At 39.1% G+C, this 72,089-nt stretch overlaps 2 protein-coding genes and 1 long non-coding RNA gene across 3 annotated transcripts in view; 1 reads left to right on the top strand and 2 right to left on the bottom strand.

Annotated features, from left to right (window-relative positions):
- Window positions 1–17,551, bottom strand: part of LOC134608932 (uncharacterized) — a 25,455-nt gene extending 7,904 nt beyond the window's left edge. Inside the window, exon 1 of the long non-coding RNA XR_010090774.1 lies at window positions 17,466–17,551. This is a non-coding gene — a long non-coding RNA (uncharacterized LOC134608932). The remainder of the gene's footprint in view (window positions 1–17,465) is intronic.
- A 25,399-nt stretch (window positions 17,552–42,950) lies between these two features.
- OXSM (3-oxoacyl-ACP synthase, mitochondrial) lies at window positions 42,951–47,459 on the bottom strand. The gene is made up of 3 exons (XM_063452184.1): window positions 47,294–47,459; window positions 45,654–46,660; window positions 42,951–43,427 (listed from the first exon to the last, which is right to left on the bottom strand). The coding sequence occupies exons 2-3, from the start codon at window positions 46,631–46,633 to the stop codon at window positions 43,025–43,027; spliced, it is 1,383 nt and encodes a 460-aa protein (XP_063308254.1). The 5' UTR covers window positions 46,634–46,660; window positions 47,294–47,459; the 3' UTR covers window positions 42,951–43,024.
- NGLY1 (N-glycanase 1) lies at window positions 47,376–66,639 on the top strand. The gene is made up of 12 exons (XM_063452183.1): window positions 47,376–47,558; window positions 50,632–50,746; window positions 51,180–51,380; window positions 52,567–52,729; window positions 53,946–54,165; window positions 54,765–54,886; window positions 56,486–56,631; window positions 57,912–58,022; window positions 59,293–59,457; window positions 61,764–61,952; window positions 63,217–63,394; window positions 65,681–66,639. Exons 1-12 carry the CDS (start codon window positions 47,452–47,454, stop codon window positions 65,854–65,856), a joined length of 1,893 nt encoding a protein of 630 aa, XP_063308253.1. The 5' UTR covers window positions 47,376–47,451; the 3' UTR covers window positions 65,857–66,639.
- The last annotated feature ends 5,450 nt before the right edge of the window (window positions 66,640–72,089 follow it).

Raw genomic sequence — 72,089 nt, 5'->3', positions numbered from 1 at the left:
ACAATTCTTGTTTAGTTGTTTTTGGTTTTTATGGTTTTCTAGTCTATGTCTGGTTTTCTTTATGCTGGGTGTTCTGGGTTCATTCCTTTTTTCCGTTCCTGGAATTCCCAGTCTCCTTGATTCATTTAAATGTTAGTTTTTTGTTTCCACACCCATTCCTTTGCCATTTATCCTTTTTGTTTCAGTGTGTTCCTGCTAGCAGTGGTTTCATTCCTCTGCTCCTTTCCTTGCAGATAAGTACTGTGGGTGTTTTATTGTTGTACTTTTAGTCATGCATAACTAGGCAGTTAGGACCCACCATAATTGGAGTACTTTGGTGCAGTGGTGGGCTGCATACATCTAGGCCATTTATGTATGTCTAAATCTCCAATGTTTATTACATATATATAGTACTCGGGTATTTCTCCTCTTGTTTTGCCTTGTATCTCTTGTCTTGTTTAATTTTGTCTTGTATTCCCAATTCATGTACAATCCTGTCCTGCCCTGTCCTTGTCCTGTTCTTGTTTCCTGCATGTCTTGTGTACATGTTCTGGGTTCTGCTTTCTGTCCTGCTCTGGTTCTGGGTTCTTCTAGTCTTGTCTTGTTATCTTGTTTGATGCCTTTTCTAGTCTTACCTTGTTTCTAGTACTGGATACATATCTGCATAATATTAAGCTTGTGGGATCCGCAGAAGCTGCATCAAGGCCCTGGTATGTGGCCGCACAAACCCTGGTGCTCAACACCAGGAGGTGCATGGTTACCCTGCACCAGACCCTGATAGTTCATTTCCATGTTGTGACTCCTACCATCATCAGGCATACAGGGGTCCCAGTCTTTGGACCGCCACCTGTGACAGTATGGCCGTAGGCTCACTTGAAGTTTGAGGGGTAGACTTTGCAGCTTTCCTGACCTGTTAGGTCTGTATCCTGTATCCTGTTTCTTGTTGCTTAAGACTGACTTGGCTTGTGACCCCTGCTTCTGGATCTTCGTTATTGCCTGTTTGCTGTCTGCCTGAGCTTTGGAACCTTGCCCTACTACGCTCCTGGATTTGCCCTTGTCTGTTTCCTCATACCCGGTTATTGTTCCTGCTTAGCCCCCGTGCACAAATTCACAGCCCACGTAGCTTCTTACCTTGTTACCTGGTTACTGCAAGGGTGAGCAAACATCTCTGCACTTCAGACTCCAGCCAAAGTAAGAATGTGACAGCCGTGCATTTTATGGTGTGCCTGGGCACAACAAGTATCTTACTTGTGCACTCCTATGGACTAGTGGTAAATGTATTTTGGTAAACTTGTCATCTTCGCAATGTCTGGATGGCAGGTTCATTTTTATGCATTGCCACGCTTTTGTAACTAGTTACGTCATCTTATAAAAAGTAAAAAGGAGTTTTTGTTTCTATATCCAAACCTGTTGGACCAGAGACAAAAAAACAACTGAGGGCTTGGACCCTAGAAATACAATTTTATAAGCAGAGAGGGAGTGACCCTAACAAGGGGGGGACTCAGTACTGGTATATGTACATGAAAAAAAAACAGAAAAATAACTTTCTTAGAGACAATTCATATGTATAGGAGGATTAATGTCCCATGTATACAAAAATAGTAACTTTATTACACCCATATACAAAAAAGATACAATGTGGACTGCGGCTGGGTAACAGAAATAAATATATAAGACAGCCACTCCACACTCGATCCTTGTGTTTGGTCAAAACATTTTGGGTTACCAACATATCTAGAGAGCACTCAGTAAAAACCCAACATCATATATACTCCCCTTTAACAAACTAGGACCAATAACATGCTATCCTGAACGCTGAAATATAGTTTTAGACTTCCACAAAGACAGTTGTACACCAGATGGCTAAAACAACACTCCAGACTCGGGATAATCCCTCTAAGGGCCACACATCTAAGGATTTTTAGGAGCTTTACAGAAATGTTATTAGGTAATGCATACTTAAAATCCTAGTTATAAAGAAACCTGTTGACTCCACATGTGTAACGTACCGTATTTATGATGTACCCTAAACTGTCTAGTATACCATGTACTAACTGCGCAGACCAGAAGTTACTGTTAAACCACAGACGTTCGTTATATTATTGTATCACCACCAAATGATGTAATATTCTTACCATATTCATGTTCAATGTTTCATGCAAATCTTTCAATAAAAGAAAAAAAAATTGGGCTACTGACTTGATTTTAACTTCACTTTTGGAGCACTTTATATCACTATGCACATTTTGGGTATTCAGTATCCCTTATTAATATTATAATTGCCTTTGCCTTCAAATAATTCGATCAAATAAAAACAAATACCCTTTACAAGCTTAATCCAAAACATAATTTACCAAGCCCATCAACCAAAAAACTCATCGCCTCAAACCCAGCAAAAAAAAACAAAAAAACATATCTGTCCACCATTGAAAGAGAATAACCTCACCCCACAGCCGAAATAAAGGACTAAACCTTTTTTTCAGCCGTCCACACAATGTCCTTTTTCAGTTGTTTTCAATCTACTTTTAAATATGTTGTTACCAATAGCAGATAAATAAATCAAGTTTTTACTAAAAAGACCGTCATTACCTCTTTCTAGTTCAGCATGCCTGTAACTAAATCCATAAAAACAAGAACATCAATCTGGACATAGCCAGGTTAATCTTGTTCCTAGTTCGCTCTAGCGCCCATAATTCCCATCTACACACCCATGCCAAGCACAGCACGATTTCCAACCATACGAGACAGGCATTAGGAAACATCTACTGTATGAAAAAAATGTTTTTTAAACAATCCACAATTAATAAGGATTTTCTGCATCCAAGACCCGACATGCAAAACAATAACATTAGGGAATGTCTATTTAACTGAACATCACTGTTGGTCACGTGATCGGAATGACACAATGACGTTGCCATGCATGTTCCATCTCTCTGCCCACTCTGATGTCACACATTTTCTCACGCTGCCGGAGTGGCTGTAAGGCATGTCCTAAGCCAGTTCTCTCCTCCAATAGCCGCCGCTCTCCACACTACTTCTTGCAGGAGTTTCTCCATTCAGCCAGAGGATCAAGAAGGGGCTAGTTGCATGTGATTACAGCTATGATAAAGCCCATGCATGCTAACTCCTCTTCATAGTCCATCCAGCACAAGCAAGGTATAAGCTCTGCGCAGCCCTATATATTAATTCAGAATTTGCACGCTTTTTGTGTCTCGCACTGTGCCCACCAATCAGCACATGCAAAACTAACATTTTACAGCACAAGCTCTTTACCTGCAATTTTTTTTAAAAAAAGTTAAAAATTAAAATAGCTCTGTTTAGGCTTGCTAGTTTAACTTCTTTGTTAACTTCATCCAGCAGTGCTGTATATGATGCTTCTGGGTCTTAAACCCATAGCCCGATATTCTGTCTATCCGCACCTTTGTTATTAGATTTAAACTGCCAGCGCTTACCTTTCTCCTACATTAAATTTATAGGTCAAACATAATGGCTTATCCTAGTAGATAGAGAGTCGGAAGGAAAAGAAAGGACTTTGAGTACACTAGAAATATGTAGTACAGGTGATAGGTGTAACAGTACTTACTGTTTGTGGGCTTATTCCCACATACAAAAAAACATTCTGGTGTAATTTTTTTGAAATATCTATGGTTTTACTATTTTTTTAAATTCTTTCTTTTCATTCAACAGATAATATGACATAGAATCCAAGTATTCATTGGACAATCTAGTACTTTAAAAATGTCCTCTTTGCAGAATGAATAAACCCATCTTCCGCCAAGATTGTGCAATGCAAACTGTGAAATCCTTTTTAAGTTTAACAATATAAAACAGGTCAAGATCAATAGAAACTCATTTTTTATTTTGGGCCAATGTTGACAAGACTGTTGCAACTTTTAACGCCCTTCTTGGAGAGTCATGCCCTATGTCTCTCAGGCGGACTTCTCATCTGTACATTCTTGGGAAATAAGAACTTAAGGGAGAAGAAGAGAAGAGTAAGAGAGACAAATTAGTAGGTTATTTTTGTGAGGAGGGTTATTAACCTGTTAAGGACTGAGCCAAATGTACACGTTGTGAACAAAACAAAACGTAAACAAAACCTGGCATTTGCGCTATATGTCTGTCCAACCGTAATTCACCTCTTTCATATTAAATGCACCCCCCCCCCCCTTATTATATATCATTTTATTCAGGGAAAACAGGGCTTTCATTTAATATCAAATATTTAGCCATGAAACACAATTTATTTTGAAAAAAATGGGAGAAAATAAGAAATTGTGTTATTTTTTTAGTTCTACATGACAATTTAACTGTCAATGTCATAATACTGTTTGCTTTTACTGCAATAAAATACACATATTTGTATTCAGCAAAGTCTCACGTGTAAAACAGTACCCCCTATGTACAGGTTTTATGGTGTTTTGGGAAGTTACAGGGTCAAATATAGCATGTTACATTTGAAATTGAAATTCGCCAGATTGGTTACGTTGCCTTTGAGACTGTATAGTAGCCCAGGAATTAAATTTACACCCATAATGGCATACCATTTGCAATAGTAGACAACCCAATGTATTGCAAATGGGGTATGTCCAGTCTTTTTTAGTAGCCATTTGGTCACAAACACTGGCCAAAGTTAGTATTAGTATTTGTTTGTGTGTGAAAAATGCAAAAAATGCCAATTTTGGCCAGTGTTTGTGACTAAGTGGCTACTAAAAAAGGCTGGACATACCCCATTTGCAATACCTTGGGTTGTCTACTATTGCAAATGGTATGCAATCATAGGGGTAATTTTCATTCTTGGGCTACCATAGGGTCTCAAAGGCAACGGAACCAATCTGGCAAATTTTAATGTGAAAAAAATGAAACATAAGCCTTATATTTGACGCTGTAACTTTTGAAAACACCATAAAACCTGTACATGAGGGGTACTGTTGTACTCGGGAGACTTTGCTGAACACAAATATTTGTGTTTCAAAACAGTAAAAAGTATCACAGCAATAATATCGTCCGTGTAAGTGCTGTTTGTGTGTGAAAAATGTAAAAAACTTCACCTTTACTGGCAATATCATCGTTGTAATACATTTTACTGTTTTTAAACACTAATATTTGTGTTCAGCGAAGTCTCCCGAGTAAAACAGTACCCCCCATGTACAGGTTTTATGGTGTCTTGGAAAGTTATAGGGTTAAATATAGTGCTAGCAAATTAAATTCCCTATACTTTCAGCATGGGTTGTCAGCCAGGTCCCGCTAATTGTAATTAATTAAGATACCTAATTATGTAAAAATATTACATAAATATATATGTAGAATTAATATATGTATATATATACGTATGTGTATATATATGTATATATACATATAATTTTTTTTAAATATTTTTATTTATATATAGGTATATATATATATATATATAGTGATATATACGTATATATTTATGTATATAGATATATATATTATTTCGTTCTACGTGTATTTTGATATAAATATATATATATATATATATATTAATATCACAATACAGTTAGAACAAAATAACACACATCCATATATTTTGTAATTATAATTTTTTTATTATTTTTTTTATTTTATTTTTTAATGTATTTACATTTTTCTATATTATATGTAAATATATATAACAATAATTATATATTTAATCAGTATCAGTCTACGTGTAATTTGATATTAATATATATATATAATTATATATATTAATAGTAAAATACACCTAGACAGTGTATGTGTGTGTATGTATATGTGTATATATATATATATATATATATATATATATTATCTAAATATTTTTTTATTTATTTTTTACACTTATTAAATTAATTTTATTTTATTTCCAGCCAGCAGGGGGACTACCAGACATTACAGGCAGTCCCTCTGCTGGCAATGCACCAGGCAGCTAACCCGGCCATGTGATTGTGAGGTCCTTGCAAGGACCTCATTCTCACATGGCCTGGGGGGGCTGCAGGACGTGGGATGTGCCGCGGGGGGCTTCCCAGCGACCAGGTAAGTAAAAAAAAAAAAAGGAGGGCGTACTATTACGCCCTGCGGCGTTTAGAGCCGCTTAGAATAGGTCGTAATAGTACGCCCTCCGGTTTTAAGGGGTTAAGTGTGCTGCGGGTCGTGATGTTACCATATTGATAGACACTTGTATTACACAGCTGAGGTGAGTGATCAGTGTAGAAACAAGCATAAAGAGGCCTTCAGAGTAGGGATAATCAGACAGCTGTCCAAGCAGGATGGGACTAATAACCATATTTTTGAATGTGTTTTTGACTGTTTATCTACTTTTGCTAAGTGTTCGTTTTTTTTCTATAATCGAATACTTTTTTTTTTTTAAATTCATTTTTATGTTACATTTTGGGAATTACATGTGTGCTGTGGCGGTCTCGCACAAATAAATATTATAGATTCAACCCTTGAATTGCCTCTTTTATTCTCTTTTTTTAGCAGCACGTTACAAGACACATTGGGCAGGATCACAATAGAATACTGCTGTTTTTCTCACAAGTGAATGATTGAAGGGCGTTTTAATGTTGTTTTTTTATATTTCATATAGACATGTAACAAATGTAAAAAGCAGTCATTAGGGAACATGTAGACAGCAAATGCCTTGTGTAAAGGCAGCGAGATCTGTAAGCATGTCAGAACCACAGACAGAATATTAATACTGTTTATGATGTAAAAGGAGAATATATATATATGTAACACAAAAGGCTTGGTTTAATATCATATTATATGTTTCCAACCTGCATTTCGTTCATCAGTATTTTTACACTCATATGATTTCCTTAAAATAGATTTATTTTATTTTTTTAATTTTCATTGGGTATTTTATTTTATTCAGATTTTTGTTGCAATTTTAGAAAAAAATATGCATTTGTCCACCGTGAGCACATCCCTCGCTTCCATTTCCCAGTTCATTCTCCACTTCCAGTCTTCAGTTCTTCTATACAGATTACGTTTTATTTGACAGATTACTCTATACATATACTAAGTTACGTTTAGGGTGGTCATAAGATAGACTACTCCAGTTATTATAGGACTATAACTTCTATGACAAAAATGTAATGTTATTATGAGGTAGTTTAAATAAAGTTGTAATTTTTGGAGAGGAACCCACTAATTGTAAACCCTGATTTAAGTGAATAGATGCCATGGCATCTCTGCCCTCAATTTTCCTTTAGTAAAACTCATGTTATTTCCTTTCATCAATTCACACAGTCTACTATGTTCCACTGATCTATGCCTTGAATGATTTTTTTTTTTTTTCTAGTTACTTTTGGTATTTTCATTCTTTACCATGATCAGCCTTACTAATGGGATTTTCCTTACTTTTTCTCTTACACCTCCCTTGTTCCACCTGTTCCCCTCCATTTCTCTACGACAGCCCACCCCCTGCCCCCCCCCCCCCCCCCCTCCACCTCCCTCATTTTCCTTTATCTTGACGGTTACTTCTTTTTCACTCTTATACATTATATAATTGTATACATTACATACTTTGAACTCATTCTATTTTGTCATTTATATTTTAATATTTGCTGTCATCACTATTGAAGGTATTATTATTGCATGGTCTACTAATGTGTTTAATCATATAGATCCACAGTAATTAGCTACTAGACGTTCATGTGTTGGTTAAGCAGTCTTTACAGTTTTCTGAATACATCTTTTATCAATCAAAGTACAACTATAGATTTTGTTAATGTAGACTTGTACTTCATAGGTCCCCTGTTATGTGTCTAATTGCATGTGTATGTGCTCTCCAAGTTAAAATTATTAAATTATTAAAAGGGTTATTACAGTACCAGCAGCATTAGACAGCACTGCACCTTCGGGACTTTCCAGATTCTTGCATACAAAGTTTTTTTGGTTTTTTTTATTTTTAAAATGTGAAATTATTGTATTATTTATCCTCTTCTGGGTCATTTTGCTGAAATATCTTCTAATAAGGGTTTCTGGCAAAATACTTTCACTTTACCAATGCAAATATAATACAGTATTTTAGTAGATTAGAATTGCCTCGCTTATAAACGTCAGAAATTGTCTGAAATACCATTTTATCATTACCCTATGATCAATGAGGTATACTAGATGAATCTTACTTTGGAAAAAAAATATTATACATCTTTACTATTCATCCATAATTTTTTTCAATGCACTTTAAAAGTAGAGTTAGCTCTAGGCTGGACAATACTCCCCTAATAGTACCCCTTTATAAGGGAGAGCCATCTTCTTGTCCATTTAATCTTTTTTCAGTGCAAGAATCACTCCTCAGTGCACGCCGAGGACCGGGACCCATGAGTGCCTGATGAGAATTTGGGAGTCTTCAGCGTGGAAATGAATTTATCAGGGCCTGGTGCAGAGTAACCACACACACCCTGGTGTTGAGCGCCAACGTTTGTGCGGCCACATACCAGGTCCCTGATACAGCTACTGCGGATCCCAAGAGCTAGGAGTTAGATGATATGCATGAACTGGATAGGGAGCCTCTGCAGCAAGTATGTATCCAGTACAGAAACAAGGCTAGACTAGAACAGGCACCAAACAAGAAAACAAGACAAAACTAGTAGAACCCAGAACCAGAGAAGGATAGAGAGCTAAACCCAGAACAAGTACACAATACATAAGGGAAACTAAGACATAACATGGGCAGGACAGGACAGGACTGTACATGGTCTGGGAATACAAAATAAAACAAGACAAGATATAATAGGCAAAACAAGAGGAGAAATAACTAAGCACTATATGTGAAAACTATGGGGATTTAGATACATTATATGATCATACATTGCATAAGCCTGCCACAACGCCAATGTACCCCATATTCGGCAGGTTCCACACTGCCTAATGTTCGCTAAAAGAACCATGCTAAACCACAATAGCACTTACCTGCAAGAAAGGGTAGAGACTTGAAACACTGCTGCAGGTCCAGACTGAAACAAAAGGAAAATGGAAAACAAACAGTTAAATGAATCCTGGAGACTGGGAATTCCCGGGATGAATACAGGAATGAACCCAGAAAACGCAGCATAAAGAAAACCAGACATGGAATAGAAAACCAGAAATCCCCAAGAAAAACTAAACAAGAATTGTAAAAAGAGTACTGGATACCAGAAGCCAAGGCCAGACATCTCAGCAGAACAGGCCAGGATGTGACACATAGCTCTCCAGCAGGAATCCCCAGCCAAAATCACGTGTGATTTCACTTTCACTAGGCATGCGCGCGCCTGAACGCCAGCCTCTTAAAGGTACAGTACACGTGAACTTGTTTAAAGGACTAATCACCTTTTAATCAATAGAATGTGAAAGGTGGATACCCCTCCCCTATATAATCTCAGTATACCTCTACCTCATTGCTTAGTTCTACTTTGCTAACTATGGTGTTAACTTTAGTGTGCCTATCCTGCCTTGTTTGATTTATCTGGTATCTGACCCTCTGCCTGTTCCATGGTCTTTGAAACCGTGCTGCCTGACCTGACCCCTGGCTTTCCTCAACTACGGATTTGTTTTTTTCTTTTGGCTCTTGGACTGCTCCCGTCAAATGCATAACAGACATAACACTTACACACGAGTCTATGACCCTTTGCTATGATGTGGATCCATAGGAAGATAGGCTATAAAGTGTGTCTTTATCCTGTACAGCAGAGGAGCTACTAGTATGAAGAAAGAGAGAAAAGGGATGTATGTTTATAATTTTGCAATCATATTTAAAGTAGTAATACAACCAGATAAAGATCCAGAGATATTAGCAAATTACCGGCCCATATTTCTTCTAAATTCAGATGTTAAGATTTATGCTATGATTATAGCGGATCGCCTGTATTTCAGACTTGATACAACAGGATCAGGTTGGATTTAATCCAGGAGTAGCAGCAGGTGGCCTTAGACAGGTTTTGGATGCCCATGATGCAGCACAAAGGATGAATGTCCCTCTTCTGACCCTGTCGTTGGATGCGGAGAAAGCCTTCGACAGGGTCAGATGGGATTTTCTGAGCGATACTCTGACGGCGTATGGCCTAGTAACGCCGGTCCATGATGCGATTATGGCATTGTACACAGTGCCCTCAGCTAGGATGGTAGGACCAGGTATAGTTGCAGAATGGTTTAATATTACGAATGGCACCAGACAGGGATGCCCTTATTATATGTTTTAACCATTGAACCTTTGGCAGAAGAAATAAGGGAAAATAGAAAGATCGAGGGTTTCAAGATAAAAAAGGCAGAGCATAAAGTTAACTTATACGCTGATGATGTCTTGCTTACTTTACAATATCCAAGGTCAGCTCTGCCGGAATTGATTAAGGTATTGGGTCACTATAGTGAATATTCAAATTATAAATTAAATATAAATAAAACTACAATAATGGCAAGTAAGATGGATAGCGAAGATTTTATCAAAACAACATATAGATTTGCTTGGGCAAAAGACAATATTAAGTTTCTGGGTATTACAATTCCAAGAAACATAAATAAAATAATTGAGGTAAATTTTCTTCCACTCATAAAATATACAAACAAAACTTTGAAAGAATTTCTTGGATAGGACGTATAAATACGATTCGATCATATATTCTGCTCAAGTGGAATTATATTTTTAGAATGTTACCGGTACAAATTCCTATACCCTGGCTAAAAATGATAGTCAGCTTTTTCTAAATTTATTTGGAAGGGGAAAAACCCCAGAATAAATTTAAATTTGATATCAAAAAAGAAAAAAGACGGGGGACTAGCAGCTTCAAATATAACAGAATATCATAATGCTTGTATGCTAGCACATGCTATCGCCACCCAAAGTAGAGATCAAAAAGACTAAGCCTGGTACCAAATAGAATTAGAAATGGTAGGAGTAGAAAGTTTTTCCGAATTATTATGGACAACAAAAAAAATATAAAAATAAAAATAGAATAGTGGCTCCAGAAAATTCATTGATCATTAATAGTATTTTGAAAGTTTGGAATAAATTTAAAAAAGATTATAAAATAGAATATAGATTGTTTCCTTTTTTTTATCCATGGAGGTGATTCCGGGGAATATTGAAGACATTAATATTAGTAAATGGCTACAGGTGGGAATTCAGACTATCAAAGAATGTATAGATACAAGAGAAATTAAGTCATTTAATCAGTTACAAATAGAATTTGGACTCAATAGTAAAGAGATCTTCACATATCTGAGAATCAAATTCTTTTTGGGGAAATATCTGGAATTTAAAGAAGATGAAAATGTTAACAATTTAAGAAATATTCTTAATAATCACAGACAGAAAGGAAACATAATGCTATGAATTTCTAAAAGAGCTACAGAAGAACTACGAGTGGAAATCTAAGAGCAAGTGGGAAAAAGATCTTGATACAGAAATCACAGATGCAGATCTGACTAGGGCTATAGTAAATGTGAATAAAACTGTACATTGCTTGATTATTGTTGAGAATTTCTATAAGTTAGTAAACAGATGATATATGGTCCCATAAAAACAGTCTAAAATATATAAAGATAAGCAAAATAAATGCTTGCGATGGGAAACAGGAAAAGGAGACTATCTCCATATATGGTGGCACTGCAAACAGCTAAAAAATGTATGGAAGGATATTAATGATCAAATATACGCAATCTGCCAGGCAAATATACCTTTCATACCACAGAGCTTTCTATTGCATCAGGGCTGGCCATGAATGGGGCCCAAAGGAAAATAAGATATAATGTGTTTAGTATAAATATCAGATATAAGGAATGTAGATATATAACTGGACAATAAGTAACAAAGTAAAAATTATTCCTCGGGGCGAGCGAATGTGTTTGATTGATTTTTTTTTTGTATGTATTTTTACTCTGCAATCCATGTAAATTCATATGTATTTCTATGTATGGAAATAAGTAAAAAGTTTTGAAATAGTGAATACATGTATTGTAATTTAAAAGCTATTGTATGTGAAGATTTAAGAAAATACTTGAAAAAAATAAAATATATTTAAAAAAAAAATAAAGTAGTGATACAAAAGTAATACGTGCACAGAAAATAATAATGGGTTCAGGTCTAGACATAGAGTCCCATTAAATTTTTTGGGAACAGTGCTTTTAATAGAAGAATTTCTGATAATCCGGCATTTTTTTTATTTTCTATTACAATACATTAAATACATTGATTAAAACATAGAAAATCACCTATAACTGGTGCTATCTTTTTCACGTCATTTGTATTTTACTTTTAAAGTTATATTAGCAAATTACAACACAATCTAGTTCAGTCTAGGCACAGCCAACATTGTTTAATTTCACAGAAACTATGTATGCTTTATTCATACTGACTGCCAGACTCAAAGTGCGTACTTTGTGCAGGTTTCCTTAATCCGCTGAAGAGAAGTAGTTTCATTTTCATATTTTTCTATAAGCTTGAACTTCTCTTAATGGTATCATGTAAAGGGACACTGTAATGCCCTAATACAAAATAAATAAAAATCAACGTTTAGTAGATATGCCCCAAAAAAAAAAACACACAATGACGAGATGGTAGTGTTAAGAGAAGACTTAAAGGTCAAACAAGAACATCTAACAGAGTAGTTACACAGTTACAAAGAATGAAAAAAGATTTGTGTTTATTTAGTTCAACCTTTCTCACCTTTCTCACCTCTGTTTTTGCTGTTATTCCAAGAGAAGGAAAAAACCCAGGTTGAAGAGTTTTGCAACAAACTAGGAAGAAAATCCTTCTCCACCCCTTAATGGCAGAAAGATATCTCCTGAATCAGGGGTAGGCAACCTTCGGCTCTACAGATGTTTTGGACTACATCTCCCATAATGCTTTTACAGCCATATTGCTGGCAAAGCATCAAGGGAGATGTAGTCCACAACATCTGTAGAGCCGAAGGTTGCCTACCCCTGTCCTGAATCAAGAAGCTGTTAGCTCACACATTAAAAATGATATCCGTGAATATTATGTTTTTGCAAGAATTCAACCAGTTGCTGTTTAAACATATGTGCATACTCTGATAAAACCACATATTTAGGCAGAAAACATCCTTATTGTTCTTACTCTAAAGAACCCTTTCCTTTGCCTTAGACTAAATCTCGTTTCTTCCAGTCTAAATGTGTCAACTCATGTCTTTTGAATAGATCTCTGGAGTTATCCTGTTCGTCTCTATATGCTGTTCGTCTCTATATGCAAATTGGATGTGGAGGAGACCAGAAGGAGACCAAAAGAGAGCAGTGGATCTCCCTTAAAAGATCCCAAGGCGGTTTTCACTAGAGCCAGGTGGTCTTTTGGCTCTATATTTGTGAGTTGCCAATTTAGATTACTTCATTTACCTTTGGTTGTAATAACTATCTACACTATGATTTGATTGTTTATTATTTGCAGATTATTGTAATAGCACTTTAATCAACAATACTCATCTGTTCAGGTATTTCAGAGCTCCACTTATATTCTGTTCTTATCACGTATTGTACTGTGAAGATTAAGGGAATCCTTCACTTAAGTGTAGAGCCTGCTTTCACCTTATTGCATTTGTGTGCACTTGTTTGTACACACTGAATAGTAATAGTAACTCCATTATTTATTTGTTGCATTCATATAATATAATTCTATCACATCTAGAATTTTTATAATAATGGTTTAATGTTTTGTTAAAAAGGGCATATGTTATGATGTGATATTTATGCAGTGGTGTACATAGGTTACATGCCACCTGGAGAGGAAATGCATTTCATTAGGCATGTTTGTGTGTGTTTATGCATAATACATACATAATCACGTGTGTTCATGCACACACACCTACATAATAGTCACAAAAATCCCAGATATTGATTTAAACCTTTTAATTAAACCTATGAAAGAAAAAAAAATGTATAGCACATCTGCAGAATAAACACACACTGATTATTAACACATGTTTATATTCATTGAACACACAAAGTGGCATACACACTAGGCATTACTTGCACAAACATATGTTTTGGGGGGTTGCTTATTGTTTCTTGACGCCATTGCACAGATGTTATATCACCCACATCTCCCCAAATGTTAATGGGTTTATGACATAAGAGCCCCACTTGTATCCATCAAATGTTCTAATGAAGGTTGGCAATTTGGTTTTACAACAACCTTCTTTCTTCTACAACAACCTACTCATTTTTTTATATCTAACTTTTCAGGGAGGTAAAAAGAGCAGAATTTTACTACACTTTCTTTTTATACCTTAGTACCTGTTATGTGCTTTTCTATACTCTGTCTCATACATTTTGTACCTAAATGGTCATTTTGCTACTGTAACAAAAGGGACATTTACATTTTTAATTGGGAAATGAATATTAATTTGTAATCAAAATGTAATGCTGAGTAATAGATTAGGAGCCATCATAACGGAAAAAAGAGCCATTTGTTTTCCATGGTGATTGGCCCACTTTTAGAGTTTCACACCACTTTTCTGATCAGTTGGAACCTCTTACTAAAAGACATTTTGGTTCTAGACTGCCCTTATGGGTGAGATCAGTCTGATATGTAAATGGTATAGGTTCTATCTGTAATGGCACAATTGAGCACAAACATATTTGAGAGCTGAGCGGGGACTAACAGAAGGACAAGCTACTGAGTTTCATTAAGCTTTTGCCCGTTGTCAGAGTTATCATACTCTCTTTTTTTTGCAATGCATTTGCTTGGACTTTTCCAATGATAAATGGGTAATCCAAATGTGAACCCTGTGCTTAGAGGATTGTCAGTTACACCTCACTGACGAGGCCCAAAGAAGGCTAAAATGATTGTCCTAGATGCTGCATCTCTTGTGCAGAGAGACCTTTCAGCATTTCCATTCTGGACTTCCCTTAAAGGACCACTCTAGTGCCAGGAAAGCATACTCGTTTTCCTGGCACTAGAGTGCCCTGAGGGTGCCCCCACCCTCAGGGACCCCCTCCCGCCCGGCTCTGGAAAGGGGAAAAGGGGTAAAACTAATCTTTTTCCAGCGCTGGGCGGGGAGCTCTCCTCCTCCTCTCCACCTCCGTTCCTCCCCGTCGGCTGAATGCGCACGCGCGGCAAGAGCTGCGCGCGCATTCAGCCGGTCACATAGGAAAGCATTCATAATGCTTTCCTATGGACGCTTGCATGCTCTCACTGTGATTTTCACAGTGAGAATCACGCAAGCGCCTCTAGCGGCTGTCAGTGAGACAGCCACTAGAGGAAATAGGGGAAGGCTTAACTAATTGATAAACATAGCAGTTTCTCTGAAACTGCTATGTTTATAAAACAATTAGTTAACCCTAGCTGGACCTGGCACCCAGACCACTTCATTAAGCTGAAGTGGTCTGGGTGCCTAGAGTGGTCCTTTAAGGGTTGCATTAGACTGATATGCAAATGGTAAAGGTTCTCTTTACAACAGCAAAAAATATTTTTCTGATCTGAGGGGGTACTAACTGAAAGGGAAACCTACTGAGTTTTTCTAAGCTTTTGTCTGTTTTCAACGTTCTCATAGTCTCTGTTTTTATAATTAAACAGCCAACTGGAGGATTAAAGGGGATTCAATGTCTGAAGATGATATTTCGTATAGTAGCACCCATCAAATATAGCAGCTGTAAATTAAATTGAACAGAAGTAAAACACAGAATAAATCTAAGCATGCTGGAATCCAAAATACGTAGCATATCATTATTTAAAAAAATATTCTTCAAAAAAAGAAGAAAAAAAATATCTTCTTCTGATGCTTTTTGGATCACCAACCATTGTATTCTAGGAATGCGGAGTAAACCAGACAATTTCTTTTGCTAAGCAATATATTATTACCTTTACCTTTTTGTTGCTGTAGCGGTACTTACCCTTTCCAGGGGCCAGCCGGGGTCCTCTGTTCAAGCCGCGCGCGGTCCTGCTGCTGCTCATCTGCCGTCTGTGACAGTAAGGCGAGCAGTGACCGCGAGAAGCGGTCACGTGTCCCGCCTGACTCTAAGAGCGCGCGCTTAAAGGGACAGTGGGAGCCTAAATTGGCAAAGACCTGACAGGGGCCAATCAAAATAGATGTTTAGGTATATATACTCACCTTTTTCCCTTAGTTCCTTGCCCTATCGTGGTTTCTGTTTCAGTTCCCTTTAGCGCTTGTTGTGTTCAGTTGTGTTCCTTCATACTTGACCTTGGCTTTGTTTCTGACTACGTTATCTCTTTATCCTTATCTGTTCTGTTTGACGGCTTGCTGTTTACTGTGTACCAGACCCCGGCTAGTCTTAGTTTACACTGTCTCTTTGTGCCCTTGACCTCGGATCGCTCCTGACTCTGTACTCCTCTCATATACGTCGAGTCCGGACATTCTAAGGTCCGATAGACGTATCTCCCCTCTGTGTTGTCTTCTATTGAGTTGAATCCTGAGTGTTGGGGTATATTTTCGTTACAGTTGCTGAATACTTTAAATATTTCAAACTAAGCCCTTTTTGATGTTCTTTTTACTTATTATGATTTTAAATTATGTGGTGAACAATTATTATGTGCTGCTGAAATATTTTATTAAGTACAATGGAATTAAGAAGTCACAAACAAGACAAATGTATCTTTGTGATGCAAATGTTTAAGTTAATCAAGCAAAATGAGAACAATACAGTCTGCTAATTGCAGAGATTCATTAACAAAAAATATGACATATTTTGATACATTGGTTAATTTCTAATATGTTTAAGCCATCAAGCATATTTATTTTGACCAACATGTATATATATTCTGTTTCATATTATGCATGCTAAATTGCTCCAAAAAATTACACACATTTATGATAGGAAGAACACAGAATGGGTACTTCATTCAAATAATGACTGTTGTCTAAACATTATTAAGCCTCTACTGCCACCTACTGGTTAATGTTGCTGTCTGTGAGATGTAGATTTAAATATAACAAAAATATAAACAATGCCTGTGTACTATCCCAAATCCCTATACACATTTCTAAACCAGGTTTAGGTAACACTGCAATGGCCATTAAAGGTCACCTACCAGCATCAAATACAATATATGAATTAAATGAGAAAGGCAGAGGACCTACTATCAGGTTCCCTTGTACCATTCGTTCACTAAAAAGTGATTTTAGGGCTGTATAAACTGATAGCAGTTGCATTATTGTTACTAATCTATCAGTTTATAATGCAGGTCTAACCATCCTACATGATGACTGGAACTGTGGGTTATTCCATAAATCAGCTCATGTTTATGTAGACGTTTATCTACAGAAGTTTATGTAATAAGGTTAGTCCCGGTGAACCAGAATAAGATGCTCCTGGCTGGACTATTTATTTATTTGCAATATCTTTAATGCATCATCCTGGACATTCCTCCCCTTGCAGTGAGGAGGAGTAACATAATCGGAGGAGAAATAGACTCAGGGGGTGCTTCGCCTCAGTGTGTGATATTCATATATTAGGGACATTAAGAGAAACTAGGGGCTTTTTTACTGAGGCGTTATGGACACAATTGTTGCCAAGGGCTTAAAAATAGGAGATTTATGCTGTAATTGTGGTCTTACCTGCATTGCTGCAAATGGCACATGTAGGGTATGAGACTTAGACGAACCACGCTTGTTTTATTTTATGCCCTCCTCCATGCAGCAGTATACTGGTTGTGGGCAGGGCCAGATTAAGAGCCCAGTGGGCCTGGTGCTGACAATTATGATGGGCCTAATTACAAAATCTTATTGACCAAAAACACTAAAACAGTCCTACCTCCTAAGCGTCATCTATCTGATGGAGATGGTGCTGTAGGTAAACTCATAGGATGCAGCCATGAAAAAAAAACCACATACCCTATGTTTATCTCACGCTTTCACCTTTCAAGTATATCCATACCCTCTAACAGCCGTGTCCAGTAAAGCAGGAAGTCTATGGATGGGGTAAATGTGTGGGCCACTGACACAAATCACATAACCAGAACTGCCGAAAGGGACGAAAATACACAAAAAGAGGACATTTCTGTGTCCCCATGTCTCCCAGTCCCTTTGTGTCTGTGTCCCCATGTGTCCCAGTGTCCCCATGTCACTGGGACACTGGGGGACATTGAGAGACATTGTGACACTGGGAGACCTGGGGAAACTGTGATACTAGGGAACACTTGGAGACCTGGGGACACTGGGTGACTTTGAGACACGAGGGGACACTGGGAGACATAGGGCACACTGTGATATATAAGGGACACTGGAGACTTGATAAAGACCTGGGTACAGGTCAAAACATTGCGGTGTCCAATAAACCTGCTCAAATCTATCACAGTGAGTGCCTGAGATATTTTTATTTTATGCTAGGGGACACTGAGACACTTGGGGGCACTGTGAAACATGGGGACACTGGGAGACTAGGAATTCAGAGAGACTAGGGACACTGAGACACTAAGGACACTGAGACAATACGGACACTGAGAGACACCAGGGACACTAGGACACTGGGGGACATTGAGAGACATTGGGACACTGGAAGACCTGGGGAAACTGTGATACTAGGGAACACTTGGAGACCTGGGAACACTGGGTGACTTTGAGACACGAGGGGACACTGGGAGACACAGGGCACACTGTGATACATAGGGGACACTGGAGACTTGATAAAGACCTAAGTACAGGTCAAAACGTTGTGTTGTCCGATAAACCTGCTTAAATCTATCACAGTGAGTGCCTGGGATTTTTTCTTTTATACTAGGGGAGATTGAGACACTAGGATACTAGGAGACTTTAAGTAACTAGGAAACACTGAGACACTAGGGACACTGGCACACTACGGACACTGAGACACCAGGGACACATGAGACATGGGGATACTGAGATATTAGGGACACTGGCTGGGAGACATGGGAATACTGGGAGTGCCCCATGTCTCCCAGGTCTCAAAGTCTCCCAGTGTCTCCATGTCTCCCTGTGTCCCCCAGTGTCCCCATGTCTCTCAGTGTCCCCTAGTGTCTCAGTGTCCCCATGTCACACAGTGTCCCCTAGTGTTTGTTTCCCCATGTCTCCCAGTATCCCTTAGAGTCTGTGTCCCCATGTGTCCCGATGTCACTAGGACACTAGGGTACACTTAGAGACATTGGGACACTGTGAGACATGGGGACACTAAGACACTGGGAGAGACATGGGGACACAGATACATGGGGACACTGAGAGACACCAGGGACACTGAGAGACACCAGGGACATTGGGAGACATGGGGACACTGAGACACTAGGGACACTGGCTGGGAGACATGGGGACACTGAGCGACTAGGGGCCACTGGGAGACATGGGGCCACTGTGTCCCTAGTGTCTCAGGGCCCCCATGTGTCCCAGTGTCCATTTGTCTCCCAGTGTCCCAAAGTCTCAGCGTCCCCAAGTTTCTCACCGTCCCCATGTCTCGCAGGCTCAGAGCTGCTGTCTGGCCTCTCTGTGCAGAGCTGCTCCACCGCGGATCAGTGAGTAGAGAGAGGCAGGGAGGGAGATGCTGTAACTTCTTATTCCTGCCTCTCTCCGCACAAACAGCGACCCCTACTGGCTGGCGCTGTTATTGCAGAATAATCTCTGTTTATACTCTCTTTATTACTGCAATACCAGCACCGGCTAGGCAGCCTCAAATACCTGAGAAATACTTCTGAGAAATACCTGGCAACCTAAGAGTAGTGATTTTTTTTTTAAATCAATGGGCCTATTCCATGGGCCTGGGCCTGGAGCTGCAGCTCCATCAGCCCCTATGTTAATCCGGCCCTGGTTGTGGGCAGATCTGGACTGGGACAAAAAGTTAGCCGTGGCATTTAAAGGCAGAGCAGAGAAGTGAGAGGGGCGTGGCCAGAGATGGGCGTGTTAAGTCATTAGCTATGGCAAACACGCCCCCAAAATGACTATATTAATTTGATGTCTCTCTAGAGCAGTCTATGTGCACAGCCCTGCTGTTCTCAGATGGGAAAAATACCCTGCATTTGCTTTGCGCAGTGTATGCAAATAAATAATGAAATACTTCTGCTACATTAGCTGGTACCTTGTATCTGGTGATCCTAAATTTGGGATATCAGTGGACAAAAGTAAGACTGGGTTGGTAAAGGGTGCTCCACACGTATATTGAGGCTGCCAGTAGAGTTGTGTGTGTTTGGAGGTTGCTTATGCAATTGAATGTGCATAAAGAGGGCTGTTTGTGGTGCAGTGTGTGTAAAGGGTTATGATTGTGGGCCCTCGCGTTATTGGTCTGTCACCACGTTACAGTTCACTGGACAGGTGAGGGAGATCTTTATTCTCCAGATTGGCCCGTGAAGGGACCGGTGGTGCATGGACCCACAGGGGAGATCCTTTGATTTCAACTGCCAGCCTCGGCCTCTGGCCATCGCAGCCCAAAAGCCAGTCTGGGCCTGGTTGTGGGAGAATGAGCAAAGAGTCAACCTAGGTTCCTCTTTATTTTCAGATTACCTTAATAAAACCTTCTTTCAATTTTCATTTAATGATTGATTACTTATCTAGCCATACTCCTATAAAGATAGTGGCTTATTTATTTACGTTTTGGACCATTTCAAGTATTGTTCGGTAATCACTACTAGAAGAATTACTGAGCTACATGACTTAGCTAAGTAACTGTAGGCAATTTGCTTCAGAACAAATTCAGATCACTGTAGGCTTTGGTTTAATGTTAGTAGTAAATCTAGGAAGTTAAGGCACTTAATAGCCTTTCATTGGTCGAAATGGTTTTGTCCAAACTATAAAATTCTACTTTAGAAACAAACCCTCAAAGTGATTCATCAGATTTCATAACCAGTTATGTGTCTGGTTCACACAGAATATTCATTCACATAAAATGAGTTTTACTAGCTATTTTACCTTGCTATTCTACACATAAGAAAATTACAACTGAAATTCATCATTATAGTATGTTCTTTTGCATTTTTATTTTTAAAATATTTCATCAGCAGAACTTTCAGTGCTTCAAAATGTCACACAGTTGTTCCGTGCAATATTCCAGCTCCAGTTTGAAAAATTCATAAACTTCCAATTAGATTCTGCCCTTTCTCTTTGTAGCTAGGAGAAAACTGAAGCCGTCTGCACTGTTATCTAGTGAAACAATATATGCAGCATAAACTAGAAAATTGATTTTAATATAAAAAAACTGACAATAGAAAATTAAAGCAGAAAAGTATACATTTTATTAAAATAAATTAATAACACCAAATCCTATGTCTTGTACAGTTATAAGATCATTAAGTGTACACACAATGTCAAAGGCCACACAACAAAAAGCTCTGATAGCATTGTTTTATTAGACCTAAGAGACGCCCCCACAGAGAGGCATAAGTACGCACATTTTAGAAATACAAAAGGATTGTGAAATAAATGCTTTAATTTTATAATCCATGGACTCTCAGAACAGACCAAAATAACCAAGTAAGGAAAATTCAATCTGTTTTCAAAATATACAATTGGGCTATAAGTTTGAAATTCACTATTAAAGCCCCCCCCCCCCCCTCCACCCACCTCAACATCCGCACACCATAAGGCAGCTGATGTTGTGTGGTAGGGTAAAAGGGCCACATAAAATAATCAACCAAATTAAAAAAAGACAATCAACAACATAAAAAAGATTTTGTCTATTTTATATATATATACATATATATATATATATATATATATATATATATATATATATATATATATATATATATATATATATATATATATAACAAATCCAAACCTACCTTCCCACTTAAAAGCACTTGATAAAGTGGAATATCTAAATTGTCTGCAAGGTTAATTTTAAAGATATAATACTACTCTATTTCATATTTACTTTTATAACTTAACTTTTATAAAATATCTTCTTCAAATTTGTTCTCTAATTCTTACATATAGGATACTTGTTGTGGATCCTACATATTGTATCTCACAGGAACATCCTAAAAGGAAAATTACATTCCTGGAATTACAAGTGATTTGTTCCTTTATTTTACATTTGTTTCATGTACTTGTTGATTTTATTCTCTATCCTAATAGTTCTTTGCTCTATCCTAATAGTTCTCTGTTTTGACAACTCGGGCATTTTTTACAAACTCCTTTTCAGTGTTCATAAAAATGTTCTTTACTGTCTTCCTTTAAATAATTCTTAACTAAATCCATGACTGCTACCACAACCACACCAATGGTAAACCACACAACTTTATTTGTAATTTAAATACCAGGAAGACAAGGTTGTGTACCTAAACAGCTTAGGATAGAAAACCTGACTACCAGATGTCAGAGATGTCAGAATAATAGCTTCACTTATACATTCCCCAAAAAGGGTTATGATGGCCACTACACTCTAAGACAACATTTTATTTAACCTAGACTGCATTAATTCTATCTAACTCTGAATACTGTTAATCCATTTTAAACTCAAAGTCTAACTTAATACATCCTATGTTTCCAGTGTTCCAGGAAGGGATTAATCGAACGTACCGTGGTAATTCCCCTTCCAACAGAGTTTCCATTCACGTCATTTATTACGTCTTCTGGAACTCACCAATGAGAAAGTGCCACGTCGCACCAAGAGAAAGATCCATCCTTATATTTAAATTGAATGCTGTGTACTGACCGGTTCCCCTCTGATGTGCCAGGTGGGGCGAAACGCACGCGTCAGGGGTTCCTAGCGTGCTGTTCTTTTGACCTAGAAACAAGCACATTCACTTGCGACCGTGCTTTTTCATTTATCAGTTTATTTATTTACTAATTTATTATTTATTGTCTTTTGCCACAAGATTCAGTGTACACTAGCTTAGTGGGACTAGCGGCAGATGCCCTCGAAGGCACAGGGGGTGTATTAGCTTTAGCACTGTAGTATTGGTAGTCTACTCGATAGAAACTACTATCTATTTATCGTTCACACTGACTACTGGGACGATGAATTTCACGAGAATTACTAATAGATACTCTATCTCTCCTCCATCCAGCTCTTGTAGATCTAGACTACAGTACTCTTAAGTGCTTCACTACTCCCCTATGAATCTTTAGACCGACCCACTATCATTTTGTTTAAGTGCCTACTCAGCAGTTATTCACATTCAAGGAAGATTTATTTCACTGTTTCTCCTATCCAGATATATGCTATATCCAGATATCCAGATATATGCTTTCTCCTATCCAGATATATGCTATAATCAGCAGACTAGACATTTTTTCATGCAAGTAGGGATCTGATATAATTATGGATGATACCCTAGTTTGCATGCTATGTTTAAGAATGCTTACAATCCTACACTAGCAAATTGAGATCGATATGATTGCTAGTCATCATTTTTTGTTACGCTAAAGAACGCTTTCAAATCTGCACTAGCAAATCAAGATAGATATGATTGCTAGTCGGTTTTAGCACCACAGGGTGCATTTTAATTTGGTATTGATTTCTAATACCTATTATATGTTCACTGTCTGTACACAAGCACATTAACCACACATTAATCTTTTTATTCGCGTTTATAATAAATGTATTTATTATTATTTTTTTTATCTTATCAACCTAGTATTTTGTCTGGCAGCTATTAGTCTGACATCTCTGACATCTGGTAGTCAGGTTTTCTATCCTAAGCTGTTTAGGTACACAACCTCTTGTCTTGCTATTCTCTACTTGGGGTTAGCCCCCGTCTCTTCAGTGTACCTAACATTGGGCTCTACCTCTGTTCTTTCTCTTGTAATTTAAATACCAGGAACATTTAAAACATACTGTCAGCTACTGGATAACTAAAGCTTCTACCATGACCTGGCTCAAGAGTCTTTCAGAACCCGCAACCCGTCTTTGAGCAAGAGCATGCTGCAACTCCCAAATCCAGTTATGTCATTTATTCACAATCTTATGCTGGCAAGGCAAAACCGCTAGCTGTGACAAAAATGAGAAGAACAGAGTAACAACAACAAACAACCAATACAGAACTGTAGAAAAACAGTAGAAAAGGGCTGGGTAGGCGGGACAAATACTATCAGGCTCCCTCAACATCATCCAGGCATTGTCTGTCAGCTTCTCCCAAGATCCCTTGGTTCAGGTAAGGTCCCATACATAGTATCCATTTTGGTTGCTATGACTACCACAGTGGCTGTAGTCATGCCCCTCCCCCCCTTCAGAAGAGCTTAGGGGGACAGCCTTGACTGCTTACCATCTACCCCAACCCTTTCTTCCCCAATAAAAAGGCCACACTAATTTGTTTCTTTTGCATAGGGGAACGGCCACAGCTTTATTTGTCTAAATTGTCAACTTGGCAACACGTAACTGCTCAACCATTTTCATGCATAAACAATGAACCCAGATTACCGGGGTGAAACACCAAGTAACACTGAAGAAGGGAAACTGGACATCAAGGGGTCCCTGCCATACAAATTCTAACCATTGCCACAGTACCAGTCTGGTCAGTCTTGGACTGCAACTATCATGTCTATATCGTTTTGTAAACATATTTATAAATGATCTTGAAATAGGCATTGAAAGCCATGTATCAGTGTATGCAGATTACACAAAACTTTGTAAAGTAATAAAATGTGCGCAGGATATTGCTTTGCTGCAGAGGGATTTGGGTAGATTGGGGGACTGGGCACTAAAATGGCAGAAGAAATTTAACGTAGAGAAATGCAAAGTTATGCACTTTGGGGTTAAGCAATTTACACCCCGAATGGTAATGAACTAGGGATAACCACACACGAGAAGGATTTGGGAATTGTTATAGACAACAAATTAGGCAGCAATATGCAATGTCAATCTGCAGTTGCTAAGGCCAGTAAGGTTTTGTCATGTATAAATAGGGGCATAAATTCTCGGGATGAAAATATAATTTTACCTCTTTATAAATCGCTGGTAAGACCACACTTTGAATATGCTGTGCAATTTTGGGTGCCTGTTCTAAAGAAAGATATCATGGCACTAGAAAAAGTCCAGAGACAAGCTACAAAATTGCTAAAAGGAATGGAGCATTTTAGTTATGAAGAAAGGTTAAAAAAATTAAATCTGTTTAGTTTGGAAAAACGGCGCCTGAGAGGGGATATGATAACATTATACAAATATATTCAGGGCCAGTACAAACCTTTATCTGGAAATCTATTCATAAACAGGGCTATACATAGGACACAAGGTCACTCATTTAGGCTGGAAGAAAGGAGATTTCATCTAAGGCAAAGAAAAGGTTTTGTTTTTTTACAGTAAGAGCAATAAGGATATGGAATTATCTGCCTGAAGAGGTGGTGTTGTCAGAGTCCATACAGATGTTTAAACTGCAATTGGATAAATACTTGCAAAAACATAACATACAGGGATATCATTTCTAATTAGTGGGGTAATAGCTGCTTGATCCAAGGAGACATCTGACTGCTATTTTGGGGTCAAGAAGGATTTTCTTTCCTAGTTTGTGTCAAAATTGGAAGCGCTTGAGACTAGGTTTTTTGCCTTCTTTTGGATCAACAGCAAAAACATATGTGAGGAAGGCTGAACTTGATGGGCGCAAGTCTCTTTTCAGCTATGTAACTATGTAACTATGCAACTATGTTCATTTAAAAGGACACCATAGTCACCAGAACAACTACAGCTTAATGTAGTATTTCTGGTATGTAAGTATATCCCTGCAGGCTTTTTAATATAAACACTGAACAATCAAAGAAAATGCAGTGTTTACATTACAGCCTAGAAACACCTCTGGTGGCTGTCACTCAGACAGCCACTAGAAGAGCTTCCTGGGTCAGTGCGGCACAGTTCACAGATTCAATGCATCTCTATGCGGAGATGCTAATAGATGCAGCGTGCTTTGCAGCGCATCAAGTTTGTTGATTTCAACCAGGGGGCAATCTTGAGGGTGCTTGTTGGGGCCTTTATATATACATACCAAAACTAATATAAGGTAACAGACAAAGAAATCTTTTATATTAATCAAATGTCGGGCTGCATCACATACAGGAGAGCGACTTAATAATACTTAAAAATACAAATTGGTATGTGAGCGCTCCAAAAATCAAATATAATAGAATAGTGACCACTGAAGTACTGTACCTCAATTTATACAGCAAATAAAAATGAAATAAAACCTAGTAGTAAACCAGGGTTAATATAAATTAATGAGTAGGTAGCATTAATAATCTTGCCATGTGTCAAAAGTATAAAACATATTAATTCAACATAGACACAATATAAAAGGAACACATTTATACCACAAAAATACATATATATCGGCAACATAAAAGTCCAGAGCAAATGTCAGGAAAACAGAAATATAGGCACAGTGTGGGGCCCCCTAAACACTGGCACAGAGGCTACTGGTCAGGAATGTGCACATATAAAAAAGATATATATATGGGTATGGAAAAAATATATATACAGACAGCTCTCTAGATTTACTAGAGTGATCTGTCATGCATTCCTTTTTATGGAACACTGTTGATTTTTGTGGAAGTTTGATGAGCATCAAGTCACTACTATCTGCCAACCTTACAGCTTAACACATTAGCATCCATCTGCACTAATGTACAGTTGTCCTGGTTGATAGGGTGCTTTTAGGTAGTACCGAGTTACCCATCTGGCCACGGCTAGTATAGGGAATAGTCTGTGTTGGAATTTGCTTTCTGCCTTTACATTATATGGTGCTCTATGCCTTTCGACTTTTGACCAAAAAGATACCTTGGGTAATGCAGCTCACAGTTTGGGTTATTATATATAAACATATATTTTTTATGGAATTAGTAGTTAGATATGATCAAATATGATACAATAATTATGCTATTAGTGACAGTGACCCCTAGTGGGGTAACACAAGAAGGGATCATTTTGAGATAACACTTGTTTTATGTAAAACATTTTCTAAATATGTCAGACTCTTTGTTTACTTAAGTATTAGGGTATAATGTGGTGTTGTTACATATATATATATATATGATTTATATGTATGGCAATAGATACCTTTTGAATGGTTTGAATCAAAAGTTATATTTTAAAGTACTGATATTTTTCCATGTTTTTATAAAATTCTTTTTATTTACATTTAAAATGTGATGTAGCTATGTGTAAAAGATTTTTTTTTTTAAATTACAATAAATATTTGTGTTGCATTTATAAATTTAAATTGTAATAGGCAAATATTTACATTAACTGCACTCTTTTAAAAATACAATATTTTTATTTCAAATATTTCTAATATAATACAAATTCAAATTTAAGCAATACATATAAGAATACTATTAATTACATTCACAAAATGTTATATTTAAATAATATAAAGCAGATAGCTAAAATATTATAAAGGTAAACTCATGTTTGCAAATGACTATTACATTTCAAAAGGCTTCAAAATTAGAAAGAATTGTTAGGTAGTAAGAACTGCATTTACAGACATATTTCAAACAACATACAAAGATGTCAATTGAGAGCTTGGTGTTAAAAAGAAATGTCCATGTTTAAATTAAGATTGCAAGGAGTTATTTAAGAATAGTCCATCAATTCCCCATTATCAGCTTGAGGCAGATATTTATTTGTCCAAGTGATTTTTATAAGATCATAAATAATTTCTTGAGGAGCTGTCCATGTTTCAACATTGCTTGTCTTCCATAAATCCGTTGTCCAGGTAGTGGCATTTATTTTCTTATCCAAAGTACAAATCTCAGTATTCACCTCACTGTCAGACAATTTTGAAGTAACAGGTAAAGTGTAGCGTTCATGAGATATTGAGTCATGAAATTATCTATCATAACAATTGGAAATGTATCTCCAGTATATGTTGAAATAGTTTTTTGCAACTATGCTGGATGATGCTACTGATTCTACAAAAACTGTTTCCTAATAAAAAAAAATATATTTTTTAGAGGAGTATTTAGCACTCTGCTTTATTTTGTTTTATTTTTTAACCCCTTAAGGACGGCTGACGGTTCAGGACCGTCATCTGAAAAATCCCCTTGAGGACCGATGACGGTCCTGAACCGTCATAACAGTAATATTTACTTACCCAATGCCCGCCGTTCCACCGCCGGCGATTGGCGTTGCTCCCGGTCTCGGGGGACTGCCTCGGCGAACTATGCCCCCACAGCCATGTGATCGCTCTAACAGAGCACTCACATGGCCGCAATAGGCGTCCATGTATCTGACTGCAGGGGGACTACCTGAACTGACAGACAGTCTCCCTGCATCTGTAAAATAAAAAAAAATAAAAAATTGTTAATAAATAAAAATATATAATTACATATGTGTATATATATATATATATATATATATATAAAATATATGTCTATATAGCTTATATATATATATATATATATAAATAATGTCATACTAAGTGTATTTTTCTATTAATATAAATAAATTTAACATTCTGAAAAAAATTATATATATATATATATATATGTAATTTATTTTAACTGTATTTTGATATAAATATATATATATTTATATCAAAATACACTTAGAATTAAATTATATATATCTATGTATATATGAATAAATAAGAATAATTCGAAATATATAGATATCCATTTACAAAATTACATAAATAATTTCATAAACATACACGTAGACTTCAAATATATAAATATGTATATATATTTAAATTCTACGTGCATATTTATGTAATATTTTTACATAATTAAGTAATTTTATTGATTGCAATTTGAGGGACCTGCCTGACAACCCAGGTGGAAAAGTCCAGAGAATTTAATTTGCCAGGACTGTATTTAACCCTGTAAATTTCTATGACATCCTAAAACCTGTACATGGGGGGTACTGTTTTACTCTGAACACAAATATTAGTGTTTCAAAACAGTAAAACATATCACAGCAATGATATTGTCAGTGAAAGTGACATTTTTGCATTTTTCACACACAAACGGCACTTTTACTGATGATATAATTGTTGTGATGTTTTACGGTTTCGAAACACTAATATTTGTGTACAGCGAAGTCTCCTGAGTATAACAATACCCCCATGTACAGGTTTTATAGTGTTTTTAAAAGGGTCAAGCATAAGGCATGATTTTCCGTTTTGTCACATTGAAATTTGCCAGATTGGTTATGTTGCCTTTGAGAGCGTATGGTAGCCCAGGAATGAGAATTACCCCCATGATGGCATACCATTTGCAAAAGAAGAAAACCCAAGGTATTGGTGTGTTCAGTCTTTTTTAGTAGCCACTTAGTCACAAACACTGACCAAAGTTAGCGTTCATAATATTTTTTGGCATTTTTAACACACAAACAAACATAAATGCTCATTTGGCCAGTGTTTGTGACTACTACAAAAGACTGACATACCCCATATTGAATACCCTGGGTTGTCTACTTTAAAAACATATGTGAGGTGTGATTCAGAGATTTATGACAGATAACAGTGTTACAATGTCACTACTGATACATTTTAAAAATATATATTTTGAAACAGCATTGTCCTACTTGTACATATAGCCCTATAATTTGCACAAAAAAGGGGGGGGGGGTAGGTAAACACTGGGTGTTTTTAAACTCAGGACAAAATTTTGAATCTATTTAGTCAAAAAAACATGGGTTTTCTTTTTCAATTTTTCACCATATTATATTATTTTTTTAAAGTAAATTATATGACATGATAGAAATAATGGTAGGTAAAGAAAGCCTTGCTTGTCCTGAAAAAAAATTAAATATATAAGTTGTATGGGAATAGTAAATGAGAGAGAGGAAAATTACAGCTAAACACAAACACCACAAAAGTGTTAAAACAGCTCTGGTCCTTAACGTGTAACTTGGCCAAAACAGTCCAGTCCTGAAGGAGTTAAATATTGTCATGTTCTTATTTTATTTTCTATATGAATGTAAATCTGGTTAATCTGGTGTCAAATGGTCTGAGCATATCCTGTTGTGAATCCCTACACTGCAGTAAGAGCAGTACACAGTTTCAGTATTGTTAAATTGGTCAGAGCCATGCTCTTACATTTTCTGGTGCATTAGGAAAACAATGTAACGAGACGTTCGCATTGCTGTTTGCTTGTTTTTGCAGTTTATGACCATACACGTTGGCATCGTTCTGTTTGGAGAAAAAAAAAACATTACAATTTTATAAACATATGTGTCAGATCAAAGGTTCCACGAACGTGAAATAAAAGATTACGAATTATAAATGACATACACGAACGAGCTGGATTTGTCAAGTAAAAATTAATACCTGCTAATGTTTTGTAGAAAATGGTATACACATAGCAAGGATTTTCCAGACAGTTAGGCGACCGTTACAGTTTTGTCATAAGTATGAACATAAAAACATTGTTTTAACATATAGGCATTGGACACAAAGTAATACAATGCAATAAGATTTTCATTATTTATACTTTTGTATAAATGGTTTGGTTCACGCTGTCATCAGTGCTGGCTGGTTACACAGCTGCCTCCATTCACATGATCGCATGAAAAGTAGAGCCCAGGGCTGACCGCCTTGGAACTTGCTCCAGAACTGTCTTACCTTTGATCTCTACCCCCTGGCTATACTAGAACATTCTGTAAGAAGTGACCAGTTATCGTGGGTTCTTGCGTAGGTTGAGTATTCCTCAGCTTTAAATACAGGATGGCTTGGGAAAACATCTACTTGCATTGTTTCACCTAGATGTTATTATTTCTGACTATCTGATTTCCTGATAACATGCATGGGAAACTGGTCGGTAGAAAGACTGCTGGAGGGATGTAAGCTATTGTTTTGGGGTTTTTGTTACACAGGTTCTGTGAAATGCAATGGAAAGCTTTGATAATTCGCACACTGTTATCAAGTAGATGATCCCAAGTTGTGAAACCAGTCACATACACAGAAGGTCATACAATGTTTGAGCGTCTTGCGTATCAATTTCTTACGACTGTTACACGCACACATAAAATCATCCTTAAAACACATACTTAATTCACCCAGTCAACAAAAAAGAGAAAGTAATAAGCCCAAATACAGCAAATTAAATATGGTTTGAGGGAGATAAGTAGCTTATAAGAGATATATGCTCTATTTAATAATTATAAGGAAGGCATTTAAGAGAGCAATAGTTAATTTCATCTTCACATATATACTTTATTCATTGAAAAAAATGAAAAGGAAACTAAACAAATATTATATAAAATAAATATAAAAACATATTTTATTTACAGAAGCACATACATGTTTTTGTGAATATATATTTTCAGGCTCAAGTAAATACAGCATGTAGCTTAAAGCCTTCTACAGTAAAATCACAAGAGGCCATCATACGAGAGCAAAAGAAATTGGGAAACTGGACAAGGGGGTTGAGGGGGTTCATGCTTATTGTACTATAACAACTTCAAAGAGAATAGGCCTAAAGTCTATAATGCCTACAGTATTACTTTTTTTGAAGGCCATAGTCATGTAGTCACGGGATAAATAAAAATTATTACTTAAAAGCATTTTTGTACCAGAAAAAGGACACTTGAAAAATAATGGGGTCATCATACATATCCTATTCTTCAGACCATATTTGAAATAGGCCTTTCAATATATTCATCCTAAAAACGCTTCATAAATATGATCTTGGCAATGAATGTACATTTTATTTATATCTATACCTACCCCATCAATCTGTTTTATCCTCATGCCTAATTTTGTCATTCATACACTAAATATACTGTGTTGTTTAGGATTCCACCTGCCTATCTACTGCTCACACATTGTCACTTGTCAACTAACTACAAATTATGAATCCAAAATAGGAACAATATCATCCTTAACACCATCTGGAGAGATGTTTACAGCCATTAGGATGTTCTGTTTTATATTTATCTACTCCTCGCAATTTTTAATAGGCAAATCAAGGCAGGAATAAGCTTCATTTTTAAGACTACACAACAAACAGTGTGTAGCATGGGGGGGGTCAAAGAGATTCCCAATCATGTCTGTGATATGGATAGAAAGCATTACAAGCAAGCATTGCACTGATGATCCCTCAAAATACAAAAACCGCCACATGCTGATAAGTTCTGGCAAATTTACATTCTAACTCATGCATGGGACCTCCCAAAAATGTGCATGGTTGATAAGCATTGGGAATTTAAATGAGCATTGCAAATTTAAAAGAGTAAAAATTATGTTTTTGTTCATTTGCTTGACAGTGATAGAGTTATTCATTAAACTCTAATATTTTGAAAATGAACGGAACAGTCCATTAGTCTAAGAGGTAGAGTAATAAAATAAAAATAAAACATAATAATAAAATAAAAAAATTATAATAATAAAAAAATGTAATGAAACAAAAAAAATATTAAAATAATAATTAAAAAATAAAAATGCCCACCCCCCACCAAGGCTCTGCATCACACTCTGCATTACACACACACATACACACACTGCACTCATACACACACACACTGCACTCATACACACACACACTGCATTCATGCACACACACACTGCATTCATACACACACACACAGCATTCATACACGCACACTGCATTCATACACGCACACTGCATTCATACACGCACACTGCACTCATACACACTGCATTCATACACACAGCATTCATACATGCACACTGCATTCATACACACACACTGCACTCATACACACACACTGCACTCATACACACACACACACACTGCACTCATACACACACACTGCATTCATGCACACACACACTGCATTCATGCACACACACTGTATTCATGCACACACACTGCATTCATACACACACACTGCATTCATACACACACACTGCACTCATACACACACACTGCACTCATACACACACACTGCACTCATACACACACACTGCACTCATACACACAGCATTCATACACACACTGCATTCATACACGCACACTGCACTCATACACACACACTGCATTCATACACACACACACACTGCACTCATACACACAGCATTCTCATACTCACACACTGCACTCATACACACACACAGCATTCATACACACACACAGCATTCATACACACACACACTGCATTCATACACACACACTGCACTCATACACACACACTGCACTCATACACACACACTGCACTCATACACAGCATTCTCATACACACACACTGCACTCATACACACAGCATTCTCATACACACACACTGCATTCATATACACACACTGCATTCATATACACACTGCACTCATACACACACACTGCATTCTCATACACACACACTGCATTCATTATATACACACACTGTAAATAAATATTCAATTAATATAATTTTTTTAGGATCTAATTTTATTTAGAAATTTACCAGCAGCTGCTGCATTTCCCACCCTAGTCTTATACTCGAGTCAATAAGTTTTCCCAGTTTTTTGGGGTAAAATTAGGGGCCTCGGCTTATATTCGGGTCGGCTTATACTCGAGTATATACGGTACATCCACAACAGATACAACATATATATACATACATATACATCCACTACAGATACACTGCACCACACTGACACTGCTTCCACTACACTGACACTGCATCACACTGACAATGTATACACTGATACTGTATACACTGATACTGCATTCACTACACTGACAATGCATTCACAGTACTGCAGGGGCGTATTAGCCGCGAGGCAAACAAGGCATTTGCCTTGGGCGGCATTTTCCAGGGGGCGGCAAAAAACGCCGCCCCCAAATGCCCAGGGCAAATGCCTTGTTAGCCTTGCGGCTAACAGACATGCTGGGCTGGTTGCTGGTTGCTGGGCGGCCGGCGAGGGAGCTCTTCCCCTGAGCTCTCTGCTCAGCTCCCTCGCGCGCCGCCCGCAGAGTGAGACTGGGAGCCGGAATATGACGTCATATTCCGGCTCCGCCTCCCAGCCTCACTCTGCGGGCGGCGCGCGAGGGAGCTGAGCAGCCACTGGACCACCAGGGAATGGGAGAACCCCCCCACCCCCAGCATTCCCAAAGGTAAGGGGGGGGGGGGGAGTAAATAAAAAAAAAATTGTTAATGTGAGTGTGTGTGTGTGTCTCTGACTGTGTGTGTCTGTTAGTGTGTGTGTGTCTCTGACTGTGTGTGTCTGTTAGTGTGTGTGTGTGTGTGTCTGTTAGTGTGTGTGTCAGTGTGTGTGTGTCTGTTAGTGTGTGTTAGTGTGTGTGTGTGTCAGTGTGTGTGTGTCTGTTAGTGTGTGTGTGTCTGTTAGTGTGTGTGTGTGTCTGTCTGACTGTGTGTCTGTTAGTGTGTGTGTGTGTGTGTGTCTGACTGTGTGTCTGACTGTGTGTCTGTTAGTGTGTGTGTGTGTGTCTGACTGTGTGTGTCTGACTGTGTGTGTCTGACTGTGTGTGTCTGACTGTGTGTGTCTGACTGTGTGTGTCTGACTGTGTGTGTCTGACTGTGTGTGTCCGACTGTGTGTGTCCGACTGTGTGTGTCCGACTGTGTGTGTCCGACTGTGTGTGTCCGACTGTGTGTGTCCGACTGTGTGTGTCCGACTGTGTGTGTCCGACTGTGTGTGTCCGACTGTGTGTGTCCGACTGTGTGTGTCCGACTGTGTGTGTCCGACAGTGTGTGTCCGACAGTGTGTGTCTGTTAGTGTGTGTGTCTTAGTGTGTGTGTGTTTGTTAGTGTGTGTGTCTCACTGTGTGTGTTTGTTAGTGTGTGTGTGTCCGACTGTGTGTGTTTGTTAGTGTGTGTCCGACAGTGTGTGTCTGTTAGTGTGTGTGTGTGTGTCCGACTGTGTGTGTTTGTTAGTGTGTGTGTGTCCGACTGTGTGTGTTTGTTAGTGTGTGTGTGTGTGTCCGACTGTGTGTGTTTGTTAGTGTGTGTGTGTGTGTACGACTGTGTGTGTTTGTTAGTGTGTGTGTGTCCGACTGTGTGTCCGACAGTGTGTGTCTGTTAGTGTGTGTGTCTTAGTGTGTGTGTGTTTGTTAGTGTGTGTGTCTCACTGTGTGTGTCTGTTAGTGTGTGTGTCTCACTGTGTGTGTCTGTTAGTGTGTGTGTGTCCGACTGTGTGTGTTTGTTAGTGTGTGTCCGACAGTGTGTGTCTGTTAGTGTGTGTGTGTGTCCGACTGTGTGTGTTTGTTAGTGTGTGTCCGACTGTGTGTGTTTGTTAGTGTGTGTGTGTCCGACTGTGTGTGTTTGTTAGTGTGTGTACGACTGTGTGTGTTTGTTAGTGTGTGTGTGTCCGACTGTGTGTGTCTGTTAGCTAGTGTATGCGTATCTGTCAGTGAATGTGTGTGTATTTAGGAGGCGGGGCAGGGGGGGAAGGGTTGGGTGGGGGTGGCGCGCGCGCGCGGGGGGGGTCTGAGTTTTGTCCTGCCTAGGGCAGCACAAAACCAAGATACACCACTGCAGTACTGACACTGCATCACACTGACACGATGTAGAAAGTCCACAAGAGGGACTGAAACGTTGATCTTCTCTTAAATATTTCAATAAAAGTTACGTTTTAAGGCAATCCGAGAGTGCAGCCAACTATTTCAATTGCCTATATATATATATATATATATATATATATATATATATATATATATATATATATATATATACACATATACACACACATACACCCTACATAGCACAATAACTTATGGGGCTGGCATAGATTTTTTTCCAGGGCTGCTTCGTATCCCCAGTCTGGCCCTGCTGCACCCAATACACTGTATCCACTACACAAACACAGATTCTGTATCCACTATATACACCTACACTTAAGGCATCCACTATGCACACTGCATACAATACACACACACATTGAATAACATAAATGGGGGGGGGGGGGAGGAGCAGAGCAGCTTTTTTTCCTTGGACCCATGCAACACAATATCTTGGACCAGACCTGGCTGAGGTAGCATTTTTAAAGGAAGCATGGCACCAAATTAAGTTGTTTTTTTCATTGTAGATTCCATGATAATGTTAACATAGGGACAAAACCAGGCCCATGTTATTTAATAGATAAAAGCTGCTGAATAGAAATGAGAATTTGCCTCATTTGCATGTATTATTAAAGAGAAAGTATCTTGTAGAGATATTCCTTCATTTGAATACATTATATAGTATTGTATATATAATAACAAATGCAAAAAAAATTAATAATAAACAAATAAAAAAGTCTTACATTTAAAGTTCTGCAGATGCACTGTTATGTATTTTTTCATTTATCTGCATACTGCTTTTTCCAAAGTAGTCTACAGGGTTTATTCTTATCCTATAATCCCATGACACGCATGGATGGGTCCATTAAAAGAGAAAAATATACAAGAAATTTTACAATCAAAAGATTCAATAGGAGTGGAGAAAAAAATGTTTGAGCATGGAACAAAATAATAAATATAAATTTACAAGATATAAAATTAAATGCTATAACAGAGCAAGAACAGAAACGTCTACTGTATTGTATAAGTATGAGAATCTCCATAATTAATCCCTTCAGGACGGAGTCAATAGTGCACGTTGTCACATTAAGTGCACCCACACTTGTTATATATAATTTTGTTCAGGAGAAATAGGGCTTTAATTTATCATTAACTATTCATATATGGAACATAATTTATTATGAATAAAATGAAAAAAAAATGTGAGAAAATAAGATTTATTTTTTTTAATTTGTATTTCCGTCTGACATTTTAGCTGTGAATGTCATAATACTGTTAGGTTTTACTGCAAAAAAATGCACATATTTGTAATCAGCGATGTCTCACGAGCAGGGCCGGCGCGTCCATAAGGCGCCTTAGGGCGCACCGGCTCCGGGGGCGCAAGATTCAGTGACCGGCAGGAGGGAAGCTCTCCCACCTGCCGGCCACCATCTCCGCCCCCGGCGCGGCAGTGCTGCGATCAGGTGCGGCGAGGGAGCTCTAACCTCTCAGCTCTGCTCCCTCGCGCGCTGTCTAGTGATGCCGCGGGAGCCGGAATATGACGTCATATTCCGGCTCCCGCGGCATCAGCAGACAGCCCGCGAGGGAGCAGAGCAGAGAGGTTAGAGCTCCCTCGCCGCACCTGAACGCAGCACTGCCCCACGCCGCCCAGCAGCCCCACTGGACCCCAGGGAATGATCCACACCAGCTCTCCAGGTAGGGAGGCTGGGTGGATATTATTTATTAATTAAAATAATTTGTGAATGTATGTGATGTGAGTGAGTGTCTGTGTGAGTGTCTGTGTGTGTGAGTGCCTGTGTGTGTGAGTGCCTGTGTGTCTGTGTGTGTGTCTGTGTGTGTGTCTGTCAAATCAGTGAGAGTATCTTTGTCATTGAGTCTGTGTGTGACTATCAGTGTGTCTGTCAATGAGTGTCAATCAGTGTGTGTGTCAGATCAGTGAGTCTCTGTGTTTGTCATTGAGTGTGTGTGACTGTCAGAAGAACACTAAGTGACAGGGAAGGGAGGGGACCAATAATGGACGGGGATAGGGGCTGGTTAAGAGGCACATAGGTGAAGATGTTAATTTTGAATGGGGGGGGGCGGAAAAATACATCTTCGCCTATGTACCCAAAAATCCTTGCACCGGCCCTGCTCACGAGTACAACAGGTTTTATGGTGTTTTGGAAAGTTACAGGGTCAAATATAGAATGTTCCATTTTCAAATTGAAATTTGCCAGATTAGTAATGTTACCTTTGAGACGGTGTGGTAGCCCAGGAATGAGAATTACCCCCATCATAATGGCATACCATTTGAAAAAGTAGACAACCCAAGATATTGAAAGTGGGGTATGTTTAGTCTTTTTTAGTAGCCACTTAGTCACAAACACTGACCAAAGTTAGCGTTCATATTTGTTTTGTGTAAAAAAAGCAAAAAACTAATATTTGGCCAGTGTTTGTGACTAAGTGGCTACTAAGAAAGACTGGACATACCCCACTTGCAATACCTTGGGTTGTCTACTTTTGCAAATGGTATGCCATCATGGGGTAATTCTCATTCCTGGGCTACCATACGCTCTCAAAGGCAACATAACCAATCTGGCAAATTTAAATGTCAAAAGAATGAAATGCAAGCCTTATATGTGACTCTCTAACTTTACAAAACACCATAAAACCTGTACATGGGGGGTAGTTATTCCCGGGAGACTTTACTAAACACAAATATTAGTGTATGTAAAACATATTACAACAATAATATAGTCCATAAAAGTGCTGTTCGTTTGTAAAAAAAATGCAAAAAACGTCACTTTTACTTAAAATATCATCGTTGTAATACAATTTATCTTGAAACACTAATATTTGAGTTCAGCGAAGTCTCCCGAGTAAAACAGTACCCCCTATGTACAGGTTTTATTGTGTCTTGGAGAGTTACAGGGTCAAATATAGTGCTTGCGAATTAAATTCTCTGCACTTTCTCTCTGTGTTGTCAGGCATGTCAATCAAATTTTAATTAATCAAATCACATAATTATGTTAAAAGATTACTTAAATATACATGTAGAATTTTAATACATATGCATTTATAGGTATTTAAATTCTACGTGTATACTAATGGAATCTTTTATGTCATATGTATTTATCTATCTATATATATATATATATATATATATATATATATATATATATATATTTGCGGTTATTTGCATTTTATATATAGATAGATATATATAGAATGTAATTCCAAGTGTATTTTGTTACCAATATATATACCAATATATATATATATATTAATAACAAAATACAGTTAGAATGAAATTACATATGAATATATAATTTATATTACATTTTGTTTCAATAATTTTATTTATTTATTTATTTTATTTTAATTATTGTAATTATACGTATATATAAAATATGTGTATATATCTATTATATATATATATATATAATATATACATATTATACATGCGAACGTCATTCTAAGTGTATTTTAATACTAATATATGTACTTTTATATTAATATTAAAATACACTTTGTATGACGTTACATATATATAATATATATAATATAAATACATATATTTGAGAGAGATCACATGGCCCCCGGGGGCTTCTTTTGCCGGGGAGGGCTGCCTGGGCTGTGAGGCAGTCCTCCCAAAGCGGAGCGCCGGTAAGGTAAGTACACCGGGCGCTCCAGGGCTCAAAGCCGTTACGGCATTCTATGCCGCTGCAACGGCTTTAAAGCCCAATTAAAGCGGGACGGCATAGAACGCCGTAACGGCGTTAAGGGGTTAAGACCACCTGGAATGCTGCAATTGTTTCTATATATTTATGTACATTCATTTTAGTATATCTGATGGATCTGCATTAATGATAGAACCTCTTTTCACTATTGTGTAATCCCTGGATCCTTGTAATGTGGTCAACCCTTTCTTCCTCTTCTCTATCTGCACTGGGCTTCTACACCTCCCACAGGATCAGCCATCTGCTGTTTCCTAAGCTTTATCGCAACTTACCTCAGGCTGATTCTCAGACTTTGGATGCTTGGTTTGTCCAACCCAGATACTCTCTTCTGGATAACTCCAGGACCGGCAAGTCATAAAGGCGACTTAGGCAGTCGTCTAGGGTGAACTTAAAAGTGGGCGCCCTCCGCCCGGACACTAACTATGCCCCAATGGCGCCCCTCGTGCTGCAGCTGCCTGAGCCTTAGGACGCAAGATTCGAGTGACAAAAAAAATTGTATTAACAAAATAAATATAATAATAAAAATAAAGCGCTATTCCCCTCTCAGCCCAGGCAAGACTCAGCCCCTATCCTACCCCTCAAACTCTCTCTTTCACACTACACACACACACACAATGCATCCCAACACATACACAGAAACACACAATGCATCCGTACACACACACACACAGACAGAACACAAACATACAATGCATCCCTACTCACACACAAACAGAAACACACCATGCTTCCCTTACACACATTTTGTTTGCTGTACTATCGCTCGGCTGGGAGGAAGTGACAGCACTTACTCCCACCTTCACAGAGTTGCTGCCGCACAGTAGGGAGGGAGGAGAAGACTGGAGATGGCAGCCGAGAGAGGGAGCAGCATGCATGGCAGAGGAGAGGCTGGAGTGAGCATGCAGCAGCTGACTCCCATCAGCCTCAGCCAACATCACCAGGACCACAAGGTACGTTTTTCATTTCCATTGTCCACACTGCTTGTTTGTACTTTCGAGACGTGGAGTATGACCAATAAAGAAGTATTGACCATGTGCTCGGTCTGCAACTGAGAGATGATGGTACATATGGTAGTATGGTACATACTGAGAAATGCACCTTTCTAATGTTTGTTTGAAGATATTGCATTTATTTTCACTAAGGAGTCTATGCCAGTTAATATATTGTAAAGCTGCCCTTATCTTACTAAAATATGTAGGAATGTAGGAGTGCAGGAATTGTGGGAAACACAGGCAGTGTGCAGATATAATGAATAAACATTGCCGCAGAGTACGAGTGGATGCGGCGACCATATTGCAAGTCACATGGTTGACCACCGTGACCCACATAACCAAATGCAGCAGGTAAATTGCTGAAGCAGAATATGGCCGCCGTGTCACGTGACCAATTACTTTAGCCCACACCATAAGCTATTAAGCTTGGTTTTTAAGTTTAATAATATTGCCAAAGCCTTGTCTCATTACAGTTTATACAAGTACAATCTGCAACATGTTTGAAGTATATAAATACAAATTTAAGTGATCACAACTTTGTGGTCACGTGACTATGATGACATTTTAGCGCCCTTTTTGAATTTACCATTGTTTATTTGAGCTATATAAACCCTGTTATGCCAGGTACTCCTGTCTGTATCCACTTAATAAAGCCTATCTGGTGAAATTGGCTGTGGATATTCTAGCATTTGTTTTTATTTTGTATTTTAACTAATAAAGTATTGTTGGACAGTTTTTATTTGTGTAGACATAAATAATTTTCAGCTGAGCTGGTTAAACAATCCTAAATGGAGATTGTACCACCCACACCATATGTCTTAAACGTGGGTGGTACAATTAGAGCCCCATATATCTGCTCCAAAAAATGTAAGTAAGCCTGATCTAATCCTACTGATAAAAAAAGAACATATCTTTGGACTCTGTTTGTTACATATATATTTTATTGTCTGTTTATTGCCTTATTTTTCTGTAAAACCTTTTATGTGGTTATAAAGATTTTGTGGGCGCTATCTGCCACCTATTGCCAAATTTTATAAATTAACCTTGTTACATCCTCGTGTTTGTCAGTCAGACAACCAGTCATGTTACTTCCTGGCTGTTTAGCTCAGTGAAACTATACTCAAGAGGCAGATAATTGCCCAGAGCCTGCCTTGCAAAAATTTTTCAATGAGCTGCATTGGGAAGCCTGGAATTTGACAGCCACAGAAAGTCTCGGCTGGGGAAGATGTGGCTGGCTTGTAAAGGTTGCAGCTTTTGTAAGCCGTTTTTAAGATATACACCCAGTTTAAAAATGCATAATTAAATCCTTGCATGTTTTCATAGGGGGAATTTATCTACAAGACGGTAAGGATTTGCTTTTAGCAGTGTAGTGTAATTTTCAAAGAACAGTATGCAAATGTAAAGCGTGAAGACATCCAGCGTGGCTTCACAAACTAAAAGTCTGTGAAACACCAGGAAATGCTTGTAGTGGAGGTTAGGAATACAGATTATAGAGGAGGAGTCATCTCTGCACTATAATTATTGCAGTTTCTCAGAAACTGTAACAATTAACATTTGCAGGGTTAAGGGGACAGGGGCACTGTTCCCAGACCGCTTTAATAAGATGGCGTGGTTTGGGTGCCTTTAATTAGTGTTGTTGTCCAGAGTAACCCTTTGAATATGCTAATGCAAGCATGTCAAACTCGTGGCCCACAATGAATATTTTTGTGGCCTGGCGAGCCGCAAGTTTGCCATGCTTGCTAAAGTAGAGTAGGCACCTGCTCGCCCCACATTGCAGGTGCCTACTCTGCCAAAATTACCCGGCCGGGAAGGAGAGGTCCCTGATGGCAGCAAGGGAGCTCAGTCTTGCTGCTCCTCGAGCGCACCCACTGAAGTGATGCTGGGTGCTGGAATATGACGTAATTCCAGCGCCCAGCATCACTAAACTGCTCGAGTGAGGAGCAGGAAGACTGAGCTTGCGAGAGAAGATCAGGGAGAGGCCCCAGACCAGCTCCGAAAGGAAGGGAGCAGTAAATAAAATGATGCGAGTGTGTGCAAAAATGTGTGTCTGTCAGAGAGTGTGTGTGTGTCTGTCTGTCAGTGTGTGTTGGTCAGTGTTTCGATGGCCGCGGCTGGACAGTGGAGGACCTGGAGGTGCACGGACGCACGCAACGCCTCGTTACATTCTGACGAGACGTCAACGTGTTCCACCTTCATAGATTTTCAAAGAGTAGCAGGAGGATTTATTTGGCACAGGATGCGGACGGCGCCATTGGGGGTATACCAGAGGCTGGACTCCAGAGTCACATACTGGCAGCGGCAATGTGAGTGGAGTCTGCTTGTTGGCTAATATTGTTTTTTTTTTTTGTTTTTTTAAACAAGGGTTCGTGTTTGTAGAGGGGGGTGCTGAAATTTAGTATAGAGGGGGTTGCTGTCAATTAGAACAGGGGGGACTAGGATTTAGTACAGAGAGATGAAATATATATATATATATATATATATATATATATATATATATATATATATATATATATATATATATATATATATATATATATATATATATATATATCTATATCTATCTCAGAAAAACGGGATGCACTTGAGATCTTCTTGAAAAAGACCCGGCAGGGTCGAAACGTCGGTCGATTTTTGTATACACCTAATGGATTAATAAAGCACCATTTTTTTCACTTATATGAAGACCTGTGAGTGCATCCCGTTTTTCTGATTTCCTTATATATTTGACGCCAGGGATACAGCACCCAGGCAAGATACCTTTATTTCTTTTATAAGGAGAGTGCCAAGCTTTCACATATATATATATATATACACACATACATACACACACTGTACTTTTCAAAACAAACCTAAGTTTCTATGAAAATTTAAGGTTTTGGTTTTCTTGCGGCCCACATAAACTTAAACCTTGTTTATGTGGCCCGTGCTAGCCTTTGAGTTTGACATGCTTGTTCTAATGGTAATATGTATCTGCAGGATTTACATTACTTTAGTGACCAATAAATGTTAAATTGATTATACATAAGAGAAAAATCAAGCCAGGACTAGTAGCTTTCAATTGCCATTGACCGATATAAACTTTAATAAAGTACAAAATGCCATAATTTAACTAAATACTAATACATAAAATATTATCTTTCAATGACTTGCAAAACAAAGTGTAGCATTAGTGCCACCAAAGCCAAATGAATTGCTTAAAGCTACACGTGTATTCTGTGATTTCCACTTCTGGGCTTTAAGTGGAACATAATTGAGATCAAACTCTGGATCAGTCCTATCAAGGTTTAGGGTAGGTGGTAGCATTCCATGGTAACAAGACAAAATAGTGAACACAGCTTCAATAGCCCCTGAGGCACCCAGCAAATGTCCAGTGGCACCTTTAGTAGAAGACACTGCAAGGCAATATGCATGTTCTCCAAAAAGTCTCTTGATGGCTCTGTTTTCAGCTGCATCACCCAGGGGTGTGGAAGTCGCATGGGCGTTGATGTAGGATATTTCCTCTATCCGTATTTTTGAATCCTTTATGGCTGCCTTCATGCACCTTTATTAAGAAATAAGTATATAATTTACCAAATTCTCTTCAAGAATTAAACACACCTGTTGCAATTTCCTACTTGCCTTTGTTACGTGTGCATTTTAAATCTGGCTAGAGCATTCAAAACAAACTTTTAAAATGTGTGCGCACTTTAATACATTTTCAAATATATTCTATGATGTAGAGTAGAACATCTGATAGCATACCCAAGGTTGTATTACTACTGAAAACTAGAGAAAACTAAATTTGTTCTTCCAGGAAGCATAATATATTAAATAAAGTAAAATAAAGTATTAATTACATGTTAAAAGCTAGTGATCAGGCGCTTATATAAATAAAAAGAATTTTGAAAATTCATCAGCTTCTACAATTGTATTCTGGGTTTTCCAACACTACACCAGGGGTAGGCAAACTTCGGCACTTCAGATTTTGTGGACTACATTTATATCCCCTGATGCTTTGCCAGCATTATGGCTGTAAAAGCCTTATGGGAGATGAAGTCTACAACATCTGGAGTGCCAAAGGTCAACTACCCCGGCACTACGAAAGGCATAAAAAAATGAAGGGCAAAAATAGTCAAACTGGAAACAATTTCTAAGTTACTTTTATTTTCAGTTTGGCTATCTTTGCCTTAAATCTTAAATTCACTTTGATTCCCCAGCAATTCTCACTCTAATTAATAATCTTGACAATGTTGAAACACTATTGAATAACCGGGCACCTACCTGAGGCCCCAGCAGCACTTATGAGGTCACACAATATATACACTGTACCTTAACTCCTTGCAGTAAATAGGTATTCACCGATAGCAAAATTTTATGGTTTAGCATGACCATGGTCTTGGAACAGAAATTAAACATAACTTATCTAGAATGCACTATTACTTCCCATCACTTGAAATAATCACTAGCACATACATGTCTGACCTCTTCTGACACACTATATACAACATGCAAGCATATATTTATATTGGGCATTGACTGGGTGTAGAGAGCAAACTGATAGCATGCAGTGTATAATATATAATGATCGGTTAACAAAGCACAGACTAAAGACAAACAGGCTTATTCACTAAAGTGAGAAATGCCAGGAATTCTAATTGAATACATTTGGAAAATGTTTACCGATTTGTTATTTCGGCCTTAAAGGTTCACTTTGAATTCCTGACAATTCTCACTTCAGTTAATAACACTGTAAAGTGAGAATTATCAGAAATTCAAAAGAATTTCACATTTTAGACCAAAACACCCAAATTGTAAGCATAGCTGAGTTGGAGAATTTTCCAAAAAACTGCAATGTTACAGTGCAGGGTTAAGACATTCTCTAGTGACTGTCTAGGTTAGGTTATCCCCATCGGCGTGAAATCATCTAGAGGAGGAGATAAAGCCAGCACAGAGTGACCTTGACACTGGAACCAGGTAAGTGGAAAAAAAAAAAAGATTTCAACCCTTTACATTGTGGACATGGGGGAGTGGGGGGAACCTAAAGAAATATGCAGAGGGACACTATAGCATTACCAGTACAGATTTGAATTCCTAACTCTATATTGTTTATTGTAGTTGCTCTGGTGAGTATAGTCAATCCCTGCAGGCTTTTTGATGTAAACGCTGTCATTTCAGAGAAAAAACTGTGCTTACATCACAGACTAGGAACACCTCCAGTGACCACTCCTCAGGCTGCCACTATAAGTGCTTCCTGGCACAGTGCTGCACAGTGTGAGGAGATGCGGATTGGCTTTGACGGTGTTTGGTACCGCCTCGAGCCCCACCTCCTTGGCTGAGATCATCAGAATTTATCTCAGCCAATCCAATGCTTTCCTATGGGAAAGCATTGTGACTGGCTGAGATCAGCAATACTGATGATGTCAGCCAAGAGGGCGGATCGGGGCAGGACCAGCGCCAGCAGACCCGTGTGGCGCTGGAAACAAGGTATGTTCTTATTATTTAAGTGAGGCAAGGGGGGGCCATGGATCCTACATGTGTGTTTAACAATATAGGCTCAGGAACACACGTTTGTGTTCCTGACCCTATAGTGTGCCTTTAGATTTGAAATTCAATTTTTATTTACGAAAATTCTCGCTTTAGTTAAGGTTTTGTATAGTGATTGCACCAAATTTAAAACCATCCAAAATCACTCAAGATTCACCTTTATGCAGGAAACCTTGCAGATGGAAATGATAGTCACTGCTAAAAGTTTCGTACTTTGCCAAACTGCAAATATGCCTGCACTTACCTAAAGGCACCATCGCCCTCTGGACTTGGAGCAGTTATGTGACAAGCATCCCCCGATAATCCATAGCCTAAAACTTCTGCGTAGATCTTGGCATTTCTGGCCTTGGCATGGTTATATTCTTCTAGAATAAGCACAGCTGCTCCCTCTCCCATTACAAAGCCTTCTCGTTCAGGATGAAATGGGCGGCAAGCCAGTTGTGGACTTGAATTGTAACTAGTACTAAGTGCCCGTGCTCTTGCAAATCCAGCAATAGACAGAAAGCCAATACAGGATTCTGTTCCACCAGCCACCATAACATCAGCATCTCCATTAACAATAAATCGGAAAGAGTCTCCAATGGCATGGGCCCCTGTAGTGCAAGCTGTTGACACAGCATGATTAGGACCTTTGAGTTTGTATTTGATACTGATGTGGCCCGCAGCCATATTAATTAGGATTTTAGGAACAAAGAAAGGACTAACTTTATTATATCCCTTTGTTTTAAATAATGTGTAGGTTTCTGTTATATCATCAAGAGGGACCATTCCCATTCCTATGGCTACACCAGTCCTTTCTTGTTCTGTTTCAGTCTCTGGTTTCCAGCCAGAGTCTGCAAATGCTTCTTCTGCAGCACCAAGTGCCATGATGGTGGCTGTTGACATGGCTTTAAACTCCGACTTGGAGATATATCGTTCTTCATTGAATTGTCTTTTAGCTGGTCCTCTGGGTACACGAGCAGCCACTCTGCAAGGGATATTTTTATAATCATCTCCTTCAAGAGCAACAATGCCACTTGCACCTTGGATTAGACGTTCCCATACCAACGTTGTACCAACTCCTAGGGGGCATATTGTGCCAATTCCAGTCACCACAACTCGTCTCCGAGATTTAGGAACATCCACACTAAAGACTCTCTTCTTAATTTGTAATCTTTCAATGTGTTTCAATATTGAAGGATAGCGTGGGACTGAGCGCCAGATTCCAATGGTTTGAGAAGTCATGAGTAATGAATAATTTCAATACTAGGTCTAGATAAAAACAAATATTTATCCATTAGAAACACAAGCCTATTAACAAACACTGAAATACATATTGTTTAACCAAACTTCTTAAGCAAAATAAAACCTGGAATTTGTGCTGTGGTTTGTTTAACCATAATTAAAAAAGGACACACAGTGTGGCAGTATATACACAATATAAACACAGTGTGGCAGCATACACACAATATAAACACAGTGTGGCAGCATACACACAATATAAACACAGTGTGGCAGTATACACACAATATACACTCAGTGTGGCAGTATACACACAATATACACTCAGTGTGGCAGTATACACACAATATACACTCAGTGTGGCAGTATACACACAATATACACTCAGTGTGGCAGTATACACTCAGTGTGGCAGTATACACACAATATACACTCAGTCTGGCAGTATACACACAATATACACTCAGTGTGGCAGTATACACACAATATACACTCAGTGTGGCAGCATACACACAATATACACTAAGTGTGGCAGCATACTGGCAGTATACACTCAGTGTCCATGTGTGTCTATCAGCTAATTACACTATGGCTGAGGCTGCAGTTAATGACCCTGGGGCTGGGGGTCCTGCTAACCCCCCCTGTAGCCCAGCCCCCCTGTACCTGCAGTGTGGAGGATGTCGGCCGGCCGGAGGGGGTATGTAAGTGTGTTCACATCCGGCCCTGCGCTGTGCACACTGTGGGAGGCGCTGCCCGTGTTTCCGGCTCTCCCAGCCCCTGCCTGCCGGTACTCCCATAGACTCCCCCCGGGTGAAGCCGCGATGGCCGCCTCCCTGTCCCCGGCCCTGGCCGAGCTCTGTCAGAACGGGCGGGCCGTGTTCCTGGACGCCTCCCAGCTGCTGCTCACCTACGCCGACAACATCCTCAGGTAGGAGCGGCGTGACGTCACTGCCTGCACCGGGTGACGCCATGACAGAGTGTAACACGTCATCACCGAGAGCTCCATTGCTGCATATAATGCAGCATGCAGGGAGAATACAGTGTATATAATATGTCTATTAATGGGGATACAGTGATATATTACACAGACAGCCAGGGTAGGGAGTTACTGACTATACCGCCCATTCAATATGCATTCAGTGTGGGGCTGCTAAGGTTGGTAAGATTAAAATGCAGTATAGTGGGATACAGTGAGCAGTGTTTGTCCTGCCTATTAATGGGGCACTAATGGCCTTAGCTGCAACCATAAACACAACACATTGCAATGCTCACCTACCGCCTGCCCCATCTATTCTAGAGTTCACCTACCCCTGGTTATCTTAAACTGGGACTGGGAGGGACAGCAAGCAGCACCCAACACACAGACACAGGGGGAATAATAAAACCCTGCAACACACAGACAGAGGGGGAGGGAAACCCTGCAGTACCCAACACACAGACACGGGGATAAAACTCTCAGCAACCAACACACAGACACAGGGGGATAAAACTCTCAGCATCCAACACAAAGACACAGGGGGAATAATAAAACCCTGCAACACACAGACACAGGGGGATACAACTCTCAGCACCCAACACACAGACACAGGGGGATAAAACTCTCAGCACCCAACACAAAGACACAGGGGGATAAAACTCTCAGCACCCAACACACAGACACAGGGGGATAAAACTCTCAGCACCCAACACAAAGACACAGGGGGAATAATAAAACCCTGCAACACACAGACACAGGGGGGAAACCATGCAGCACCCAACACAAAGACACAGGGGGAATAATAAAACCATGCAACACAAAGACACAGGGGGATAAAACTCTCAGCACCCAACACAAAGACACAGGGGGAATAATAAAACCCTGCAACACACAGACACAGGGGGATAAAACTCTCAGCACCCAACACACGGACACAGGGGGATAAAACTCTCATCACCCAACACAAAGACACAGGGGGAATAATAAAACCCTGCAACACACAGACACAGGGGGATAAAACTCTCAGCACCCAACACACGGACACAGGGGAATACAACTCTCAGCACCAAACACACAGACACAGGGGTATAAAACTCCCAACACACAGACACAGGGGGATAAAACTCCCAGCAACCAACACACAGACACAGGGGGGATAAAACCCTGCAGCACCCAACACACAGACACAGGGGGATAAAACTCTCAGCACCCAACACAAAGACACAGGGGGATAAAACTCTCAGCACCCAACACACAGACACAGGGGGATAAAACTCTCAGCACCCAACACAAAGACACAGGGGGATAAAACTCTCAGCACCCAACACAAAGACACAGGGGGATAAAACTCTCAGCACCCAACACACAGACACAGGGGGATAAAACTCTCAGCACCCAACACAAAGACACAGGGGGAATAATAAAACCCTGCAACACACAGACACAGGGGGGAAACCATGCAGCACCCAACACAAAGACACAGGGGGAATAATAAAACCATGCAACACAAAGACACAGGGGGATAAAACTCTCAGCACCCAACACAAAGACACAGGGGGAATAATAAAACCCTGCAACACACAGACACAGGGGGATAAAACTCTCAGCACCCAACACACGGACACAGGGGGATAAAACTCTCATCACCCAACACAAAGACACAGGGGGAATAATAAAACCCTGCAACACACAGACACAGGGGGATAAAACTCTCAGCACCCAACACACGGACACAGGGGAATACAACTCTCAGCACCAAACACACAGACACAGGGGTATAAAACTCCCAACACACAGACACAGGGGGATAAAACTCCCAGCACCCAACACACAGACACAGGGGGAATAATAAAACCCTGCAACACACAGACACAGGGGGATAAAATTCTCAGCACCCAACACACAGACACAGGGGGGATAAAACCCTGCAGCAACCAACACACATACACAGGGGTATAAAACCCTGCAGCACCCAACACACAGGCACAGGGGGGATAAAACCCTGCAGCAACCAACACACAGACACAGGGGGGATAAAACACTGCAGCAAGCAAACAGCAAAGTGGAAAAAAAAAACATTCAGTACCCCAATGCGCAAACAACAAGGGTATAAAACCCTCAAGTACCCAAATACACTAACAGCAAGGGGAAAACATGCAGTGCCTAATACACAAACTACAAACAAAACTGAAGAGAGGCAGGCTGCAGCACAACAATATTCATGACAAGGGAGACATCTTGCAAGCATGTCAATATTCAGGGCAGACAAAGCAACATGCATCCCATAACACAGGGTGCTGCAGGATTTTATCCACCTCTGTGTGTGTTGGGGTGCTGGAGGGTTTTATCTCCCTCTGGCTGTGTTGGGGTGCTGGAGGGTTTTATCTCGCTCTGGCTGTGTTGGGGTGCTGGAGGGTTTTTATCTCCCTCTGGACCTTCTGGGGGGTTAAGTATTGTTCTTAGCCAACCTAACCTTCTGGTGGCCACCGTTGATTTAAACTATAGGCTCAATATTAATTATTGCGTATTGACATCCACTCTACACTGTAGGCTTTAAACATGTATTGTACACTTGAGCTGTGTGAATAAGTATGTTGCTAGACATCACAGTGCATTTATGCAAAATTGTGCGAGAATGTGAGATTAAAGAAGCAATTTAAACATCATATCAACTAATTAGCAGTTCCCACAGTTCTAAATCAAACGGTTTCTGTGCAGTGTGAAACAACTCAGTGGCTGCTTCTCACTCATCATATTGTCTCGAGCCACTTCTGCTTTAAAAATATCAGTTACATCCAAATTTCATGAACATTAATTTGTGTCAGCTCTGAGCTCCCCAACCAGCATACAACAGAACAACTGGTTGCTGACCCCCATCCAGCCCCAAGCCCTTGATGTACCCAGAGCAAAGGAATAAAAAAAAAGATCCTGCAGGACATTTCGGCTATATACACACAACTTCAGACCCTAAAGACCCTCACTCGTGACGCACATGAGGCATAATATTTCTGTTTTATTTCAACAGGAGTCCAAATGAAGAAAAATACAGATCAATAAGGATTGGGAACACTGCATTTTCCACAAGACTTTTGCCAGTGAGAGGAGCCATTGAGTGCTTGTTTGAAATGGGATTTGAAGAGGTATTGCTTGGCAACTGTTAAACCGGAATGATTGTCTTAGATTAATATATAAAGTGTTGCAAACTATGTATGACTTGTATCATATTCAGTATTCTACAATGGATATATTGGAAATGAACCTGAATTCAATATTAACATTTGTATTAATTATTTCAGTAAGCAAAACATCTTTGCGGTTTTGTTTTCTTGTTGTTTTTTTTGTTTTTTTCTTGTACTAAGCTGTACATTGCTATTCAGATTTTCAGATATAAACATAATCAAAAGGGGAAGGAGGGCTTTTTGTTTTTTTCAGGATTATTTTTGGTAGAGCTTGTGAAACCATGTTGCTTTGTATCTCACATTTGTTCAGGGCTTTTTGAAACGGCCTACATAGATCATGAGTTTAAAGAAGATATCTAAAATCTATGTTTTTTTATGAATTGATTTCCTGCAGGGAGAAACCCATCTTGTGTTTCCTAAAAAGGCACCTGTTGAGAAGCTCCGCATGGTTCGAGACTGTATTGCCACAGAGAGAAACAAGATGATGAATACATCCAACATAACACAGCCAGCCTCCGCTAAAACACAGTCCGCTCCAAACCAAATCCCTGCGAATAAAACACTACAAACAGCAGAAGATCCTTCCAACTTCTTGGTAATTTTGTTTTGTCTTGCCATGTTTCACAGTAAATATGGCTATTTTATCTACACTCATTGCAGATAGGTGTATACAATTACTCAAACAGCAGTTGAATGACATAAATCGCAGAGCTCAGTGCTTTTTAAGTGGTACTATCTTTGGATGCTATTTTCTTTCATCCATTTTCAGAATGGTGTGTTCTGTTTTTTTGAAGTGGGAATGCCCATTCACTAAATTTGGTCCGTTAATAAGGGGACTGCACAGTTTTTCAATTATATTCCAGCTAAGTTAATACGGTGTAACATTTGCAATCCCAATGTCAGTGCTCCACAAATTATGGTATAGTGCATAACCTAATTTTAATTAAGCATTGTGGTCATGCGCTATACCATATAAACACCCTCTCTGATTTTTAAAAGACAATTTTGTCTGATTGTACCATTATTTAATTAAATATATTAAATCATTTTTGCCATATATAGAAAAGTAATATCAACTATAATTGTGTACTGAATTCAGAAATAACTCTTATCTTGTATATGGCAGTTATACGAGTTGTTTTAACAGGGTAAAACAATGGAGTTTAACCACCGGGTGTGGGTCCAAGCTTAGGTCTCCATGCGATCTTCATTGACTGTCCATTAATTGGGTTTAGTCCGGTATGTTAAATTTGTGCGGCCACAAGCAACTTTGACAATAAATGGCTTACTGTAGGAATGCTACATTCTCCACTTCTGTGGAAACTCTTTGACAACAGTATAATGATGGTGTTTTGTAGCATTTAGCATATGTATTATATCATGATGGAAGAATGGGTCACATGGCTAATGTAACAAGTATAGAATGGTTCACCAAACTGATACCATATGCATGATTGATGAAGCTGTCAGAAAGGTTGAGACCTACCAGTGTAGAACAACCTCACCATGGAATAGGACATATAAAACATAACAGATAAACTTCATTTAGTACACAGTCAGGGTTATCTGTTAAACTCAGAATTTTAGCAAAGTATTTCCCACAGGCAAAGATAAGGCTGAAATACCTGATTTTGAAAAAAATCTCCAACCTGTCTTTAGTCACAGATTGACTATTTTTGTATCAGTCTTTTCGAAAATATTTAATTTTGCTAAAAGTCTGAGTTCAGTGAATAACCACAAGTGTTTTGCAATGAAACGAAACATACTTTTTTCTTTCGTAGGCGTCTGAAATACAGTTTTTTAAGATGTTACAGTCAAAGGCCCACCATGTGCTGGTATATGAGCTGCCTAGACTCCAGCAAAAAGCCTTAGAAAAGATCCCCGTCTCTGAACTGAAGAAGTCGGCGCAGGAAAAGTTGGTTGATGCCAAAAGCTACGAGCCTGGTAATAGTAAAGACTGTTAACGGCACATTCTGAATTATCGGATCCGCAATCAAATCAAAGGCTTCAGCAAAGTAGCATTAAGGGAATATTCCCACCCTTTAACCCCTTAAGGACCAAACTTCTGGAATAAAAGGGAATCATGACATGTCACACATGTCATGTGTCTTTAAGGGGTTAAATAAGTTCAACTCATTGACGTTGTTAGGGGGCAGAGTGTTTGGGTACTGTCATACTTTCAGGAGTTAAAGCGTTTTCCCTTGTTTTAACCCCAAAATCGTTTTACTTCTACAATATTATATGTGTATTGAACACATATAACGAAAACAATTAGTAATAACACGTAAGAATTTTTTATTTTTTTTTATTTATTTTTTTAAAGCTGAATAAAAAGAAAAAAGCCAAGAAGGGATTGGTGCCCCTCCCTCTGTATCTCCTTGCTAAGTCATCATGTGCAATTATATCTGAGAAGGTCTCAGTCTCATATGCCTTCTAAAGGCAAATGATGCAAATTTATTAGGTTTTCCTTGATCACTCCATTGTATCAAAAGCCCCATTTAAGTGTTTGTTTTAAATGAAATCACCCCCATGTGCATTTACATTATTATTTAACATAGAGATACATAGTTGAGAGATAAATTATATATAAACATAAGATCTTTTCTTAGATAAGAACATTACTTATGTTCAGTCCAATGTAAATATGTTGGCTAAGAACAATACTTAACCGCCAGCCCAGCACTGCTATAGTTCAGTGGGTATTACGTTATTGCAATGATTGATTTCTGTGTTCTACCCAGCTCTGTTCCCCAAGCATGGTAGTCCTCCATAATGCCAGCACACAGGCGTCATTGCCAGCTTGCCAGATTCTGAATAGAGTAATGTCAGTCACTCCGTTCCGTAACTATTTATCCACCTAAAAAAAGCTCTGGCTACGGTGTAACCATAGCAACAACATTGCATTGTAGAAGGCCTCTGCAGCCATCTCTATCCGTCAATTCCTTAGTCTAGAGGTCTGTGCCAAAGAATTGGTTGATTGGAAGAGTCGAGACCTGTTTGTAGATTTTTAGGTTTTTCTGCCGATCTATGCATTTGCTAGGAATTGTGCTAGCAATAGATTCTTTGCTAAATGTGCAATGCGTGACAGGTACACTTTTAGAATCCTTAACTGTTAATATTTCCTGAGCACAGTTTTAAAGGCATTGTTCTGTTTTTAAAGATACCATTGTGACCGAAGAAGATTTCTTGCTTTTGGAGTTGCTACGATGGTTTAAAGAAGACTTTTTTCAGTGGGTGAACAGTCTGCCATGCAGTCTCTGTGGGGGGCCAACCCAATCAAAAGAACCCTTGACTCCTACTGAAGACGATCTGAGATGGGGAGCAGATCGTGTTGAAAACCATTACTGTGACAAATGCCAACACAGCAATAGATTCCCAAGGCATGTATTATGTGGTAAATCAACATTCACTATTGTACTACAGTGGTTCTACACCATCCTCTGACAACGAGTCCATTTTCAAATGATTTCACAACTACCTGTGTCACAATCATTTATTGGCTGAGAGTGTAACTCATTAATGCTGAAATCCTGCACATATAGATTGGTTTTGTGGCGCTTATGACAGCTGTAGTTTAGCAGTCTGCTTTCTACTATAACAAAAAAAGTTGACAGCCACACCTCAACTTGCTGCAATGTTTGTTGTGCAAGGAGTTATGTAGTACTGTTGTCACTTACATAATGAAAAATGTGATCATCAATACCATGAGACACGTTCTTCTTGATTGTTCAGAGTTCCATGCAGAAGCTACAAAGCCTGAAAGTATATTTGTTGTTATTTTTAATTTATTTCAAATACATTTTGCATATAGTGCACTGAATTCATATGTCAATCTCAGCCTGGAGGGTCCATTTAAAAAAAAATAAATATATATATATATATATATATATATATAACATTACTTAAATATTGGGGTTTTATAAATAATGTGTACGCATCATCTACAAGGCCTACATAAAAGTTGTATTTTACATTCTAGATACAATGATCCTGAAAAGCTTCTGGAGAGCAGACAGGGTCGTTGTGGGGAGTGGGCCAACTGTTTCACACTGTGTTGTAGAGCTTTGGGATTCGAAGCCAGATATGTGCTGGATTCTACAGGTAAGTGTTGAGTAATATGGTTACATTAAAGTTGAAATCTTAAAATAAAAATGTAATAGTTGTTTTTGTAGATGGGGTTCATCAGAGACACTGTTAAGTGGATCACAACTGTCATCAATTACTGACAAGTCTATCTTCCATTCTTCCAGCACAGATAGGTTGTATAAATTCAGTACTGAACCCAGCCACTGGGGAAATATATTTGTATATACATTTATTATTATTACTGGTATTTATAAAGTGCCAACATATTCCGCAGCGCTGTACAATTGGGAAAAAGACAATACAATAAGAACAGACCGATACAACAGGTAGAGGGGCTTGCTCGTGATCTTACAATCTAAAGGTATAGAAACATATACCATAGTTAATGTATATTTAGTCTGTATAATACCCAATAAGAGAGATCCTACTGCTTTTCCCATCTTGTAATCTGTAATTCTTGTTCTTTGTGCTTTAAAGCATTGTTTCCTAATCAGTTGCTGAAGGAGTACCAAAAATCAGTGTTTTAATTTCTGCATGGGTTTAATGAAACTAGAATTTTGCTTTCTTAATAGGAATAAAATGTAATAATAATTGTATGATTAATTCTGCATTCTTCCTAGAGTATCATAGTATCTGAGAAATATTATATAGTTTTTCATATATCCACCTTACTTGACCTAGGTACCCAGGCATTCTACACAAGTTTCCATGCTGTTGGTATGGAATGGTTGTTTTTCATGCTGAACCCAGTTGCCAATTGTAATACATTACTAACATGTATGGGAATCTCCCACGTCTTACCCATACTAGCATTGTTTTTTTGTCTATCTGGCGTCATTCGCACTTTCCCCTGTGTCAGCACTTCATAATCTGTTTCTTGCTGAGTTTAACCCCGTAAGGATGGAGGCAATTGTCCACGTTCTTAAACAAAACCTTGGATTTGAGCTGTAGGTTTGTTCCACTGTAATTTTAAGGGGTTGTCCTCAAGTGCTCCAATATGTATTATATATAAAAAATTTTTTTTTTTTTTTTAAAGAGCAGAAATGGCTTAACATGTTATTCTGAATGAGCCTGGTTCCCAGACGAATATACAGAGATCCACAAATCTCTGGGAACCTGGCAAAGCCCAGCACTGGTTCATATCGTCTGAGGACAGGCTCGGTGACCCTGCCAGCATCTAGACCAGGGGTCCTCAAACTCCGGCCCCCCAGATGTTGCTGAACTACAACTCCCATGATTCTCTGGCTATCTATTTAATTCAAAGAATCATGGGAGTTGTAGTTCAGCAACATCTGGGCGGCATGGAGTTTGAGGACCCCTGATCTAGACAGACCCTAAAAGGTCTCCACACAGCTGTCTGCACGCCATGATAACCTCAGCTGAGTGCAATTGGGAGCAGAGATTTAACTCTGCTCACACCATAATTTGAAGGCATTTAAAAGGCCATTTGCAACAGCTTATCTAAAAGGTGTATGTACCTGTGTCTATAATGACTGTTTTAATAGTTTCATATTGTTTGCTGGTGTCTAATTTGCATTTCTTTATATTACCCATCTATGCATGTTTCGTTAGTACAAGTTCTGGGACTAAGTGAATGTTTTTCACATTCTACAGATCATGTCTGGAGTGAGGTGTACTCTTCATCTCAAAACAGATGGCTTCACTGTGACCCCTGTGAAAATACTTGTGACAAGCCTCTACTGTATGAGATTGGGTGGGGGAAGAAGCTCTCCTACATCATCGCGTTCTCTAAGGAAGAGGTAAGCCTTCGCACAAAATATATTAACATATTGCAAATTCTATTGTACAGTGATGTATTTTTTCACTTTAAGGAACACTATAGTCACCTAAACAACTTTAGCTTAATGAAGCAGTTTTTATGTGTAGATCATGCCTCTCAGGTTTCACTGCTCAATTCACTGCTATTTAGGAATTAAATCACTTTGTTTCTGTTTATGCAGCTCCCCTGGCTCTGATTGACACAGCCTGCATGAAAATAAAAAAATTGGTTTCACTTTTAATCAGATGTAATTTACCTTAACCTCTTAAGGACACATGACATGTGTGACATGTCACGATTCCCTTTTATTCCAGAAGTTTGGTCCTTAAGGGGTTAAATTAATTATATCTCTTTCTCTGCAAATTGAACTTTAATTACATACAGGAACAGGAGGCTTTTGCAGGGTCTAGCAAGCTAATAACATAGCAGGGGATAAGAAAATCTAAATTAAACAGAACTTACAATAAAGGAAGGATAAATTGTAGATTACTCTTTACAGGAAGTGTGGGGGCTCTGCAAGTCACATGCAGGGAGGTGTGACTAGGGTTCATAAACAAAGGGATTTAACTCCTAAATGGCAGATAATTGAGAAGTGAGACTGCATGGGGCATGATCTATACACCAAAACTGCTTCATTACCTAAAGTTGTTTTGATGACTATAGTGTCCCTTTAACAATTTAAATGTTTTGGTACTTAGATCTTCTCAGGGATATCTTTATCTCTTTGCAAAAGTGACAGTTGTCCTGTGTGCCATTTTCTGCAGGTGGCCCATAGCAGCTACCTCTTGGGCCCAAAGGGGCTTTGAAGCATATGGTAGACTTGACTTGACTGTCAGATTCCCTTTACAAGGAAGGGAACGGAAAACACTTCCCTTCAAGCAAGGAAAAAATAGCCTTTATTCAAGTTACATAGTGGTTAGGATATACAAGGGGAAGTGCGGAAACAATGCTAGACTGACTGGTTTGGTGCCTTCACTGTCACTCCATCTGGCAAATGAACATTGGGAACCTTGGCAAAGCTAATGAGGCTGGGGAGAAAAAAAAGGGTGTTATCGATGATATTGAGGCCTGGAGAATAAAATGTCTGCTCTCACATATAGAGATCCAGTACAAGGACGAAATTATAATAAACATAAATACAAGGAGAGAAATCAAAACTAAAAAAAAGTAATAGGCCCGGTTTAATACCTAAACGTCTTCCCCTAGATTATTCGAAGAGAATAAAAATGCATGTGAATCTTAACAAACTACTTTTCTTAGGTTGTGGATGTCACCTGGAGATATTCATGTAAACATGAAGATGTGATTTCTAGAAGAACAAAAGTTCGAGAAAGTTGGCTGCGAGAAACAATTACTGCTCTTAACAATACGGTAAGAAATTACAAGTATTATAACGTATTGCCCTGCTTTTTGAATAGTACATATGAGTAACAAAAATAGAAACTGTTTGTGGGACATCTTTAACTCAGCCGTTCCTCAAATTTGCCCGCCAGGGCAAAAAAAGTAATTGTTGAAAAATATAAATTACAGAAAAAATAGAAACTACAAATATATAAAATGACATGTGTAGTTGCATTCTAATGCCTCTTACAGTAATTGTTAGAAGTTTAGCTTCATGCACCTGTCAGTGAGTGTAGCAAGAAACAGGTTTTTTTTCCCCCTCCTTTAATGCAATATTTGCCCTACATATACTTGGACTGGATTGTAATGTCAAATACTAAATGTTTAAAGTTCTGTATTATTCGGACGCGCCCATATGTTTTGATGTTTTGATGGCCCATGATTACAGTAAACTTTAGTTTATGTGTATAGGACTTGTAGTGTGTGGATATAGAAGGATATAACATGTGTATAGTGCATATAGTGTGGGTGTTTAAGGGATACAGTGTCTGTTTAGTGGATGAAGTGTGTGTGAGAAATGCAGTGCCTGTGTGTGCAGGGAATACAATATTTGTGTGTGGAGTGCTGTGTTTTTAGTGGATGCAGTGTTTGTTTGTAAGGTAGGAATTGTGTGTGTAGAGTGGATACAGTGTGTGTAAGGGATTTTAGGTTCTGTGTGTGTAGGGGCTGCTGTAAATTGGATGCAGTGTTTGTTTTGGGGGTATAGTGTGTGTTCGTATGTGTATAATGGATCCAATGAGTGTGTGAACATTAGTGGGAGGGGGGTGATAGTGCATGTAATCTGTGGGGAATGAAAGGAGCAGTTTTATAATTTATCGTTATTTTTATTTCAGATTTATTTAATGTTAGTTCCTTCTCCTTTCCTCTGGCCAGAGAGGGAGACACAGAATCCCTTGGTGGTAAAGTCTACCCTACAAATACCCTGTTGGTCTGATGATATTCTGTAGACACAGCTTGCCCCTCTGCCGGGTGCACGCACTTATTGCATTCCCCAACACTGCATAATGTCGGAGCGTTGCCATGGTAACTTGCCACAACGCAAGGTCGGTCTCACAAGAGGGAGAGGACCTGGTGCAAGTGCAGACAGAGAGTTTGCCAGGCTCTCTCTCTACCTAAAGAAGAGAAGGGAGATCAATATATCTATATCTATCGATACTTAAACTTACTATATATGTATTCAGACTGGCCTCCCTAGATTATGTTTAACAATCTCTTCTGTGCTTGTTGTTTTGTTTAATAGATGCAGCAGTCCTTACCAGAAACCAGAAAGAAGGAGCTTCTTGGAAGACTGATTGTAGAGTTGGTAGAGTTCATGTCTCCTAAGGTCCCTAAACCCGGCGAATTAGCAGGCAGGGTATCGGGATCATTAGCCTGGAGAGTGGCACGGGGTGAAAGTGGTTTAAAGGTAAAATATATAAGCTGCTACTTCCAATTGGTCAAGTGAGAAAATTATAATGTGCTTCCCTAATATATGCTAATATGGCAATGCATTCTGGATATGTTCAAGAATTATTGGAGTTTACATTTGAGTACTGATGACAGTTGTTGGAGAAAAAAGGCAATCATTTTTGTAATATCAGAAAGTAATTTGTGTTTTGTCATATATACAAAATCTTCCTTTCTAGTGTGCTCATCATAGTCGGTCATAAATTCTCCCTTCAAAGCAATCAAAGTGTACCTTACTGCAGGTGTCAGTTTTGTGATACATGGGAAAACAAGGGGCTGGCTGCACTCACCTGAACATGCTTAAATGGGGTGCTGCTGTTGGCCAATAAGTACAGTAAAAATGAAAATCCAGCGCACTCCCTTATCTACTAAACAGCTACTTTGATGCTGACAGATTTGACTCGTTTTATTAAAAACACCTAATCTAGGCAGAAAATAATGGGGGTTTAGTTACACTATATGATCATACATTGCATAAGCCTGCCACAAACGTCAATGTACCCCATCTTTGGCAGGTCCTACTCTAACAACTTTAGAGTACTTTAGTAGATAAGGGAGTGCGCTGGATTTTCAGTTTTGTGATACGTCATCAAACTAAATTCTGTTGTCGTTTTTGCCGGGGGTTCATCCTTTTAGTACTTATAGATAACTGACTCTGTCATATTTTAAAAATGCATTGTATAAATGTGTTTTTTTTCCATGATTTTGTGAGTACTTATAGAATCATGAGACATAATTCTAAATGTGTTTACATTGAAGGCCAAACTGTGTCAGTACTGATTACTCCACTTTCACAGCTTTGTCCCGCAGTTTGCTGTATAAATAATCCTACAGTGGGCATTATCAAATGCTTTCTAAAACTTTGGAAATGTTCGTTAAATCTTTTATGTATTTTGCAAAAATGGCAGGGTTTTTTTATTAGGTTGTTCTAGGGATACCACAATACCATATGGAGTGGGAATTTATGTTGTGGACACTCTGGCACCAATGCTACTTAATGCATTTGATAGATGTTGGCCTCATTAATATGCTGTATTGTTGTTGTTTTTTGGAATGCTCAAATATTTATAGTCTTTGCACAAAAATATAAATATTTAGCAGAATTCTGCACCATAAGCCTGTTTTCGCCTGAATGTCAGGTTTCCGCTCTGCATTCACCTCTCACTCCCATGTTGCGTCCCTCTGCACAATGCCATGGTGTGGAGCGGCAGTGTATGCTCATCTGGTCATGCTTCTTCCCAGAGGTCTGTTCTTCTGGTAGCCGGACGTATTCACATGGTCAACATCCAATTTGGAAGGTTGCGATTCAGTCCTCGTGCCGCCGTATTCCATAGGTGCGCGTGTACTTAGCCATGAAGTATGCACAGTGTACACACATTACACAGTGTAAGCTCCAACAGCACTGAGTGAGCTGCTTTTAATTTGCAACCTGGCTGCAGACAGCCAGAGAAACAGAGAATGATGTCCTCTCCTAATGCAGGTTTTGTTGTTCAGTACGGTCAGTGGCTGAGCTGTGTGCATGCCTTTGATAAGACTGTATTTTGTCTGGAGTAAGGAGGTATGGCTAAAGAGGCAGGCTTATGCAAAACATTTATTTATCTTATACAAAAACTATAGATGTGAGCATGCTAAAATAACATCTTATTAATGAGGCCAAAGCCTATCAAATGCTTTAAAGTAGTATTAGTTCACAGTGTCCTTTTAACAATTTGTGGTGTGCAAGGCAGATGAATGACAATAGCACACGGTTTGCCACTTACCTATATTGTAAAGGAACACTATAGGGTCAGAAACACAAACGTGTATCACTGACCCTATAATGTTAAAACCACCATTTAGCTGGCTTGCCCCCTTAGAAATGGTTAAAACTCACCTTTCTCTGTGGATCTGCAAGCGCTGGCCCCGCCCCAGATCCGCACACTGTGCAGCACTGCCCAGGAAGCACCTCCAATGGCCATCTAAGGGCTAATTGAGGGGTCCCTAAATTTTAATGTAAACACTGCCTTTTCTCTATAAACAACAAAGAATAACTACTCACCAGAATAACTACATTAACTGTAGTTATTCCGGTGACTACAGTGTCCCTTTAATATATTGCTTTTTGGAAATTGTGTTTTGGTTGATTGGCAAATCTGTTTAATGAATATTAGCCCTGCAATGAGTAATTATTCAACTTATAAAACATCAACAACACATGTAGAAACCTTGTACACTAGAATGTTGTTTGACAAGTGTAACATCTGAATATTTGTATCTCTTTACCAGAGCAAGAACAGCGTAGTTTTTGTCCCATCTGAAAAGGAGCAAACCAAGAAGCGTTTCCATCTTCAGTATAACATCGTGGAGGATGCCTACAGGAGAATAACAAGTAGTAATGAAGTCATTTCTGGCTGGGAAAATGGAACCTTTAAGAATGAGTCTATGTGTCGGAAAGTGGAAAATGACTGGAAAATGGTAAATCATATAGACCTCAATAGGATGTGCAGGCATACTCCACTCTTAACTACAATTCATTTGTTTTAAAGGATCACTATAGGGTCAGGAACACAAACATGTATTCCTGACCCTATAGTGTTAACACCACCATCTAGCCCCCCTGGGCCCCTCATGCCTCCATAAATATAGTAAAAATCTTACTGTAGTCAAGCCTGAAGCTGTAAATCTGCATGCTGTTAGACTCAGAAAAACAAGCAGTCTGTAGTAGCCTGATCCAATCACAGTGCTTCCCCATAGGATTGGCTGAGACTGACAAAGAGGCAGATCAGGGGCAGAGCAAGCATGATTCAAACACAGCCCTGGCCAATCAGCATCTCTTCATAGAGATGAATTGAATCAATGAATCTCTATGAGGAAAGTGCAGTGTCTGCATGCAGAGGGAGGAGATACTGAATCACAGGATGCTGTGCACAGTGCTGCCCTGTGCTCTGCTGACAGCAGATATGAGTGGATGGAGGCATATTATGCCTCCATCAACTCTGAAGTCCCTCTGGTTCACTCTGAGTGACTGCAACTGGAGGTGTTCCTAGCTTTCAATGTAAACACTGTATTTCCTCATGAGAAAGGCTGCAGGGAGCTATAGTTCTTACCTGAACAACCTCATTAAGCTGAAGTTGTTCATGTGACTATAGTGTCCCTTTAGGTGTTAAGTTCCTTCAAATCCAGTTTGTCCAAAACGTGCAACTGGCACCAGATTGACCAACCTAGTCATGGTGATATTGTTATGGGATACTTGGCTATGCAGTACAGCTGTACTCGGCTTCCTAAGTTAGTTCATTAAGATTACTAGGGCATTTTCTGTGGTGGCCAACTGGCAAATGAGTATCATGGTTTTCATTCCAGGAATAAAGTTTGTTATAAAGGACATTGCATTATTTTTTATTTTTTTAAAGAACTTGGATATACCCCGAAAGAAAACATGCATGTTTTTGGGGGGGATATATGAAAAAATGGTTTGTAAAAGCTGTGGACCTGCTGTCTGCAGCTTTTGCAAGCCCTCCACCTAACTCGTAACATAGACTTACAGTCTGGGAAATACTACATCCAGAGTCTTTCTAATGCTTCTCAATAAGCTGTAGTAGCTGTGGAGCTACTGCAAGAGGAATAACCCCTCCCTGGTTGTATGTGGGCGGAGTGTCCCATTACTGGAAATATGTGGGATTGTTTTATTACTTATTCTGTGAATTAAATTTTCAATTTTTTATTTTTTTTTATTGTTTAGGTTTATTTAGCACGTACGGAAGGGTCATCATCGGCTAGAATTGGTTGGAAGTTTGAATGTGCTTCGGTGGGGCTCAGAGTGGAACATCTAAGCGTTCGCACCAGTAGTCAGTGTTTCCAAAGCGGTAAAATAACATGGAAGCTGTGTTCTGATACTATAGAAGTAGAAGTAAACCCTGGTAAGCATGCATGCTTATCATATATATTATGCTATATTATATTAAATGAAATTCAAATTTGTTCTTTTTGTGCTTTAGTACTCTTGTGATGCTTGTATAGTTTGTTTAATAATATACTGGGGGCAGAGCCTGACTGCCGAACGAAGCAGAAGCAGGGGACACGAGCTACTGCTCGACGGGCAGGAAAACCGGCATAAACGAGGGCTAAATAGCCCAAAGACCTACCAGGGTGCATCACCCACGTCAGGGGTGCACCCCTGAACGAAACAGGACTTTTTTTGGAGCCCGTAGGAGCTAGAAAAGCGGGACACCAAGCGCGGCCTACAGAAGCCGGGGAGAGGCGGCCGCTCTCTCCGACACCGGACCCCCTAAGCAACTAAGCAGGTCTCCAATTCCCCCCCCTTTGGACCGGTGGGGGATATCCCGGTCCCCACTGGACAGACAGACCAGGCAAGCTGATCAGTCCCCTGGCTACATCGCCGGCAGGAACGCTGGACCACCAGGGTACACACAAGATGGCCGCCCAGCAGGAGCCAAGATTGGTGGGCGCACACACCACGCTACCCTGTGACCCGCAGACGCCATTACAGATACCCACTCCAAGCCAACAGGCCCTCTAAACGGCCACGAAGGCGCCAAAAAACGTCATGGCGGACCACAGTGCCAGGCTGCCGGAACCCACGCACTCGCTCCCATGCACACAGCAGCTGGATCAACGAGCCCTCCCTGCAGCCACACCACCTACCTAAACAAAGAACCTCGGTCCAAGGATGCACAACTCTACACCCGGAGAGGATAGCTGAACGCCACATGGCTATACAAAAGGACGCTTCATGCAGAAACACCACAGAGGGAACTAAACCCGGGGGCCCCACTGAGCAGCGAGCTTTACATGGACACAGCAAGTATATGCTACGATGCCCGTAACAGGCATAGGCTGAGGGACTCCTTGCCTGCATAACTCAGCCCCAGCTTGGGCCCAAAGCGGTGGTACACATACCCCCCCTCCCTGCGACCGCATGCTAAATAGTTTACGTTTGCATCCTGTACCTTTATTGATCCCACTTTAGCAATAGCAGGTCACCTGCCAGGCCACCCAGTGGAACCTCATCTCATGTAGATAGGGAAGCAGTAACACATCTTGTTTGCCTTTATAATCTAAGCATTAGCTGCTGACTCCACCTGTCTACAATGTTTTCTAGAGATCATATAAATACAAAAAAATGTGTGACTAATCTCTAACAATTTCATATCTTATATCTTGCAATGTGCTAGCCGTTAAGCGACTAATGCCTGCTCCTCCTATTGTTAGCATAGATAGATCAAACATGTTTCTATGCCGTATACTCACAGACCCACGCTATGCATATCACTTCTGTTTTATAATATATAAAAATTGTGCATACATTTTACTTGCCATGTTTGAAAATGTATGATTTTGCGTGTGACTGCTGTTGTGGCAACACACGCTCGTTGTTAAAACATGCACAACAAAAATAAAGATTTTTTTTTTAAAAATGTCATACTGTGGTAGCATGGCATACAAAAATACTTGCCAATTTCATGATTTTGGTAATAAAAATGTTACACCCTCTCTGTCAATCTAGGAGCTGTGGATCTATTCTTCAATAGATCCATGTCACCATCAAATGCTACCAATCACATATGCGGCAGACGTGAATATTATCAAGTTCTTGCATGTGGTCATGCCTTAAGGATATTAATGTTTTGATTTACAGCTCATATGTAACAGCATTTTCTCTTATTGTATTGTATTCCTAATATAACCAACATGTATAAGAAATAGGAGAAGCTGTCTGTCTGGTTGCCTGCTTGTCCCAGTCTTTTATCCTCTGCCTCTTCTCTGCATCTCCTTACTGAACTAGCCGTTTATCTACATTCAATGCTCTTAGAATACAGTTTTGGGAATGGGCTGCAGCTCTGTTTTTCTGATCTACCTACCTCTCCCAGCCCTCTACTTTCAGTACCATCCTTAAGCCAGTCTAGACTCATTCTTTACTTTACTGCCCCTGAAGTATTGAGGCAGTTTTAATTTCATTATTATAGCTACAATTATTAAATGGAAATGAGAGTACTGCTTAATTATTGTGATAATATTCCTGGGCTTTTGTCTTATTTTATAATTTTATTGATACTTCTCTGTATTGTCCTCATCCTTTACCTTTTTATGCAAATCAGTATAACCGTCAATAAACATAGATGTGACAATGTAAATCAATAGGAATATGTCTGAAGCCTAAATCCTGTTTCTCTTATTCATTTCAGATAAAGATATTCATTCGTATACGGAGTTTCTAAATGTATCTGAAGTGGTGTTAGAAGCCGAATTAAGTGGAGGAGATGGAGATTCGGCATGGCAGCATACTCAACTCTTCAGAGAAACCTTAGACGAGAAAGACAATTCTTTTGAAATTATTATAACCCTTAAAGAAGATCCATAGCGAATGTGTTCTTTTTTCTACAAGAGAATTGTTTGACTTGAGAAAAAAAAGCCATGTTTAAAATTTTTTGAAGGCTAGGTTTTATGGTTACAGAATTGGTATGGTATGCAAAAAAAGACACCTAGGTATAAAAGAAAACTCCCAATTTTAAAAATGTAGCTTTACAAACACATGACTAAACATGGCCTCCCATGGACGGCATCTAATTAACTTGCACGGTTGTATAAACTGGCCTCAATAATAACACTCGATAAAAATCACAGTTGGGAAACAATATCAAGGGTTACGTTTTTAAGATATTTAATGCAGGAATGTTATTGTTTGTATTTATTCTGCTTTTATTGTGAAGGGTAACCCACCCCAAATATTTTATATCTTTCATTATTTTATTTTGAACAGTTTTAATAACACAATGCATTCATTTTAAAAGCTATGATTGTTTTTTTTTTATGTAGTTTCTACTGATTTTTACCAATTTAAAGTGAAATTTAAAAGGCCCCAAATTAATAAAGTACTGGTTAATGGCAACAACTTTAATGTTTCGGTTATTATTCAATATTTTATTATTGATGTATGTAAAATCTGGGGTTACATTCTCATCAGCAAGATCTTATTGAACATGTTAGCATAGAGGGTGATTAATACAATTTGCATCACTTACATCATTGCTCCCATTTATGTGATGTGGAATATAGGGCGTGCCTGCAGGATTTGCCTAAAGAAAATAGAAATGTGTTTTTTGTCTTGATTATTTAAATAAAGCATCTATATTTCTACAATTTATTCAAATTTGTTGTTTCTTTAATTTAAGTAAAAAATGAAGTGACATTAGACCTATGAAGCAATAAACAACACTTCACAAAAATTGAATACCCAAGGTTATGGTTATTTGTAAACTCCATGAACAGAAGGTAGTATTTATTGGAGTATACTCTGTACACTTAGCTCTGCCACAATAAGGTATTGCTCACATAAATATGACCTTTTTTCTCGAGTAAGGTATGGTTACAGTAGGGTTTTAGTCTGAGTGTATGTTTTATGCATTGTGGTGGATTGGGACAGAGACAAGCTTGGTGTTTTGAATATGATTTCCTTGTCAATCTTGTCAAAGGGAGGAAGAGTATATCAAGTCACTGTGAACTTAATGGTGTTCGACTGAAGATAGTATGGTTAATAACAGAAAGTACTATGCATGCTGATTTCGGTTCTTTTCCAGCTTTTGTGACCCATTTTGTACCACCCTGGACAAAGCAGTCTAAAAAACGGAGGAGTAAAAAAAAAAATTAAATGTTTCGTTTTTTTTTTTTTTTATGTTTGAGCGAAACCTCTTGTTGGTATGGCTAGTGTTTGCTGTCTTTAATAATATCACAAAAATATTACCCCAAGAACCCAATTGCTCAGCCCTATTTGCTGCAAGTTTTCAAAAGAGCCAACTTACAATAATAACTTAATGACTTTCAATTGCTGTGACTGGTAAAGTAATGAGAAAAGCGAAATGCCACACAAAAAGAAAGTTGGCATGTGATGCTCTAAGTGGGTGTCCACAGCCGAGATGCAATGACACTCTGCTGGAGCTGGCACTAAGCAGAATCTCAGTGAAAAGACAGATACACATGATTTCATAGTTAGCACTATTATCTGCAGAAAAGCAAAATTAGAGGACAAACCGGCTGGAGCACAGTCTGTGATAGTCAGACATTGGCAGCTGGCACAATGAATTAAATGTGCTAAATATAGACTAAAAACAGAAAAAAAAATATCTTTCGAAAAAATGATGGCAAAAAGGCAATTTATTTTGAGTAACATTATGTGCAAGCATCGTGACTGTCATTCAGTATATCAATATTATATAAAATGTGTCAAATAACTCTTTTGGTTAAAGCAGACGTGTAACTCTCAGAATGGGTAGATGACAAGGTTATTGTCAAGTAGTTATTTAAAGGAACGCAATAGCATTAGGCATACAAATGTGTCCCTAGCTCTATATCTGTGTGTGTCCTTCTCTCTCCCCGTTTGCCATGAAAAATAAAATGAAAAAAATAAGCGTTTTAATCGCCTCTTTACGCCTGCTGTGCTGATCTACTTCCCGTATCACAACATCCATTCCCATGCGCAGCCAAGACATTGTTTTGCATTGCAGGGTTAAAAGTGTTTTTTGCATTGCAGGGTTAAAAAGAAAGGGACACTGCACCCAGGCCACTTCATTTAGATGAAGCGATCTAGGTGACCATAAATATAGGATAGAAAACAATGCTTGTAAAAATCACAGTAGTAGTAGTATAATAGAATCTTCTACTCAAGACTTCAGTTGTGTGCAGTTTTATCACAAATTATTTTTTTTATTTTTATTTTATTTTTTAAATACAATTAATAAGATTTGGAAACCCCCCTTCACTTTTATTGTAACTTGAATAGATGTTTGCTTAGATGTGATGGGACACAGCAGGTTTCATGTTGCTGCCAAAGAATGATGTTGAAAAGTGTACCTGGGGTTGTTAAGGTTATTTGCGGTTAATTCATTAAACTCCAAATGCAATCAAAAATCACTGGGTTTGCAAGTCTGAGATTTTCTAAAGACAAATTCAGAGATTAATAACAAATAAGCACAAATTATTCAGAATAATCTGGTGTCAATTTATTTTTTATATGTGAATCCTAGATACAAAGAATAGCAAGTAAAAGGTTAAAATTTCAGCATCCGGATTTCAATGGCCAGGTAGCAGAATACTGTCCAGGAAATGGAAAATAGGTAAGTTTGAAGCCTTTTCTAAAAAACTAAAATGACGACTCCACACACGTATGCGTTATAAGTCTGGAGTCTGCCATATTCGCGACAGTTTATAAAAGTGCAGATGTCAATAAAAATTGCCATTTTAAATTGGCGGCAGAAACACTTCCTTGCCTGTCACCCCCCTAGTAGGGACACTGTGTTAGCACGCACATTTTTCCCCTTTTCTCCATGAACTCTGATAAAGCTCATTGAGAAGCACAGGGAAGTCATGGTGATCGCATGCACACACAGACTAGCTGTTCCGTAGAATATGACCCAAAACAGAGGCTATAGACAATTTTAAATGCCTGTATGTTTTCAATAGGACATATATTGACTAAATTATGATTATTTTTTTTCCTGTGGAGTGTTCATTTATTTAACCCCTTAAAGGAACACTATAGTCACCTAAATTACTTTAGCTAAATAAAGCAGTTTTAGTGTATAGATCATTCCCCTGCAATTTCACTGCTCAATTCACTGTCATTTAGGAGTTAAATCACTTTGTTTCAGTTTATGCAGCCCTAGCCACACCTCCCCTGGCTATGATTGACAGAGCCTGCATGAAAAAAAAACCTAGTTTCACTTTCAAACAGATGTAATTTACCTTAAATAATTGTATCTCAATCTCTAAATTGAACTTTAATCACATACAGGAGGCCCTTGCAGGGTCTAGCAAGCTATTAACATAGCAGGGGATAAGAAAATCTTTTTTTTTTTTTTTGCAGTGCATATTAAGATAACATACAGGCATGTGGTGCCCCAAAGGCAGTCCACTTGCACAATTCGAAACATAGGTTACAATGGGGTACATAAGAACAATGCACAATTTTATATATATATTTAGATACCAGAGGATAGGTCACGAGTTTATATATAGTAAACATGCTATTCAAGTTAAGAGGTCACGAGTTTAAATGTAGTAAACATGCTATTCAAATTAAGAGGTCACGAGTGTATACGTATTAAACATGCTATTCAAATTAAGAGGTCGCGGGTTTATACAAAGTAAGCATGCTATTCAATTTAGGAGTGAGTAGTTATTATATAGTAATTCAGCGCGTAACGTTCAACAAATAGCTTAATAAACTGGCTATGAAGCTTTAAAACACAGCTATGAATAAGTCTCATAGGCTAGGGCTAGAGATCATACGCTTAATAATAGTAAGATTGACATGCATTTTACACAGGTTTTAGACTGAGGCTTAAAGCACAATAGCAGTATGATAACGTGGCATATGGAGTGGAAAAATGGTTTCATACTATAAGATTTGCATTGGAGGGAGTTAGACAGTGCGCAAACATTATGGAAAATTATTGACTAAACGTATGGTTAAGTCCAATTAGTGCTAGACCCCAAGATTGTCCGGCTGCAGTGCTGCGGTGGTTGCATGTTACCGGAACATTGGGCGCTTGTGGTATTGTCCCTGTTAGCCGATGCCCTCTGTTGGGGTGCAGTCAGTACCAGTTGAGGGTCCTCTGGATGGCAATTTGATGCTATGGCTTCCTGGGCGTGATGGGAGTCGTTGAGGTGGGTCACCAAGCCGGTATATGGCTGCTCCTGGAGAGGAGGGTGTACTGTGTGTAGCATCACTCGACGTTTGGTCGGTGCTGAGCGATTGTGAGGAAGGGAGGGCTTTTCCCCAGCCCCAGGCCTCTTGTGGGGTCGGCTTCTTCTTGCCACAGACTCGGACGTCTATGTGAGCCGGGTCTTTCCCCTGGTGGGCGCCGAGGTTGGCCCTGGTGTTTCGCCGCCGCCGCCGGCGGGCGGGCTTCCAGCATGGTGGCTGAAGCTGTGGAGGATGTCTCCGTGGGACCTCCGGCCCAGGTGGGTATTTAGTGGGTGTAGTGGGTGTTGAGGGGCAAGCTTTACCCGGGATCAGCCCACTCCTTCCCCTTCTCCTCACCTCCTTCATCTCCTCTCCATGTGCAGGGGGGGACCCGGTTAGGAGTCGTTCCAGTCGGGCCCAGAAGTTCTGGAATATCCGGTCCAGGTTGGTCGGCTGGGGCAGCGTGAATGTAGGCTGGGATACAGCCTCCGCCATCTTGCTGGGTCCAGCCCGTCCAGGGCCCCAGTCTGGGTAGTCAGCTGCAGTCAATGTCTCTGTACTTGCTGTGTTGGTGGAGACCGGGATAACCCCCTCCGGTCCATAGGGGGGGGAATGGGAGCCGGAACTGATCTTGTCCACGCTTTGCGACGACGGGAGAGCGGCCGCCTCCCCCGTGTCCGCCTCGTGAGTAGGCCGCAACGGCTGGATATTCGGGACTTTGGCATACAGCCTCGGGAGAGGTGTCATTCTGCCGGTCTCGGTGTCCTGAGTCGATTAGTGGCCAAAGTGGGTCGGGTCACAGGTTCCGTTTAGCGATTTTTAGGTTGCTTTGTGCGTGGCTGCTGGAGCTTCAGCAGCACACGTCTGCTCCCTTCTGCAGTCAGGCCCCGCCCCCGATAAGAAAATCTTAATTAAACCGAACTTGCAATAAAGAAAGCCTAAATAGGGCTCTCTTTACAGGAAGTGTTTATGGAAGGCTGTGCAAGTCACATGCAGGGAGGTGTAACTATGGTTCATAAACAAGGGATTTAACTCCTAAATGGCAGAGGATTGAGCAGTGAGGCTGCAGGGGCATGTTTTATACACCAAAACTGCTTCATTAAGCTAAAGTTGTTCAGGTGACTATAGTGTCCCTTTAAGGACATGACATGTGTGACATGTCATGATTCCCTTTTATTCCAGAAGTTTGGTCGTTAAGGGGTTAAACATATTTATTTATAACCTTAAAGTATTCCTTTATGTGGGTTTTCTGTATGGCTTGCTTTTATGCATGTGCAGAGATATTCACACATTTTTGGCATTCTTTCTTTTTGTCAGAGTTTACAGTGAGGTGTTCAATAGACATGTGCAATTCGTTTCGGTCCGAATAGGAATTCGGAAAAATTTCGGACAATTCGGACATTCGGGTACTTCTGAATGTCCAAATTGCCGATGTCCCGAAGTTCCGAAATTACCGAATTTCCGAAGTGCTGAAGTGCCGAAGTTGCCGAAGTTCCAAAGTGTCAAAGTGTCAAAGTTCCGAACCACAGTATTGCCTAAGTACTAATATACTATAAAGAAGAATGTTACATTGCATTCAATTTTAAATAAAAAGTATACAAACATAGCCAGGATTCACAATCAAGTAACATACATTCATATAAAATGTAAGTTACTTGGCCAGTCAGTGTAATGACAGGAATGAATAAGTAGATAACTCCCTAATTCCCACGGTATTAGGGAGCTATCTACTAAAAGGCTGAAAGACCTAAATTGGTCTCTCAGCCAAATTTACTAATACTAAGTAAAGATTACTTAGTATTAGTAAATTATGCCCCTACTCGATATACCGCGAGTAGGGGCATGTCTATTAAACAGTGAGCAGTCTGTGGCTGCTCACTGTAAAAAATAATAAAAAATAAGGTCCCCCCTCC

This window comes from Pelobates fuscus, chromosome 4 (assembly GCF_036172605.1).
Source record: "Pelobates fuscus isolate aPelFus1 chromosome 4, aPelFus1.pri, whole genome shotgun sequence".
NCBI lineage: Eukaryota > Metazoa > Chordata > Amphibia > Anura > Pelobatidae > Pelobates > Pelobates fuscus.
Note: the sequence above shows the minus strand (reverse complement) of the source record. Positions and strands in the feature narration are given on the sequence as shown.

Coding starts and splice junctions, on each gene's coding strand:
- NGLY1 (XM_063452183.1), top strand. CDS start 47,452: ATGGCCGCCTCCCTGTCCCCGGCCCTGGCCGAGCTCTGTCAGAACGGG. Junction 59,458..61,763: donor GGGGTGAAAGTGGTTTAAAG/GTAAAATATATA, acceptor TCTCTTTACCAG/AGCAAGAACAGCGTAGTTTT. Junction 61,953..63,216: donor TGGAAAATGACTGGAAAATG/GTAAATCATATA, acceptor TTTATTGTTTAG/GTTTATTTAGCACGTACGGA.
- OXSM (XM_063452184.1), bottom strand. CDS start 46,633: ATGACTTCTCAAACCATTGGAATCTGGCGCTCAGTCCCACGCTATCCT. Junction 43,428..45,653: donor GAGGGCGATGGTGCCTTTAG/GTAAGTGCAGGC, acceptor TTCTTAATAAAG/GTGCATGAAGGCAGCCATAA.